Source organism: Lepidochelys kempii, chromosome 2 (genome assembly GCF_965140285.1).
Source record: "Lepidochelys kempii isolate rLepKem1 chromosome 2, rLepKem1.hap1, whole genome shotgun sequence".
NCBI lineage: Eukaryota > Metazoa > Chordata > Testudines > Cheloniidae > Lepidochelys > Lepidochelys kempii.
The window spans coordinates 77,456,026-77,528,114 of NC_136381.1; the positions used below are offsets into that span (position 1 = coordinate 77,456,026).

Below are 72,089 nucleotides of genomic sequence, written 5' to 3' on the forward strand. Positions count from 1 at the left end.
TCTGGCCCACGGGCCGTATTTTGCCCACCCCTGTATTAGGGGATGGCAATTTCCCATAAGAATCATAACAGAAACAGCTCACAATGGACATTCTTAACCCTAGACATGAAACCACTTTTTTTTAAAACAGTGTGTTGGACTATTAAAGCCAAAATTTCTGTTCCACTATGTAACCAATATGGGTAACAGATAGAGACAGCTTACATAGCAACTAAGGTCAAATTCAGACCTCAAATTCAGTCCTCATTCAATCTTATTGAAAGGATAGGATTGCACAGGTGTCAGTGAGGACATACTCTGGCTTCGAATGTAAAGTATGTGTAAACTTACCTGGTACTGATCCAGATCACAGCTGGCCTGGTGAGCACTGCGGTGTGATTGGACTGGTACTCCAGCTGTTGTATTTGGCATTTGGACTGGAGAGGTTTAGATTCACAGACTCCATCCCTGTGAGGAATAAGCATTGGTCATCAGTGTAAGCATAATGCAACCACTGTTGCGTGGGAGGAAAACCCCAGATACTACAGTGTTGGGAGCCATGTATGTAGCTAGATAGATATACACTGAAAGGACCTTAAAATTTCATGTTAACTCCTGGCTCCGGAGCTGAGTGGTCATGAGATCTCAGTAGTAGAGAGCTGCTTTGAGCCAGGATTAGGTGCTTAAAAGAAGATACATCAACTGTGTGTTTTTCCTAAACCAACCAAGATGAGCAGTTCCTTTTGTTTAAAATGAAACAAGCCCTCTAACATTTTAATCCTTTTTTCTCTTCACTGACCACAGTGAATTGAGATGAATCCAAATATAAATAATATTCTAAAGAGGAGCCTAAAAGGACTTAATTTGGAAGTAGCACTTGTACATTTCTTTATCGCTCCCATGCAGAAAACATTAATTCTTGATAAATCAGAGAGAACGAGATCACTTTTAAAATATTTCTTTCAGAACAAAACACAGTATTTTGACTGAGATTACTGCATTTCGTCAAATTAAATCTGCTCTAAAATAGTAGATTTTAAAATGTTAATCTCTTAACCCCTTCCCCCAAAACTTAGAAAGATGGGCTTCTGCATCAGGTGCAGCCAGTTCAGTTAATTGGCCTCTCAGGCTATATGAGAGTCAGGATGGGGAATATTCCCCATGCCATGGACCCACCATCAACATGTTTTTCAACAGAAACAAATAGACAGATTCTGCTTTCAGCCACTCCACTGAAATCAATGGAGCTATTCCACACTTACACGGCTATAATTTAAGAGTAGGATCTGACCTTGAAGTAATATCTACATTTATTTTTGCAAATCATTTCCCACCTTTGCTACCATCATTCCAACTCCACATAAAGAAGTAATGGTGAAGATACCATTATAGACAGGACACCAAGCAGTCATTTGTATTTTTAACATGGTGTTGCTTCACCTGGTCTAGACAACATGATTAATATGCTGAATGCCACTTGTCTACACTAGACTTTTACCAATGAAGCTGAACCAATGATGGTAACAATGGTACATTTTATAAAAATAAGTCTAGATAGACCATAGACTCCAAAAGAAAAAAGTAGAAATAAATAATTTCAGTATTTTGTGGCACATGCACAAAGGTCAGTGAAATGAATGGCATGTCGCACTTTTTTTTTTTTTTTAGGTTATATCATATCATTTACAAACAATTAGGATTATGTACCACCCGGAGTAACAAATAGCATGACTCTGTTTCAGAAGCAAAATTTCAGAATTTTGATTTCAAAATTGTTGGACCTGTCTCACCCTCTACCTTCTGTTGACTTCAACTGTGCTTCTTAACCTGCAAGAGACACCACTCGGCAATATCTCCTTCACTCCCCACATCCTACTGCACACAGATCTCTCCCATTTTCATGCCATTCAAAACACCCTCAGTTGCTCCCTTTCAAACTACTTTTACTTCATTTCAGAGTTCAACAGGTTTGTTCCTGGATTGGATGGCCTATTAGAGCATACTTTCTTCTGGGACTTCCCTATCAGACACACCCTCATATGCAGATACTTATATGGTGGGGAAGACCAAGGAAAACCTGAGTTTTGTACTGATTCTCCAGTACGAGGCAAGGGGTGAGACTGGAACTTGTTAGGCTTCATGAAGAAATCTTGCCAAAGCTGAAACATTGATTGCAGTGCAATGTGCTCCTGAGGCAGGGCTGTGACCATTCCAATTTATCACATTCATTGGTGGTGTGAAAACAAAGGTTCGTCCTACATACAATGCAATTTAATTTTTTGACATCCTAGTGTTAGTTTAACATTATTTGAGGATCACATTACTGTGCTATCCTCCTTCCTTTTTCTTTATGTTGTTTCCAGATATGATTAAGTCCAACCACCAGGATCAATGCATATGACTAATTGGTACTTTGATAAATGGCACCATCCTTTCCACTAGATATAGTAATAATTTCATAATCTGTTTGAAAGACTTACTCCTTGTGACTGCAATCCAGTCTAGCATCTTTCTGAACTTCTCCTTTCTTGGTGTATAATGCTCACTATGGCCAAGTGTAATACTTCCTAAATAAAATCAAATTGCTTTTCACCTTCCTTATAATAAAACTGAGGTTCTGAACACATACTTCATTGTTTGATTCATGGCTCTATTTATTAATGATCATGACTGGAATCTTTAATAGTTATTGGCCAAGAAAGGGAAAAGATATATAGTGAGGTCTCATAAATGTTCTTACAATAAACAATAAGGTTTAAATCATCCCTTCACATAGAAGTACTCATGGGACAGAAAAACATACTTGGGCAACTATGCATGGTTTACCTTTCTGTCATGGCATTCCAAAATACATTATCCACTTTGGTGAAGGGTTGTGACTTGTTTCCTTGCTAAGCAACATTGTGAGTGCTTTAGAGTAACAGCTGTGTTAGTCTGTATTCGCAAAAAGAAAAGGCGTACTTGTGGCACCTTAGAGACTAACCAATTTATTTGAGCATAAGCTTTCGTGAGCTACTCCTTTTCTTATTGTAAGTGCTGTTTTTCTTGCTTTAACTCATCTGTACCAAAGTATTAAATTCCCTTATGATTGTAAAGTTCTTCCACCCTTTTAAAAAAAAGCTATTATCTTTGCACTTGATGCTTTCCAGAGGGAGAGAGCATGAATAACATCTCCATGATTCAATGATATGTATGTAGAAGACTGGTATATTTTCCCTGCAGACTGATCTGAAAGGTAATGTAATGCAACAGAAACTCACCCAAACACTTCTTACCAGAAAATCTAAAGTTTGATTATGTCTCCAGACATGCAACATTCGCATTAAAAAGTCCTCCATTAATCTGATTAAATTTCATTCTATTCATAAAACTGGAGTTCTTCTTCAGTTGCTTTTGAGGACTGCATAAGACACCAAGCTTTCTATACCAAATTGCCTTTTTAACCTATGCTATGATCCAGCATCTTTTCCTTCTTTATGGTTTTGCTATAACCTTCTCACATGTCCTGATATGATCATCACCTTGATCAACTGGTCCGTCAGCCTTCGCAGAGAGAGCGCTGATCACAACACATCATTCATGTTGTTCTAGGCAGTCCTTCAGCCACTCACTGGTTAGGCAGTCAGTAGCACTGGACAGCTGATTGGCATAGCACACCACAACCCAGAACCCCGGAGTGATCTGCCAACCTTAGCCTTCCAAGTAGTTAGGATTACAGGCAAGCGCTACTGCTCCCACTTCCTGATTTGATACCCAGATTAATAAAATAACCAATTTGAGTTTTAGTGTTTAAAATTAAATCCTCTATCAACTTTACACTTCTATGCCAGCCTGTCAATGCCATAATTTCTTCTATCTACCACTCCTTATATTATTATCCTATGTTAGTTACTATCCTATACTTGGTATAACCAAAGTAAAAGCATTCTAACAGAACTTTGTCACACGATGAATGTTTCCTGCTTGAAAATATATTACCTGACATTTACTATACTTGTATGAATAAGATGGAAATTATTATCCTGGGAAAATGTCCTGTACTACAAACATTATCTCTTAATTATATATTCAACTTCCTATTAATTGTACATATTGCTCAACTTCAATGGGTTTAAAGATAGATAGATAGAAAGTTTCACCCATAAATGGATTCCCAACTTAATTTTTGCACTGCAGACAACTAAAGAAAGCTCAAGGTCTGATTCCCCTCTTAATTACATGAGCTGTGCACTGGTATAAATTCAGGGGAATAACTCCTGCTTTACATTAGGTTAAGGGAAAGGAGACTCAGTGTTTTGGTCCTTTCGTATGTTAAAGATGTAAATGTGGAACAGAACAAAAAGTGTAGTGGTATAACTACAAGACTCTTTAAAAATTCTTACAAAAATGTCAACAGTTTGTAGCTGATTCCAGCTGATGTGTTAATTAGGGACACACCCAGACACACAATGTCATCCATCAGTGAATCGGAGAGAATATGGAAATAAACATGGAACGGAGGGAAAGAGAAGAAAGAAAAGAAGAGTGAGAGTCAAACAGGAATTATTTGTTGTCAATGAAAATTAACAGATTTACTGCACAAACAGTACAGAAATATTTATTTTATCACAGTAATACCATTGCATTCATGCTACTCCAGCATGAACTAACTAATTAACTAACATCAGGCCCATTAAGTCTACTAACCTGGCTACAAAGCCCCTTTTTTTCAGCTGAATTACTTCTGCCTAGGGTTTTAAATCCCCTAATTTCAGGATCTTAGGAGACCATCTAGGTTGTTTCTCTGTAGTCAGGTCTTCTTTAGGGAGGATACCTATGGTTAGAATTCTGGGATGAAATCTTGGTATTTTGCCATTGACTTCAATGGGGCCAGGTCTTTGCACCTGGAGTCATCCAGCATTCTAACCACAGACCCCAGCTAATGAGGACTATAACTATAGAGTTATAAAAGCGGCAAAGAGTCCTGTGGCACCTTATAGATTAACAGACGTATTGGAGCATAAGCTTTTGTGGGTGAATACCCACATCGTTGGATGCATGTGACATAGAGTTGTAGTTTATAGCATGATCCTCACCCATGTGTGGTCACCGGTTTGGAACTGGCAACACTGGCCAGTGCTCCAGCCATCTCTCTGGCCACATGGGCCTGAATGCATTAATCGGGAAGCAACAAACAGGGCCAGAACATCCCCAGCCAGGGAGCAAGCAACAAGCTAGGCACCCAGATAAGGGCCAGCAGGTCAGCCACAACAGGAAACAACCAAATTCCATTACTAGCCCAGGTAAATAGCAGCCAGCACCACGGACTAGCCACCCAACCACTGCCCTGCACCCAGTCCAGGACAAGAAGCCTCCATTAGCAGAGCCTCAAGGAGCTGCAAGAGTAACCTGAACACCAAGCCAGGGATATATCAGAGCCAACCAGGAACATAGCAATTCCTATGTTTCTAAGGACTTTTCTACTCTTTAGCCTTGTCAAGCTTAAATTTTGGTGAGCAGAACATATGCTAATGTTTATGAAAATAAATTAATGCATAATCATCAAATATGCAAACCAGAGCATTAATTCTATTGTGTGACATCTCCAAATTGGTGGAACTTCATCTTTCACTGGTATATATATTTTAGCACTTGATCAGGGAGAGAGACCTACAAAGTACAAGGGGGAAAATATCTATACAACATTTTAAATGAATAAAATATTGCATTCATCAAATGACACACCTAATCACTGTTCAAATATTTGTAAAATCGGTCAAAATTGTAGTGAAGTATCACTTGAGGGTCAAAAGCAGAGAAGTGTATTGTGACTTAGGCTTCCATCTGCTTCTACTTGTATATCCTTTTCAAAACATTATCTGCCCAATCATGATCTAAAAAAGAAAGAAACACATATTGGTGAAATCGTTCATCCACAACTCCTGTAGTTAAGGCTGCAAGATGGTTTCCCCTTTGTCCCTTATAATATACTATTTCTACAGTGTTTTCACTGTTTCATAATAACTTTTAGAATAATTACCAAGGAGGCTGACATTTGCTGTTTCTTCTCTGCCCAAAGGTGATGATTATTTTGTTTTAAGTGTTGGAGTAAAATCCTTTCAATCCTTATTCAGTTATTGGAGAGGGGGAATTGTACACGCATTTTTAGACATGGCCACAGGAAAAATGGCTAGACTTTGAAACTTTGCAGATACATAGAGCCTAATCCTACCCCCATTGAACTCAATGGGAATTAAAGTTTTAGAGTAGCAGCTGTGTTAGTCTGTATCCACAAAAAGAACAGGAGCAGGTTTGGGATCATGGCACACACCAAGGAACATGCTTTTTTCTTAGGTAAAAAAATTATTTTGATTTAAGAAAGTGAGGAGTATTGGAAAACTGCATACTGAGTTAGGAACAATATTGGTATGTACTAATATCTAGAGGTGAAAACTTAAGTATAGACACAGTTAAAAAAGCAAGTTTGTAAAAATTATTCCTTATTAAACAATAGATCTACTCCCATGTGTGTTCTGAATCACAGCTGTTTACTTAAGTGATAACAAAAAGGTTTCATTAATTTTTTCTCTTGTTGGGACTACAAAGCCAATGCAATACAGAGTAGAAACTAACAACTGTTCACTGAACACTCGCTTGCTGTCAATAGTTCTAGTAACGACATTATTGTCATCTTAGGGCTGTTACCTCCCCACCAACCTGACTAGAAGAAAAGTGCTGCATAATTCCATACAGTAGAAGAGGAACGTTAAAAGGGATAACAGAAAGTGTTTCATTATGAAGGACTGTTGGTTCTTTAACGGGGTGCAACAGCTCACTCTCTCACACATACACAAACACCATTTTTAGAAGGATTTAACTAGGTCAGAAATATTTAAAATGCAGGAAAACATTTTCGTGTGATGTCTCTTTAAAAAGAAATGGGGAAAGTATATTAGACCAAAAGGTTCTGGAAGGCTGAACAGACAGCTATCCTGAGAGGAAGAGAAACAGTAGTATGGCTTAAAGTGAGGTGTTTATTCTTGAGCCCTATACCTTGAGAGCAGCTAATACAAGGAAAACAGACCTTTGATATTCTGGGAATAAACATTTGTGATAGAGCAAGGAGGAGTAATACTTCAGGAACTGCCAGAGAAAAAAGGCCCTGTGAGCAGATGAGAAACTCAATGTTCATACCTAGAGAGAGGAAGTGTCTGACTGTGAAAGCCCTACTCACTGACTGAAAAAAGGGACACAAAATTAACAAGTCCGGGTCAATTTATAATTATTTTGGTATAATCTTCAGTAATTTGATATGATTATAATGAAAGTCAGTGAGGTTCATGGGATTTACAAGTCTAAATTAGAACAGAATTTGGTAATTTATATTTGAGATAGAATTAGTTTGGGGAATAGTATTTTACTGAAATACATATGAAATTGTTGTAAGAATTAGAGATAGAGTAGAGTAGAGTTAATCTACTGTGTGTATTTTAAAACAGGGACTACAATAAAAATACTGGTCCAGCTCACCTTCTACAATGTATATACTACAAGGAAGAAAACTCTGTGAATTTTCTTTTCCAGGTTACCTCCACATTTTCCTGCTAATGGAGTGGGGTTTACAGCCACACACATATATAGGGCAGAAGCAACTCACAGTTGTGTCACTCATTTCTTTAATGACTATCAACAGTAACAGCCTGCCCTTTCTACCCTCTATCTAACCTGACAAAATATTATACGCAAGACAAACAAGATAGAGTTTCAGTGTTGATGTGATGTGAATAAAGAGGTAGATTGTGCCAAACCAACCTGATCTCCTTCTTTGAGAAAGTAACAGATTTTTTAGACAAAGGAAACGCAGTGGATCTAATTTACCTAGATTTCAGTAAGGCGTTTGATACCGTGCCACATGGGGAATTATTAGTTAAACTGGAAAAGATGGGGATCAATATGAAAACTGAAAGGTGGATAAGGAAATGGTTAACAGGGAGACTACAGCGGGTCCTACTGAAAGGTGAACTGTCAGGCTGGAGGGAGGTTACCAGTGGAGTTCCTCAGGGATCAGTTTTTGGACCAATCTTTTTATTACTGACCTCAGCACAAAAAGTGGAAGTGTGCTAATAAAGTTTGCAGATGATACAAAGCTGGGAGGTATTGCCAATTTAGACCGGGATATCATACAGGAAGATTTGGATGACCTTGTAAACTGGAGTAATAGTAATAGGATGAAATTTAATAGTGAGAAGTGCAAGGTCATGCATTTAGGGATTAATAACAAGAATTTTAGTTATAAGCTGGGGACGCATCAATTAGAAGTAACGGAGGAGGAGAAGGACCCTGGAGTATTGGTTGATCACAGGATGATTATGAGCTGCCAATGTGATATGGCCATGAAAAAAGCGGTCTTGGGATGCATCAGGAGAGGTATTTCCGGTAGAGATAAGGAGGTTTTAGTAGTGTTATACAAGGCACTGGTGAGACCTCATCTGGAATACTGTGTGCAGTTCTGGTCTCCCATGTTTAAGAAGGATGAATTCAAACTGGAACAGGTACAGAGAAGGGCTACTAGGATGATCCAAGGAATGGAAAACCTTTCTTATGAAAAGAGACTCAAGGAGTTTGGCTTGTTTAGCCTAACTAAAAGAAGGTTGAGGGGAGATATGATTGCTCTCTATAAATATATCAGAGGGATAAATACTGGAGCGGGAGAGGAATTATTTAAGCTCAGTACCAATGTGGACACAAGAACACATGGATATAAACTGGTCATTGGGAAGTTTAGACTTGAAATTAGACGAAGGTTTCTAACCATCAGAGGAGTGAACTTTTGGAATAGCCTTCCAAGGGAAGCAGTGGGGACAAAAGACCTATCTGGCTTTAAGATTAAAATGGATAAATTTATGGAGGAGATGGTATGATGGGATAACATGGTTTTGGTAATTAATTGATCCTTAAATATTCATGGTAAATAGGCCCAATGGCCTGTGATGGGATGTTAGATGGGGTGGGATCTGAGTTACTACAGAAAATTCTTTTCTGGGTAGCTGGCTGGTGAATCTTGCCCATATGCTCAGAATTTAGCTGATCACCATATTTGGGGTCAGGAAGGAATTTTCCTCCAGGGCAGATTGGAAGAGGCCCTGGAGGTTTTTCGCCTTCTTCTGTAGCATGGGGCATGGGTCACTTGCTGGAGGATTCTCTGCTCCTTGAAGTCTTTAAACCACGATTTGAGGACTTCGATAGTTCAGAGATAGGTGAGAAGTTTTTCGCAGGAGTGAGTGGGTGAGATTCTGTGGCCTGCGTTGTGCAAGAGGTCGGACTAGATGATCATAATGGTCCCTTCTGACCTTAATATCTATGAATCTATAAATCTTAAGAGTAATAAATGCAGCATACGAAAGAAATGTTTAGTGAATAATACTGTCACAATTGCAATCACATCAGTCTTTCCCATATAAATTTAATGCCGAAACATATGCAAACTAAAAATTCTACCATTATGAAGTCTGTAACAGAGTCATTTGGATGAAGTTATAATTTAATTCTGCTATTTTATTCTTTTAAAAAAAATAATTATCTTTTAACAATAATTGTCTCAGAATACATGAGTAAAAAAATACATAAGTTATCACAGCACTAAATCCAGACTTTCAAGTATGATTCATTGAGCACAAAAAGTTTAAATCTCCAAGAGTCATAATACATCCAATACAGTAATAACTGAAGATTTCGTTCTTGTTAATACCATTAATTATCAGAGCCATCTTTTGTCCTTGTCTATCCATGCAGCGGCTCCTCAATTATTCTCCTTTTACACCATTCTCATGGGTGCACAGATGGCATGCAAAAAAATGAAGCATGGGGAGGCGACGAGAACACCAGAGGCAGAAATTGCACAGAGTCTGATATCTTATGCCAAGAAGTTCTTTTGAAATCTTATACGGTAGCTGTAGTGAAAGCAAAGCCAGCTTCTTCTCATCTACTAGAATGTCCATGTAAAACTTGACCAGAGAACTTGTTCCAAGTGGTAGTCAGCTTGGCAAACCTATGCTATTTCTGCTCAGAAGCAGAACTGAGTGTTTCTCACAGAGAGGAACAGGAATTCAATATGATTCTAGAGGTGCTAAAAGGCGTGCATGGTGGCCTTCATTCCTTAGGTCTAAGAAAATCAAGTATGGAACTATCAGATCTGTTGTTGGGTGAGACTGGTAGTGTCAGGATGTCAGCTTTTCTGGGCTGAGTGTGTTAGGCCCAGGCTCAAAAAGATATGTTTTTATGATGTTATTTAATCATTTATCACCATGCCTTTAATCCTCCTGTTCTTTGAATCAGGTTATTGACAAAATTGTGATGAGGCAGATTTAATATAATTTGAAGTGATAAAAATTCCCTTTCATTCTGGCTTTTGGCCTGAGCATGGCAGAGAGACTTGGCTAGTTTTGCTGGTTGATGATTTCCTTCTAACAATGGACTCATATCTTGAAGAATAAGATACATCTACATACTCAAATGAGATTATACAGTGCTATTGTCTTTCTGACACTGCTGTACGCCTTGGAAATATGGCTGATGGTGGAAGTACTCAAACAGGAAATGAAAATATTTCACCAACTTTATTTAATAAGAATCTTGGGAATCCATTGGCGAGATCATCTAACCAATACAAAAGTGCTGCACCAACAGGTCAGCAGACTCAACAATCAGATAGTGACAACTATGGTGGTTTGGTCATGTCATCAGGCTACCCTGTGGAAGAAGCAGAAGGTGTCTTAGATTAGATTCCCGCTGAGAAGAGGGAAAGAGAAGGGACTTATTATAGAAGGAACTAAAAGAATGCTGCCATCATGGAGATGAAGTAAAATGGAATTAGACAGCTGTCATAAATATAAAAGGAAGGGTAAACCCCTTTGAAATCCTTCCTGGCCAGGGGAAAGCTCCTCTCACCTGTAAAGGCTTAAGAAGCTAAAGGTAACCTCGCTGGCACCTGACCAAAATGACCAATGAGGAGACAAGATACTTTCAAAAGCTGGGAGGAGGGAGAGAAACAAAGGGTCTGTGTGTCTGTCTATATGCTGGTCTTTACCGGGGATAGACCAGGAATGGAGTCTTAGAACTTTTAGTAAGTAATCTAGCTAGGTATGTGTTAGATTATGATTTCTTTAAATGGCTGAGAAAAGAATTGTGCGGAATAGAATAACTATTTCTGTCTGTGTATCTTTTTTGTAACTTAAGGTTTTGCCTAGAGGGGTTCTCTATGTTTTTGAATCTAATTACTCTGTAAGATATCTACCATCCTGATTTTACAGGGGGGATTTCTTTATTTCTATTTACTTCTATTTTTATTAAAAGTCTTCTTGTAAAAAACTGAATGCTTTTTCATTGTTCTCAGATCCAAGGGTTTGGGTCGGTGGTCACCTATGCAAATTGGTGAGGCTTTTTATCCAACATTTCCCAGGAAAGGGGGAGTGCAAGTGTTGGGAGGATTGTTCATTGTTCTTAAGATCCAAGGGTCTGGGTCTATAGTCACCTAGGCAAATTGGTGAGGCTTTTTACCAAACCTTGTCCAGGAAGTGGGGTGCAAGGTTTTGGGAAGTATTTTGGGGGGAAGGACGCATCCAAACAGCTCTTCCCCAGTAACCAGTATTAGTTTGGTGGTGGTAGCGGCCAGTCCAAGGACAACGGGTGTAATATTTTGTACCTTGGGGAAGTTTTGACCTAAGCTGGTAAAGATAAGCTTAGGAGGTTTTTCATGCAGGTCCCCACATCTGTACCCTAGAGTTCAGAGTGGGGGAGGAACCTTGACAACAGCAATGGAAAAATTGGGTTGCCTCATGTGTCACTAGGCCCAGCAAATTCTTAATCTAAGTAAGTCATATCCAGTTGCTGATTCTTTTAAATGTGTAACTCAGCTCATATGCTTGCTACAAGACGGATGTGATGCAAGTGGCTAGAGGAAGTATTAAGGAGTTATGATGGGAATGGAATCTGTTCCAATATTTAGGGGGTCCACTCATCCTTTATCCAAAAGACTCATAATTTAGGGGTGCTTTCCAATCTCTGATTGTTTGGATTCTCAGGTGGCATTAGCAGTTAAAATTTTTTTTAAAAAAATACCCGATAAGGCAATTCCAATAATTTATTTCTGACAAAGACCATTCTGCAGTTCCTCATGCCCTTTTAGCCTCCAGATTGGATTATAACAATGTCGTGTACATAGGCTACCTTTGACAACTGCTCAGAGGCTACAACTAGTACAGAATAAAGTTCTCATCTGTTTGATGAAGAGAGCTATAGCAAATTAATTTCTGGATAGAACTGACTTTCTGTTTACTTCCAGGTCATATACATCTGTAAAGCCCTAAATAGTGAGGTGCTGTCTACCTGAAAAATTGTCTCTCTACTGTATCTGCCACAAGTCAGCAGGGGAACTTCTGGTTTCTAGGAATGGGGACAGAGATTTCCAGATGAGGGTCCTTCACTCTTGTATTCACTTCTCCCACTAGTCTAGTAGATTCCAAGTCAGCTGGCTTTCAAAGCATGGTGTAAGATCCATCCATCTTTTTTCTCAGGTTTTGCCTGAAAGGAGCATTTTTGGAGGTAGTATATTGTTCAGTAATGAATAAGGTTCTTCCAGCATTGAAACTGTTGAACAATTTCCACACTGTATGCTATATTCTTCAAGCAATTCAAATATTGTACAGAACCCAGAGTCATGTTATAAAGAATGGGTTTCAAATACTGGAAATAAAATAATTTTGATAATAAAGATGTATTCCTTTAAAATACATCTTCTTTAGTTGTTTTAAGTTCTGAAAATATGTATTTTAAATTGTATTGGTAAAAAGACTCAGAGACTTTAAGGCCAGAAGGGTCAATCATGATAATTTAATTTGACCTCCTGCACATTGCAGGCCATAGACTCTCACTCACCCACTACTGTAACAGACACATAACCTCTGTCTGAGTTACTGAAGTCCTTAAATCATGATTTAGACTTCAAGTTACAGAGAAACCACCATTTACACTCATTTAAACCTGCAAGTGACATTATCTATTACTTGAATGACTAGGCACAATGAAGCATGCATCTGTAATGATCTCATAATTCAAAGAGGTTGGGTGAAAATCAGGTTTTGCCATGACAAAAAGTATATTAATGCCTGACATAATACACCTTTTGTCTTGGCAGATGGTGATTTTCATATGAAAATGTTGATTAAATCACTAGGTAAAAACAAGAAAAGCTAGTTAAAGTATTCTTGGGTGTATCATTTTATTTAGGGAAGAGACTGATAAAACTTCTAAAAAAATTATTAAACAAAAACTTTTTAATGAGAATAATTTTAGACATTTAGACAATTAGACATTTTATTTAGACTTTCTGGATGTTTTAGGTGGTTTCTTATGACAAAAAGAAAACATACTGTAAAAGCCATATTCTGCAGTCTTACACAGTCCAAATGTCAACTGGGAATGAGTAAAGTCTGAAGGATTTAAACATTTTTTTAATAGTTATTCTCACAATTAAGACAAGCTGCATATCATTCCCTCTGATGGATTACTAAAGGCAGAGTTTGAAGAGTTATTAGTTTCTTAGGGACAGTCTCATTTATTTATTATATACCCTTCAGAACTGAGTGCGTGATCTAAATTAATAACATTCACCACATTAGACTCCCCTCAACACAAAGAACAGTTCATAGTCTAATGCTTGGCAAAAGTATGTCTTGACCCATATTTTGAAGTTCACTAAATATAGCCTCTGGTGGACCACCAAGGGAATGAGTTTCAGAGCCCATAATGTGGACTGAAAACATTCTGATCTAGATTCTTGGCTACTGCAGTTAAGGAGCACACAGTGCCACTCAGAAGGGAAGATGCAAAGGTGGTCTCTGGGACCCCCACTCCAATTCTTGGTTTGTGGTGTGTTGCTCTGACATTCCTAAGTAACTTCAAACTGCCAGAACACTTGGAATTAGATTATATTCCCAGGGGCCCATGGATCAATTAGTAATCAGTGAAGCAAATGCCACATCCCTTTTTCCAAGACCACACATTTATGCCACCAGTAGGGAGGAGGTGGTATTGGAGTTGCAACACTGTTTTATACCACTGGAGGATCCACCTCGCACTAAAGTGATCCTCTTGGGCCCCTTTGAAGGGGCTCCATGCTCAGAATAGTGTGGTACAAAGTGCCAAACTTTACCCCAATTTATGGGCCCCTGCCACTAGGCCTCAAAAGTACGCATCTAGGGACTTTCAACATAAGTGTACAATTGATTGAAGCCATTACAATGACTCACAGGAAGAGAGACTGTCCCTATAGTAGCCCGAGTATAAATTATATAGGGTTTTATTGGTTAAAAACCAACACCTTGAAGTGCATGCAGAAGCTGATGGAAAACTCATGTAATGAATGGGACATGGGTTTACTGTAATCACATTAACCACGTGAGTCACCACATTTTTAACTACCTGAGGCTTCAGAATGGTCTTCAACAGTAGCCATATTGTGGTACTTCTTCCTGTAGCTGAAAAAGACATGAATGATTGTAGTAAGTTCTACCTGAACACAGAAAGGCAGATGTTCTGAATTTTCCTATTGCTCTGCAGTTGGAATTGTCATTGATGTTAATGAAAGTTTTGCAAAACTCTATAGTGACTCTAAGTGAACTAACACAATTACTCTTCTATTGCCATAATTTTTAGTACATGCTTTCGATTACAGTTTGCAAGACAAGAAATATCTTAAAATGGTATTAAAACTGTAGTTAATGAAATTTTATTCTAAACTATTGCCCAAACTTAGTGGTTTTAGTTTATTTTAATACAAGTGTCATATCTGAATTTTTGTTTTGATGACAAAGTAAACACATACCAGAACAATTCCACTTTTGGACTACTTACTACAGTGATTAGTAAAAGACATTTGAGGAAGTTGTTGTTTGTTTCTTCTAATTTTCTTTAAGAACGTAATGAAAATATACATTAATCCATATATACACTCAAACAAATTCTATAAATCTATTATTGAATCTAAACTTAAGGGTACACCTTAAACAACTGTTTTGTTTTCAGGATACTGTTGCTGTAGGATACACCTGGTATAATAATTCTTTCTTTCTTTCTTTCTTTCTTTCTTTCTTTCTTTCTTTCTTTCTTTCTTTCTTTCTTTCTTTCTTTCTTTCTTTCTTTCTTTCTTTCTTTCTTTCTTTCTATTCAAACATCAAGGAATATGTTTTCAGTGAAGGGATGCATCACAACCTTCTTAAAGCTTTTGTAGAAACTGGAATGGGCAGATTTTTGGTTGGGGGGAGAATGAGGAGGCGAAAACTGAATAAAATGTAGTAAGAGAAGCAGGCTCCACCTTAGAGGAAAGAAATAGGGGACAGGCAGCAAGCAGAAGTTTAAAATGTGTGAGAAGAACCATGGATGAATTAAAGAGAAGTGAAAGTGAGCAGATGAAATAAAAATAAAAGAAAAGAAGAATCCATTAGAGCCAGGAATAAATTGAGATTATATCCACCTGTAGATATAAATGAGCTCCTAGTTACCTCATGTAGTGCTGAGCATATGAAGGGCATGGTTAATCTGTTTGTGAAATATGAAAATATTTTTCTTCACCAACCCCAATGGAATTTTCGGTTTAAAATTTTTATCTGAGTCCAGTTGGCAAATAGATTTTGGAACAATGAAACAGACCTATTACTTTGCTGGCTCCCAGGAATACTGGCCTGCCAGGAGAAAGCAACCACCAGAAGCCCATAATGATCTGTAGAAATGGAGACCAGTAAAAGTAGTACAATGAAGTATACTGGGATTTCAATTAGGGGAGTATATTCTTATCTTAAAGACAGTACTTTGTTAGCTTTGGTGAAGGGTAAATACATTCAGAGTACAATTCTACAAGAACTGAAATATTTATGTAAATGTGATATGAGGGTTCAGGTTTTTAGCCACTCCTTCAGAATAAGGAGTTTGAATCACCCAACTCTTAACTATACCGCGATGAATTTCTCCAGGTAAATATGCTGACACATAACTAAGGATTCAAAAGGGCAAAAACTTATTGTTGAGCATAATGCTTACTAATATGAGCAGTCTGATTCACTTGGAGCATTATATTTGAAAATGTGTCATAAGTGGGTCCAAATTGTAGCCATAACCTGGCATTTTACCATGTCTGCAATTCTTTTTGAAATGAATTAAAGTTGTGTAATTTTGATGGTAGGCCATGACCCATTAATATTTTGAAGATTAGCATGGTACTGTAACTCATTCTAATATAATTACTATGGGACAATTGTGATTTTGCCACAAGCCCTACATATGGGGCAACACACAGCTATGTGCCCCAGGAGCTGACACAATCTGTTTCCCTGCTCCAGGGGGTATGTAACCTGTGGCAGCCCTATACCCAGTGCAGTACATACTCCCTGGTGTAATGTGTTGGCTAGTGCAGGGGGATGGAGTATTCCCTGTTCCTGGTCATCCACTCTCCATCCAAATTCACATATTATGAGGCATGCAATGGTCCCAAGAAAGCAACTCGTCTCTCCATGCTGCCATTCACAGTATGGATAGATGGCACAGAACAGTAAAGAGAGCTTGATGCCACCATGGGAACTGGCAGGGTGTGTTTATTAAGCAAAAAGGGGGAAAGCTCCCAGTTCCCAAATGTTAACACCCGAATTCCAGTTTCCCGGCGCAAATATCTGACAGAAAATATTTCATTAGCAATATAATTAAATACAGAAAAATCAGTAATGAAAATGTATGGTACAGATGACTTCTTTCCTGCTAAGGGGCGTATTCTACAAGCCTGTGCAGAAATCCCATACGTCAGACTTATAATGTACAAGGTGAGGGATAATCAGGGCTTTAACTGAAAGGACAAACTGGAAGCAAAGTAGAGTGAAAGATGGTTAGGCTTGGTCTACACCAGGCACTTATGTCGAAATAACTACATCACTTGGGGTGTGGAAAATCCACACCCTTGAGCGACGTAGTTAGCAACCCAACCCCTGGTGTAGACAGTGGTATGTCAACAGGAGAAATTCTTCTGTAGGCGTAGGTAGCATCTTCACCAAGTGTCACAGCAGTGCAGTAAATGCAGACAAGCCCCTAGGTTCAACAGGACACTACCATGTTAAAAAAATTTTAGTGAACTTTTTTCAATTAATTTATACCCAGTAGCTCTTTAGAAGATAAATGGAATGTATTTAAAAATAATAATTTACTTTTCACTATTTAAGTAGTTTGTTTACTTTTTGTACCTCACTCAGGACAACAAAATAAAAAACTCATCTTCACCTTTGTTTCTGTTCAGGTTCGTTTTCTGTTTTACACTGCAATATTCAGTTTGTGGGGGGAATTTTTTTTTTAAACCACTGTCCATTTGAATATTTAAAACCATCACAGAATACTCAGCAATGCCAACTGTTGCTTTTTCTTCACACCTCAGGCTCTGTGAGCTGTAGCTCACAAAAGCATATGCTCAAATCAATTGGTTAGTCTCTAAGGTGCCACAAGTACTCCTTTTCTTTTTGCGAATACAGACTAACAGGGCTGCTCCTCTGAAACCTGTAATTAAGTGAGAATCTTAAGTTTGTATGTTTGTTTTTTAAAGAGAAAAACAAATCCCGACAGCTCGGTTGCTTGAAAATGTGAACTCTAAATGAAATAAAAATCAGAAGCTCCCCCCCCCCAAAAAAACCCACAAACGTTTTTTTTTTAAAAAAAAAAAATCTCATCATTTTAAAGCTCGCCTTGTGACTTGCGAGGCTTGCTGCGGGAGGTTTGGGGCTGACAACAGCGGCTCAAGCGCTGATCTGCGAACGCCCCCAGGCTTTTCTCTGCAGCGCAGTTGCGGACTTTGTCAACTTCACCAAGCTCACCTGCGAAGCCGCTTCGCACATCCCCGCCTCTCCTTCCCCTCGCAACTAACCCGGAGCCCCCGGCCCCCGCCTTCTCGGCTCCGGCTGCCCACTCGGGCGCCGCCCTTGCCTGCTCCGCAGCGTGCCCGGGGCGGATTTAACTCGCTCTCTAGGGAAATGAATCCAGGGGGCCCCAGCTGGGCAGGGGAAGGCGGAAGGGCGCTGCCAGCGGGGAGGTCGGCGGCCCAAGGGCGCCGCCGCCGCCGAGACTGCCCCCAGCCAGGGGGGCGGAAGCCGCAGCCGCCCAGGCAAGCGGGGCTCAGGTGTGGCTGGCGCCGCCCTCTTCGTGCGCCGCTACACCCAGCGCCGGGGCAGGGCGGGTTCCCCGGCGGGCGGAGGAGGGGAAGCAGCGCCTGGCCCGACCTGGCCGGCGGAGGAAGGGGGCTGGCCGAGAAGGGAGTTTCCTGGCCCAGGCGAGGAGCGGAGCAAACAACTCAAGTCCTTGCGAGGAGCCGCACGGCGCGTCTGCCGCTGCGCCTCGCCCCCCCCCCCTGCCCCGAAGGAAAAGAGGGAAAAGAAAGTAGCCACCTCCTGCCGCCGCCGCCGCCTTCCCGCTCGCCACCGCACCGGCAGCAGCCTTGCCCCCTGCTCCTTCGCGGGCGCCCTCAGCCAGCGCCTCCGCCGCCCCCAGCCGCCCGGAGATGGCCCCCGCCGCAGCCCGCCCGGGGGGCTCGCTCTGCAGAACCGCCTGTCGCCAGCTCCTCTTCGGCCTCTTGGTGAGTGTGGCCAGCGCTGCGCTCCCCACCCCACCGGGGGCGCCGAGCAGCGCCGCGCCTCTTACCCCGGTCCCGCGGTGTGTTCTGCGGGCTGGTCCCCGCCGCCGCCCGGAAGACCTTGGCGCCATCCGCGCAGGATACCGGCCGTAGTCGTTACCGGCAAGGTTTTGGCGAGACTGTCAGCGGCGGCGCGGGGACAGCTGTTGTCTGTGCCAGGGCTAGGTCGGTGGGAGTCGCGCGCGTTCGGAGTAGGTTGTCCCCAGCAGTGGGTTGATTTGGTTTGTCTAGATCAGTCGGAGCAGCCCCTTATTTCTAGATAGAAGAAACCAAACGTAGTGGGCGTTAGTGAAATGTTAAGACAGTGTGGTGTGCCTGCTGATTAGTGAATAAGTTTCACTGGGGGAAAAAAAAAGTGCATCTAAGTCAAAGTTTCAAAGTCTAGATTCAGAGAGAATCATTTTTCTCCCTCTTCTTCTTCTTCTTCTTTTTTTTTTTAAATCTTTCCCGAAATTTATTTCAACCTTCTTGGGTCCCAGTTGTCAGTGAAGGCTTGTTGAAGTTCATTCCTGGCTTCTCTCTTTTTAAAAATTTTTTTAGGTTGGGCTTAATAACTGTTTCCCCCTTTACATTAACTTTTTTAAATTAAAGTGTCTGGAGGCACCATTCCATGCCCTGGAAGGAATATCATGTTGTATGGTGAAAAGTATATGTGCTTTTGTGGTATGGAATCCTTCAGTACATGAACTTCAGAAAGGGAAGACTAGATGAGTCAGAAAAATTAAATTGACTTTGGTGCTTTGTCACCTGCACTTATAGATCTGTTTAGTCCTACTGCCCAAAATGGTGCTTAGGTGTTTTTTGGGGTTTTTTTTAAGTGGTGTTCCTTGATTAGGGCTGTCAGACTAGACATGCTTTGAGCAGGGGATTGGACTAGATGCCCTACTGAGGTCTCTTTCAACCCTAATATTCTATATTCTACTGGTTATTACAGCAGTAAAGGATAATCATTAATACAGATATGTATTATTAGTCAATAAATCAGGTATGAAAAGGAAAGAGTCTTTATGTCTATATGCTGTATTTCTAAAAATCAAATTCAGTTGTTCATCTGAAGCCAAATCATGCTCACACAAGTACTCCTATTTACTTCAAAGGGTCTATGCATTGGAGGGTGAACGGCTTTTGGCCCATTTAAATGTATTTATTTATACCCATATATAATTATCAGCCCTGACCAATTCTATTTGCCTTCAGGAAAAAAACCTCTTTTTTTAATGGGTGAGTAAAGTAACGTTAGCTTGGCCACCCCCAACTCCCCACTATCATAATCAGACTAAAGAATAGTTTAGTAGATTGTCCCTGCATAAGTAAATTTTCAATACTATTGCCAGGCTAAATTGATTATTTTTATATGTAATGCACTCAGTCTTGGATTGTGTCTGGGCATGTAAATTTTCGTGAGAATTTTCCATTTACTTACTCTTACTGTAATCTCAATGAATGGAGGGGGGAAAAGCCATGCTAATCGTACTTTACTCACCAATCCAATTAAAGAAAGCAAAATTCCCCTGCCTTCTCTTGCACTTCCCACAACCCCCGCAACAAACAAACAAAACTCAACATAACAAACACTCCTTATATAATGCAAGTTTAGGCATCTGTGTCAAATGTACACTCGGAGCATATTGAACCCTTTTATATGTACCAACAGGTCTATTCTTATCTTGTCTCTGTATATATTACTTCCATAACCCTTCATGTTAGTATCAGACTAAACTCATTGGTTAATGAAATTTTGAAATTACATTTCATTGACCTAGAAAAACTCCTAAACTATGCTTGATTATGTTGTATATTATTTTTACTTAAAACAATTTTTTTTGTCCCCAGAGGGGGGAGAGGGAAGTTTTGTAAGGATTAATTACTATTACAAATAGCCCAAATGTTAGCTGGGAAATGAATAGTGACATTAGTTATATGGTTGAGATTCATGAAAGGATGTTAACAACAGAAATAATTAAAATATCATATATGCATCAGTAAAAGATACTTTTCCTATTTAAATTATCTTAAATGCTGTGGTTATCCAGAGTGTTTCAAAATTAATCAGTTTGAAATTCTAGCCAATCATGATTTTAAGACTGCTTGCTTTCTAAAGAATTAAAAATGTACGAGCTAATTTTCACAGGAAAAGCAACTCCTTTCACTTTTCAATTTGCTGTTCTCTCCTTTTTTTTTTTTTTTTAATAGTACCTTCAATATACGGCTAAAAGCTTTCACAAAATAAGGTGTCTCATCTGTTGTTGACTATTAAATTTGTTGTTTTTTTCCTATAAATTGTTCGTTGAGAGGTACTCCCATTCTGTGTGTGCATGTGCACAAAAACCCCTTCTTGATTTTCTATATTCCATACTTTGAGTGGCTCTAACTTTAGATTAGAATATAAATTCATTGAATAAAACCTTGGATAGACACATGGTCTGAGCTCAGGCTGGGAACTAGGAGCCACTCTACGCCTCCACTTCATTTTATAAAATGTGGTGGTTATTTACCAGCTATAGATGGGTGTTCTGAAGTTTGAAGCCCCAATTCTGTAATACGATATATGTAAGTTGACAGACCTCTGCCCATATTTTAATCAGATACAATTGAAGGATTTGGGGCTTAAGTAGTTTGTTAGTAAAGCACTTTTGAAGATACAAATTAATATGTATTTTGCCAAGTATTATGACATAAATAAAATATTTGTTCCTTTAAACAGTACAAATCAATGCAACCATATGGAAATAAACTTCATGAATTGTTGAGTCTTAATTCTTAGCACATTTCATCCATGGAGCCCAAAGTACTCTTTAAAGGAAGATACATTTTTATTTTCCCACTTCAAAATGTGGTAAAGTGGGAGGCTGAGTGTAATCCTGACCCTGTTGAAGTCAATAGGAGTTCTGCCATTGATGTCGATGGGCCTAGCATTTCAATCACAGGTTAAATGTCTTTGCCGAAGTCACACAAGTCATAGCGAGAGTCAAGATCAGAATCTGCATCTTCTGAGATCTAACCCTGTACATTATGCCACAGTGCTTTCCTGTAATTTGTAATAAATGATACTTTCTAGGTTGTTTCACTGGACTGTTTAAAAAACAAAACAAAAAACCTCCCTTTATGTCTCAGTATTCACGTAAATTGAAATCAGTCACCAAAATATGTAATACGCATTTCAACTCTATATGTTTGGTGTTTTTTAACATGACTAAAAATCTAGCTACTATATACTTTTTATGCCATGATTTCAAACAATGTTTAAAAATAATTTCACAGCAAGGGTGACTATTCTTTCTCGTTTTCTTTCCTTTTTAGGTATTGAGTTTATTTTGTGAAGCTTGCAAGAAAGTCACTTTTAATGTTCCTTCTAAATTAGAGGCTGGAACACTAGTTGGCAGAGGTGAGAAGCTTCAAGATGCCCTTCAAAACTCTACATCATCATTTCACCACTTCTGTAACTGCTTTTACAATGAAGGGGAGATACTGATTTATTTTGTAATACAATTTATTGCAGTTGGGACAACACCTAGTTAGTTAAATTCAGCTGCATATTGGATTAGCCTTTTACTGAAGGATTTGCTGTGTTCTGTTATACATTTTAACGCTGCTTATTGGCAGTGTGTGCACATTTTGATTCTTGTTATAACCAATTACTAGCAGATTGATTGATTCAAGGCAGAAGTTTTGGCCAGCATTTTCAAACTTAGATACCTAAAGATAGTATCTAAATATGTGGTCTAATCCTTGCAAGTGCTGAACGCTCACAGCTTACATAGAAGGGATACGTTTTCTATAGCTAGGGCCCTACCAAATTCACGGCCATAAAAAACATGTCACAGACTGCGAAATCTGGTCTTGCCCCGTGAAATCTGGTCTTTTATGTGCTTTTACCCTATACTGTACAGATTTCATGGAGGAGACCAGTGTTCCTCAAATTGGGGGTCCTGACCTAAAATGGAGTTGCAGGGGGGTCATAGTATTGTCTCCCTTACTTCTGTGCTGTCTTCAGAGCTGGGCAGCTGGAGAGAGGTGGCTGCTGACCAAGGGCCCAGCTCTGCAGGCAGCAGCACACAAGTAAGGGTGGCAATACCATACCATGCCATTCTTTCTTCTGCGCTGCTGCTGGCAGCGGCTCTGCCTTCAGAGCTGGACTCCTGAACAGCAACCACCACTCTCCAGTCGTCCCTCTCTGCAGGCAGCGCCGCCGCCAGCAGCAGTGCAGAAGTAAGGATAGCAGTACCGCAACCCCTCCCCCTCAGCCCTACAATAACCTTGAGACACCCCCTCACACACACACACTCTCTCTCCTTTTTGGGTCAGGCCCCTACAATTACAACACCATGAAATTTCAGATTTAAATAGATGAAATCATGAAAATTTATGACTTTTAAAATCCTATGACAGTGAAATTGACCAAAATGAACTGTGAATTTGGTAGAGCCCTATAGTATTTAACTTGGGTTGTTTTTAAAAAAACAACCAAAAACAGATTTTTCCTGTGTCACTGACATATAAGCAGTGAAATCACATATGGCCAAATCCTCAGCTGTGGCTATGAAGTACTTAGTGCAGTATTCAGGAGAGAAGTTCCTCAATCCTTGGGCTGTTCTGGACTGGGTTGAGCAGCCCACGTTTGAGCAATTTGATGGGGATTAGGGAAGCCCAGACAACACCCTCTTTTTCCAGATTAGTCTCCTGTGGCAGCATCTGGGAAGGGTGTGATGTAGGAGTTACTACAGATGCTCTGTGCCACCTAAGGATCTTCCTACACAATGGAGATCCTCTGAGAGCTGAATCTGAGGCTGTCTTATACCAGTATTGGCACAGTTTTGGAGCATGGTCCAGGGTAGTGGCACTAGTCTCTACTGAAGGAACAGTAGATTTTTATCCCATCACAGTCTGAGAGTTTATTAATCAAGACTACCTTTAAAATGAGGGTGAATAAAAAGGACATCCAATGGAGAAGCTAACCTTAATGTCAGTTTTTTATAATGAAAATCTATGCAGCTGATCATTGTGTATTTTGTTTGAGGGAGGTGGGTATGTATCTTATTTTAATTTGAATGAATATGAAAGTAATTCATTTAATTTCACTTTATTGAAGAAGAATATTTCAAAAAGTTTTAACCATACAGGAAGAATGGAAGAATTTTATACAATGCATCTATTTGTTTGTCTGCAAACATTTATCCATGCCATTGTAGCCTGAATGCTGTTCCTTAACATTTTATTGAGAAAGGATGCCTTTTTTGTTGTAATACAACTGGTGACTCATAGCACAATAGTAAAATAAGCAAGGATTTCCCCCACAATTGCCAAGTTCTGTATGATTTTAATATCCTACAGGATATAACAATACACTGAGCTGTTCAGTACTAGGAATAATGCTGATTTACCTTGCCTCAGAAGTAGAATTCATATTCAAGTGCTCACTTATGGGAAAGCCGTGCCATAAGCAGACCATTCTTTGAAGAAAAATTCCATGGTGTCTTGAATGCTGACCAATAAGGGGTGATATTTGCTGAAATGCTCTATAATAATGTTTGAACATTCAACAGTAAGGCAGGCTGTTTTTAAGAAGAGAAAGGAACACTGTCAAATTACCCCCTCAGTGGTTATACTTAGGAAACACTGATATGGAATCTGTTTTAATGAATAAGTTTGTCTGCCATCATCTGCCCATACTGGAAAAAAATCTTGGTCCTGTTGAAGTGTGTCAGAATCTTGCCGGTGACTTCAAAACAGTCGGTGAAATCTTTTCTCCATTGTAGCAGAATTATTTATGTACATGGGTGATGGCACTCTTTTAGGAAAGGTAAGCACTTTGCGGGGCAAAAAATACACAAGAAGAATTATGACTTTGGGAAATATTAGTCACCAAATTAAACTTGTTTTTGCCCCCATTCTGACAGTGCCTGTGTAAAGTACTCACTATGGCCAAGTATCCTTTGGCAAATGGCCTAATGTGCTGAATGAATGGATGGATGTGCAACATGAATGTAAACTTGTTCAGAAGCTGGGCTCTATATTCTGAAATAAAAGTAGTCTGATCTTCAGAGGTGCTAAGGACATTGACTTGAAATCAGGCCACTTTTACATAGGTGCATAAATATAAACCAAACTTTAGGCATGTAAGTTTAAAAGCGTTTGTCTTGTGAGAGAATCTTTGAAATTTCTTTCTTACAGTAAATCTGAGAGAGTGCCTTAAGTCTGCAGAACATATCAGTTCAAGCGATCCTGACTTTAGAATTCTAGAAGATGGTTCTGTGTATACAACAAATATCATTTCTTTATCTTCTGAAGAAAAGACTTTTACCATATTACTCAAGAACATTCAAAGACAGGAAGAAAAGAAGATACATGTCAATTTGCTAGTTCATCAAGAAAAGGTAGGCTCATAATTGCTACAGACATTTTACTTTTTATTTTTGGAAACTGTCTTTTTACAGTTTGGCATTGTATAAAAGTTGTTTATAACTCTTAAAATGATCAGGCATAGCTATTGTATAGTAGATTGTGTACTTCTAATTTAGCAATACCTAATAAGGTGCATAGGTTTTAAATTTTCAGGACTCCTTGAGCTGGCAAAGCCTGGAAATTATGACCTTCATCAAGGGCATTAAGATTTTTATAAAAGCAAATTTTAAGCAATTAAAAAACTTCATGAGCACTGTATATTGATAGGAAGTATTAAAATGAGTGTTGCACAGGGCTGAAGAATTCTCAAGACACCAGGATTAAATAGAATGGTGAAAAAGAGGATTTAAAAGAGCAAAAACTGGTCCTTAAGATTTGGAGGGAGTTCTGAAAAATCTGTGAGGGGGGAAAAATGAGGGGAAGCAAACAAACAAGAATATAAACCTTAAGAAATTATGGGTTGATCTTCTATTTAATGAATTGTTTTGGTCTTCTAAATGCAGACACATAAGACAAGACATACTAGAGATACAGTCCTCAGGCGAACCAAAAGAAGGTGGGCTCCTATCCCATCCTCTATGATGGAGAACTCTCTTGGACCTTTTCCAATGCAAATTCAACAGGTACATTATAAAAATAGCTGGTGTATAAAATGTAAGTTACTTTCCTATCTGACCAGTACAAAATACTGTAAGCCATTGCCTTTGGATTCAAATGGCTTCTTAGCAAAAAAGTGAAGAAAACCAACTAAATTATTGTTTTAGAAAAGCAACGGTAACTTTTAACGGTAATCCTTAGTAACTGCTTTTCAGGAAAAATATCATAAGATACACACAGGAAATCTGAGGCAGAGGTAAGTCTAGAACACAACTTTCTGAATCCCAGTCCTATTTCCCAGAACTTTTTGTCTCATTCTTTGTCTATACTGGGGTCCCATAGAACAAATATGATCATGTCACTGAAGACTGTACCATGCATATATATAAAGAGCTAAATTAAGGGTGCACAGGCAGTTACCCAGTCTGTAAAGGAGAGAGACTGCTACTTGCATGCCTAGTAAAGTAGAAGTGTGAGGTTTAGCTCAATAATAAAGGCTGTGAATTGTGCAAAGTTATTAACATCAGCCTTGCCCAGCACTTCTTCACCGAGGCGAAAGAGGAGAGATCCTGCTGCTGTGTTTATGTTCTGTCTGGAGCACTAGCTCTCTGCCTGCTATGTAGGAAACAGGGTGGGGCCTGAAAATATGTTCATTGCAGTTGCCATGGAGATCTGTGGGGCTGGAGCATGCTTATTGCATTTCTGGAGATTTTAGCAGCATTCCTCTAAAAAGCTCTACGTATGTGTAAATACGCGTATTCAGAGGCTTATAACTGGGTAAAATCTGGGTGGATTTTTATGAGGACAAGGCAAAAAGGCATCTCCCTGACTCTAGTGCTATCCCCTTGTCAAATATCAAGTCCCTGCTCCAAAGAAAGAAGGTTCTAGATTTCTTGAAAGAAACTTTAGTAAGAACTAACAATGGCAAAAAAACCCACAAACCACTTCCAGTCATAAATGGCTGAACCAGTTTTGCCTAAAAAGTCAATCTCAGACATAGAAAATGTTAACCAGAATGGTTGAGTGAGTGAAAATAGGGGTTTCTAATGAAAACCGTTAAGCAACCTTTGCTACACCTGGCAGCTCTGTCTCTGATGCTGAGACTAAATATATTTTACTCACATCTTCCCCTTCCCCATGCACTCTACTACAAGATGGATTTTCTTCCATTGGTATTTGTGAAGGATTAGTAGCCTTTCTCACAAGTGCATTTACTGTAAAGGTAGTTAAGATTGGCACAGAGCAGACCATTTTCCTGTTCTGTGTAAAAGTTTGAGCTGCTGTAGTTCCTGAACCTAAGAATTGGATTTTCTACATCCTTTCTGAAGTGACACTATTTTCTATCCCACACTTACATTAATTCAGAAAACACAGAAATAGAAAGGTATTTAATGAATTATTTTGTCTGTGTTTAACAAATTATTCTTTATAGGTCCAGTCTGACACAGCTCAAAACTACACCATTTATTACTCTGCAAGTGGTCCTGGAATTGATAAAGATCCAAAGGGTTTGTTTTATATAGAGAGAGAAACTGGGAATATTTTTGCTACTGGCCCAGTAGACCGTGAACAATATCCAAGCTTTAAGGTAAGGGCCTAAATTGTATACACAATTAAATGTATTAGTATTTTCATTCTATTGCTAAAGTACTTCACTGGTGTGTTCTAACAGGAATGGGAGGAAAATGCATTTGTGCTCAGACAACTATCCCAAATAGTAGCCCGGATATTTACAGGGCAGAAATTGGTGGTGGGAGTGAAGGAAGATCTAGTTTTACAAGATTTATTTTTCTTTTCTGGTGGAAGACTTGAAAAAGTCCATGTAAAATTAAAATGAGACAAAGATAATCATCAAGACAGCTGTATTAGTTCCACAGCATTTGCTTGTTCTGTTCAGTTTTAATAAAAAGAAAAGGAGGACTTGTGGCACCTTAGAGACTAACCAATTTATTTGAGCATAAGCTTTCGTGAGCTATAGCTCACTTCTACACTTTCCACAGTATGCATCCGATGAAGATCTTTTTATACACACGAAGCATGAAAAAAAAAAAGGGTGTTTACCACTGCAAAAGGTTTTCTCTCCCCCCACCCCACTCTCCTGCTGGTAATAGCTTATCTAAAGTGATGACGTTCTTGTTAAACCCTGGATTTGTGCTGGAAATGGCCCAACTTCCTTATCATACACATTGTAAGGAGAGTGATCACTTTAGATAAGCTATTACCAGCAGGAGAGTGGGGTGGGGGGAGAGAGAGAACTTTTTGTAGTGGTAAACACCCATTTTTTCATGCTTTGTGCGTATAAAAAGATCTTCTATACTTTCCACAGTATGCATCTGATGAAGTGAGCTGTAGCTCACGAAAGCTTATGCTCAAATAAATTGGTTAGTCTCTAAGGTGCCACAAGTCCTCCTTTTCTTTTTGCGAATACAGACTAACACAACTGTTACTCTGAAACCTGTTCAGTTTTAATGTTTTGTTAAATGGGTAAACTGCTCTCTCTGCTGGCTGAGAGGTGTAAGGAGGTGGCAGAAGTGGATAGCTCTGCTTCCAATGGACTGTTGGGAACATGAATATTCCATTGTTTTCCTACACAATAGGGAAATAGTCTAAAAATTCCACTGCACATTAGATTGGTTTGTTCATTCTGCTTCTCTCCAGTTTTTCTAAGTGAATATGCTTCCTGCTTTCTCTTAGGCAGTTGGTTAGCCGGTCTTATGCCTTAACTGAAAAGAAAGCAAATAAGAAACACATGGTCAATTATGTCTACTACCATTGCTGCTTCACTTTCTGCACCTCAAACACACTAATTAGAAGAGTATCAAAGACTCTTGCTATGTTTGGACACCATTTGCCTATATAGTACTGAAAACATGTTGTTTTTACTTGCCTGACTGTTGTCTCAGGTAGAAACAAGCAAAACTATACAAAGTGTTGGCTCTGCTGTTTTTGGCAATGTGTGCTGCTGTGGCACACTCTAGCACACCACCAGTGTGGCATGCTAACGTCAGCCAACGTTTCTTTGTAGGGCGAGGAGGGAGGTATGCCAGAAGATGAACTTATGGAATTACATAATGTCTCTGCCACAGGAATTTGTAGAACTGCCAAGTGTGTCTGGCTTTGACAGTGAGGAGGAAAGTGTCAGACAAGGCAGCTTCAGATTGCCCACCAAGGAGAATTAATGTTATTTCTATAGTGTGGAAAGTCTACAAAAAGTGCTGCTGCTACCTCAGAGGGAACACACCTTTCAGTAAAACTGAAGCAATCGTTCTGTAGTTTGTTGCTCTTGCATCTACATCTACATAGTCCCCACACACACAATTGCTGGTATTGCACTGGTTGCTCACTCCTTTGTTTCCACTTTTGCCAAAAGCTGCACTCTGCTCAAGTGAGCACCACTAAGTGTGACACTTGGATACAAGATGGGTTGGTTAAGGATGGTCTCTTTGTGACAGACAGTGGGTCAAATGTAAGTTCTTACTCAGTATATTCAAATACCAGGATGGAAATCTTTCACGTGTCACTGTGGAAAATAATGCAAATGGTTGTCTTGGGGGCTGGGAAGCAGTTAAATGCATTACTTCTACCACTGCCAGCCTGTAACATCAATCATCTCCTCTTGCATCTGACTGAAGACAAATTTTGTTACTGAAATTGGGTCTAGCTCTAGCTTGTTGTCCTGAAGCAGAAACCATTAATAACAAAAGGAAAAGAAACCCGGTGGACCAATGGCTAGAAAGAGCTCAACTTTGTCCTCCATGGTCAACAAGGAAAGATTAGTATATGCAAATAGCTGCAAAATATCTATTGCAGGCATTAGCCATTTACTTCTATTATGGTCTGCTTATGAAAAGGGTATATTTGATATACTGTGCTTTGCAGAAATTATTCTGTAGATCATGTTATCTACTGGGCTGAAAAGGAATATTGCATCCTGTTCTAGAACAGTGGGCAACTAAGGTTTTCTCTTTTTTTTTTTTTTTTTTTTTATAGATAATTTGCTTTGCAACCACTGCAGATGGATATTCACCAGAGAAACCACTGCTGCATACAATCAGAATAGAAGATGATAATGATAATGCCCCATGCTTTACACAGGATCTTTTTGAGTTTGTTGTTCCTGAACATTGCAAACCTGGTAAGCATAATTTTATGATTTTTTTTTTTTAAGCACTATGATTTTTATCAATAAATATCTAAAATGCTATCATCTTCCAACAGTGACATACCACAGTGATGAGTGTGTATAATTCTGATGTTTGATTAGTTTTTCCTACTGAAAAACTGATCAATATTTTTATATCGAAAGCTACATTTCCAAAGCACTTCCAATTTATTTCAAATTTGCACATGCTCCAATTTGCATGCAATATCCACACCCTATATGCATGCCAGATAGTTAGTTAGCCAGCCATGTACACATGGACAAATTTATATGCACACTCAAATCAGCAGGCTTTTGGGAAAAGTGGCTTTACTGAGTGTGCTATGGTACTATACTTCATGAAGGGAGGATTTTCATATACTAGAAGTTAAAATAGACCATAGTCTTGGGGGGGAAAAAAAGATTCTGTGCACTCAATAAGAAAAGTATATCTAACGTGATACTAGTTCAGACCAATGGTCCTTAGCTTTATATCCAGTCATCCGACAGTGGCAAGTGCTAGATGCTTTAGAGGGAATGAACAGAACAGGGAAATTATCAAGTGATCCATCCCATCATCCAGTCCCAACCTCTGCATCCCTGACCATCTTGGCTAGTAGCCATTGATGGACCTATCTTCCACAAATTTTGTCTAATTCTTTTTTGAACCCAGTTATACTTCTGGCTTTCACAAAATGCCCTGGCAAGCTGTTCCATACCCCTAATCATTTTTGTTGCCCATCTCTGTATGTTTTCATATATATATAAAAATTTGGCAACCAGCAGAAAATATTCAAAGTATGGATGTACCATGGACAGTGGCATTATATCTCTGTCTTATGATCAGTCCCTTTCCTAATGGTTCCTAATAGCACTTTTGACAGCTGCTATCTATGGTGATGCCAAAATAACTTTTACCACTCCAGGAGGAGAACTTAAACCCATTGTTTTGTATGTATTAAATGGAATGTTTTCCAGTATGCATTACTTTGCACATTTCAACATTGAATTTCATCTGCCGTTTTTGTTGCCCAGGCACCGAGTTTTGTAAGATCCCTTTGTAACACATAATTAAGTCCAAAGCTGACAGTTCTCTGGAGTACTTTTGTATCATCTGCAAACTTTGCCACCTCACTGTTTACCCTTTTTCCCAGATAATTTATGACTATGTTGAACATCACTGGTTCCAGTACAGATCCTTGGGAGAACCAGCTATTTACTTGTCTTCACTCTCAAAACTGGCTATTTATTCCTACCCCTTGTTTCTTGTCCTTTAACCAGTTACTGATCCAGGAGAGGACTTTCCCTCTAATCCCATGACTGCTTAGTTTGCTTAAGAGCCTGTGGTGAGGAACCTTGTTAAAGGCTTTCTGAAAGTCCAAGTACGCTATATCCACCGGATCACCTGTGTCCATGTTTGTTTGACCCCCACAAAAAACTCTAATAGATTAGTGAGGCATGATTTCCCTTTACAAAAGCTGTGTTGACTCTTCCCCAACAAATTGTGTTCATCTGTGTCTGTCTGATAATTGCTCTTTACTATAGTTTAAACCAATTTGCCTGCTACTGAAGTTAGGCTTATAGGCCTGTAATTCCCAGGATCACCTTTGCAGCTTCTTTAAAAATGGTAAAAAGAAAAGGAGTACTTGTGGCACCTTTAGAGACTAACCAATTTATTTGAGCATAAGCTTTCGTGAGCTACAGCTCACTTCATCAGATGCATAAAGTGGAAAGTACAGTGAGGAGATTTTATATATACACACAGGCCATGAAAAAATATACGTTGTAAGGAGAGTGATCACTTAAGATGAGCTATTACCAGCAGGAGAGTGGGGTGGGGGGTGAGAGAACCTTTTGAAGTGATAATCAAGGTGGGCCATTTCCAGGAGTTAACAAGAATGTCTGAGGAAAGTGGGGGAGGAATAGTTTCACTTAGTATAATGACTCAACCACTCCCAGTCTCTATTAAAGCCTAAGTTAATTGTATCCAATTTGCAAATTAATTCCAATTCAGCAGTCTCTCGTTGGAGTCTGTTTTTGAAGTTTTTTTTGTTGAAGGATACTCACTTTGAGATCAGAAATCGAGTGACCAGAGAGATTGAAGTGTTCTCCGACTGGTTTATGAATGTTCTAGTTCTTGACATCTGATTTGTATCCATTTATTCTTTTACGAAGAGACTGTCCAGTTTGACCAATGTACATGGCAGAGGGGCATTACTGGCACATGACGGCATATATCACATTGGTAGATGTGCAGGTGAACGAGCCTCTGATAGTGTGACTGATGTGATTAGGCCCTATGATGATGTCCCCTGAATAGATATGTGGGCACAGTTGGCAACGGGCTTTGTTGCAAGGATAGGTTCCTGGGTTAGTGGTTCTGTTGTGTGGTATGTGGTTGCTGGTGAGTATTTGCTTCAGATTGGGGGGCTGTCTGTAGGCAAGGACTGGCCTCTCTCCCAAGATTTGTGAGTGATGGGTCGTCCTTCAGGATCGGTTGTTGATCTTTGATAATGCGTTGGAGAGGTTTTAGTTGGGGGCTGAAGGTGATGGCTCGTGGCGTTCTGTTATTTTTTCTTTGTTGGGCCTGTCCTGTAGTAGGTGACTTCTGGGTACTCTTGTGGCTCTGTCAATCTGTTACTTCACTTCAGCAGCTGGGTATTGTAGTTGTAAGAATGCTTGATAGAGATCTTGTAGGTGTTTATCTCTGTCTGAGGGGTTGGAGCAAATGTGGTGGTATCGTAGAGCTTGGCTGTAGACAATGGATCGTGTGGTGTGGTCTGGATGAAAGCTGGAGGCATGTAGGTAGGCATAGTGGTCAGTAGGTTTCCGGTATAGGGTGGTATTTATGTGACCATCGCTTATTAGCACTGTAGTGTCCAGGAAGTGGATCTCTCTTGTGGACTGGTCCAGGCTGAGGTTGATGGTGGACCCATGGAAAAGAAGCCCTTGAGGAATTCCACCATGTTTTCAACAATTTCCCCCCCCACTGTTCCTCAGACATTGTTGTTAACTCCTGGAAATGTGCTGGAAATGGTCCACCTTGATTATCACTTCAAAAGATTTTCTCCCCCCACCCCACTCTCCTGCTGGTAATAGCTCATCTTAAGTGATCACTCTCCTTACAATGTATATACACACGGACCATGAAAAAAATATATAAAATCTCCTCACTGTACTTTTCACTTTATGCATCTGATGAAGTGAGCTGTAGCTCATGAAAGCTTATGCTCAAATAAATTGGTTAGTCTCTAAGGTGCCACAAGTACTCCTTTTTTCTTTTTGCAAATACAGACTAACATGGCTGCTACTCTGAAACCTTTTAAAATTAGTGTTACATTTAGCTACCCTTCCAGTCATCTAGTACAGAGACTGATTTAAGTGATAACTTATGTATCACAGTTCATAGTTTTGCAATTTCATATTTGAGTTCCTTCAGAACTCTTGGGTGAATGTCATCTGTCCCGGTGACTTCTTATTATTTAATCAGTTTGTTCCAAAATCTTCTCTATTGACACCTCAATGTGGGACAGCTTCTCATATTTAAAAAGAATGGCTCACGTTCTCTGCAGTGAAGACCAATGGAAAGAACTCTCTGCAATGGCCTTGTCTTGCTAGAGTGCATCTTTAGCACATCAATCATCTAGTGGCCCCATTAGTTGATTGGCAGGCTTCCTGCTACTGATGTACTTGAATGTTTTTGGTTCGTTCGTTGGTTCGTTTTTGGTGTCTTTTCTTTTTTTTGCCTACCTAATTTTCCTCTTACACTTGACTTGCCAAAGTTTATGGTCTTTTCTATTTTCCTCAGTAGGATTTAACTTCTTCAATTTTTAAAGGATGTCTTTTTTTGTTGCTGTTTGTAACTACTACTCTTACTCTGTTTAGCCCTGGTGGTATATTTTTGGTCCTCTTACTGTTCTTTATTTGTAGTTCACATTTTAAAACCACCACAATAGAGGCTCAAACTAAAAGTTTCCATGTAGGTTGCAGGCCTTTCACTCTTGTGACTGTTCCTTTTAATTTCTGTTTAACTAGCTTCCTCGTTTTTGTGTAGCTCCCCTTTTTGAAGTTAAAAGCTGCTGTGGTGGGTTTCTTTGGTATTTTCTGGCCTACAAGGATGTTAAATGTAATTACATTATGGTCACTATTACTGAGCGTTTCAACTATATTCACTTCTTGGACAAGATCCTGTGCACCACTTAGGACTAAATCAAGAGTTGCCTTTCTTTTTGTGGGCCCCAGGGCTAGCTGTTCCAAGAAGCAAAATGGTGTCTAGAAACTTCATCTCTGCATCCTATCTTCAGGTGATGTGTACCTAGTCAATATGAGGATAGTTTAAGCCCCTATTATTATTGAGGGTGGTGGGGGGGGGGTGTTTGTGGGTTGTGTTTTTTTTTTTTTTTTTTTTTTTGGTTTTGTTTTGGAACTTCTCTAATCTCTCTGAACATTTCAGTCATTGTCACCATTCTGGTCAGATGGGTGGTAGTATATTCCTACTGCTAGAGTCTTCTTATTCAGGCATGGAATTTCTATTCATGGAGATTCTATGGTACATAGTTATATCAATATCCTCACTTAATACCAGACACTCAAGTTCACCCATCTTAGTATTTAGACTTCTAGCATTTGTGTACAAGCACTTATAAAATTTGTCCATATTTAGTTGTCTGCCTTCATGTGATGTAATTGAATGGGACTCTTTTTTGTTTTTTTTTTTGACTGCTTCTTTTCTACCTGTATTTTGTCAACTTCTGTCCTGTCTTCTTTACCAGAATATAGAAAATTCCTTTTAATAAATCCTGCCCTAAGAGACATCTGTCTGAATCATGTGCTCCTCTGCACCGCTCAGCTTTCCCCCAGCCCTTAGCTTAAAAACTGTGCATGTATTTTATGTAAACAGGGCCTTTTAGCCATAATGTGCAAAGATAATTGCTCAAAAACTCAAATAAAAAATTGTGAAATACCACCTTTGTTCCTATCACAGGGTCAATGTTTGGAATTGACAATGCAGGTTTACTTTGAAAGCCACAAGTATAAACTTTTGGCCTTGTGTTTTGAAAATTCATTTTGTGGTATCTCAAACTCTTATAGAGACCATTCAATTCATGGGGCAGGGGAATGATAATTTTAAGCAGAAATGTGGGACTGATTTACTAAACTTGATCCACAAATTTTGAGCCCTAGATCCTACAAACACTTGGGAGCATGCTTAACTTTAAGCCTGGGAATAGTCACATTGACTTCATTGTGACTAATGTTTAGCCAACATATAAAGACACTGATATCTCAGATTCTTCACCCACAATTCATTTTGAGATTGCAAAATAAGAGTTGTAAACTTTTTATAGCATTTTTTTTCTTCATATTGGTTGATTCTCAGTCCAAGTATTATTGTCCACATTATATCTGATTTTAAAAGTGGGTTTTAAAGTCACTTCTGGGCTGAATACCTAGAATGAAGTGCAAGATATATACAAAAATACTTAAATATAGAATGAACACACACAGGAGTACAATATATATACATTAAACACTGACCATATTTGCCAGAATAATAGATATAGGATTCCTTTTTGCCCTGGGCTGTCTTCTCTCATCCTAAAAAACAAAGCAAAATACATTCTACATTATGCTGCCCTTATAGCATAAGATCTATTGATCTTTCTTACCTGTCCTCCTTTTGAAGGGGCAAAATTTTACCCTTAGTTACTGTTAGGTGTGTTCTCTCTCTCTCTCTCACAGAAGTTACATAAAGGCCATGCATCCACAGGGCATGTTCCTTCTCCCACCAACATCCATAGTAACACTTCTGTTGCCTTCAGTGGGAGGAGAATTGGAGCCAAACACGAAGGCAATATTCACTGTTAGTGTAACTTCAGTGGAAGTTCCTCTGGGAGTGAATTTGTGAAAATTGCTGTTTTCTTGAACAGGAAAGTAAGGGTTAGATTCTGCCACCTGTATTCACAATTTAGGATCTCACTGTGTTAGATTATTTAAGGCCCAGTCATAAGGAGAGCAGGGACCTAATTACCTGTAACAGTCTACTTCAAGTGAATGGACAGGAAGGGACAAGGAATGGAAAGAACCCTGGCTCTGCTGCCTCTCCTTTTCCTTACTGGCCAGGAGCACAGGGTAGGGGTGTAAATTGCTTCACAAAAAGGGGATGAATTAACTTACTCTCTGTCCAGAATAATAGTGGGGAAGGGGTGGAGTTGTGACTGAGTCATGTTTCATTCTCCACTCTGCTCCTGAGGCAGTGCAGCTTCCTCTATTCTTACATCAGGCAGATTATGGGGTTACAGTCTAGACCTTTGAATATCAGCAGGACTATGCCTGGAGTACAGTGCTACTCATTGTATCAGAATTTAATCCTCAGTAAATGGATAAATCAAATTACAGTATTCCATGGGAGAAATAATTTGGATATATTTAAAGCTTTTCAGGAATGTTTCTGTGTTTGGGCTGTTCAGATACAAATCATTCATTGAAATCTGATCCTTTGTATTTCTGTTAAAGACCCTATTTACCTATTTTGTGTGTCTTCTCTGTCTGACGGCAATCATAAATAGAAATTTAAAAATTAATTAGGCAAATGCTCAGAAATAGAAAATACGAATTTACACTATTAGGTTTTCAATATGATTCAGGTCTTGTTTTTTATAGTAAACGGATGTGGTCAAGCTTCCACCTACTGGATGCTTGCCACGCTGCTGGGAGGGTATCCAAATGTTGAATCTCATGTGCCCCCTACTGTGCTGGTGCTGGGGAGAGTTTAGGTATCGTCCTGGGCTTTGGACCTCTCGGCATGCACTCTCTTGGCAGTCCAGTTGCCTCGGCCTGAAACTAGTGCTCTGTCTTCCAACTGTCACTAGTGGCTCAGGCACATTTCCTAGAATTCCACCAAAGGGGTGAGCCTTCTGGTTTACAGTTTACAACTTCAGGGATATGTGATAGTCAAAACAGACTGACAGCCTTTGCACAGGTTTCTAAACATTATTACTCTTTTTATATAGCCTGGGAGATATACACAAATCTAGACAAAATACAGTAGAACCCCATTTAATTGAGCATCCGTTATCTGGTTCTCCTTATTAACTGAGTCACGCAGGGCTGTCATCCACCCCAGGCAGCTGAGACACGCGCTGTTGTCTACCCTAGGATGACAGCAGAAGCCCTGGCCATCCATTCTCCTGTTTATCTGGATTTTTGGTTATCCGATCTGGCCCCAGTTCCAGTTAGATTATTGGGTTCCCACTGTAATAAACATTTGTATGCATTTTTCCTTGTCTCAGTTTCCTTACCACTCTGGTGAGTGCTTTGGCTTTGGGCAGAATATTCTACGGAGTCTAGGATCCTTCCTCTTCCTTCCCCCTCCCTTCCACTTTCCTGCACATGGCTTCTGATCCAGAATATGGAGTCTCTGGTCTCTTCTCCTGTGTCCCTGCTCTCCCTTTGATAGGTGACTCCCTGATCAGCCTCCGATGACCACAGACTTGATTAAAGCAGTTATCCTGGGTAGGAACTAGCCTATTGTCTAGAAGGCTTCCTTTTGATTAGTGGATCATACAGACTTAATGTGTCTCTGTTTTAGCCCTATACCACTACCCCCTTGGAATTCCAGCTCAACATGGAGGTAAAAGTATAAAGGAGAAGGCAAACAAGCAACACATTCAAAATGAAGTCTGTAGCTGGATAAAGATGTGCACGTGTGCGCACACACACACAATCAGAAATAGTACACGGATTCCCCCAACTTGTCACGTCATGTAAAGAAGCAACATCTGTGTGTTTCTATCTTATGTACAAATAAGTACCAAATGATTAGTTGAAACTGTTACTTGGGGGATTTTTGGAATTTAAAATTGATAATGTTGTGTATATACAGGTACAGTAGTTGGAAAAGTCATTGCAGAAGACAGAGATGAACTTTATACTCTGCACACTACCCTGAGATATCGAATTGTATCAGAACAACCGCCATTACCCAAAATGTTTTCTGTTCACCGTGAATCAGGTGTAATTACCACACTAACATCACAACTGGATAGAGAGGTAACCTTTATCTACAGCATTATATTTAGCTTCACTTCACGATTCTGTGAGCAGATATATACAGAGAAGTATGCAAGATTTTAATGAGACTAGAGAGGCACCATATATGATTTCAAATGGTCTCTAATGATTTAGAAGCAAGACTCTCCTGTAGCTTGGGGGAAAACACAGATGAACTGGAATCTGAACTCTTTTCTGCTTCCCTGACCCAATGTGAGTGTCAGTTTTGCTTTTCTGCTCCAATCTCTGAAGTACCTTGTCAGCATCACTTGACTGTGCTACTTGCAAACGGAGCAGCAGGTTCCTAGGCAAGCAACAAAGAGTGAAGAAACAGAGCAGTGGGGCTTAGGAGTGGACTATGTTAAAGAAGGCTGCAACATCCATACAGAAGGATATTGTGAAATAGCTATGCCCATCAATTTTCCCGGTGTAGACAAAGTCTTAGAAAAAGAATAATGTTGAGATTGTGGGTATTGTGAATGAGAAATATTGGGGTGATGGCCATGGAAAGTGAATCTTGAGAGTAGAGTACCATCACTTATTTCCTACAGATGAATGTGAAAAGTTTATGAAGCAAAGTTATCCCCTCTTCCCAATAAACCAAATTTAGCCCAGCAATTCTAGGGAGCCCTAATCTACCAGAGCCACTGTCTCTCGGGTGGTTTTTGGCATCTTACTGCTGTGACTCAAATTATTGTCCAGTTGAATGCTTTTTTCCCCTCCCCTCAATGATCCTATCTGGATGTGTAAGAGTGCTGCTCCTGCATTGTCAGACCTTGCTGACAAGCATGCCTTATCATATCAAGACTGATCACAGAAACATTTCCACTCTTTTACTCAAGGTGCAGCATGAGAGAGGTCAGCACAAGATTATGGAACTAAAAGATACACTGAAGGAAGCATCCTTTGTTTTTCTCTATCCATGAGTAGTTGGAGAAGAGAGTGGGCTCTTCAGCATAGTATAGACAGCATAGAAGAAACAGTATAGTATATGGGAAACTTTCCCACTACCACCCAACAATAGTGTATCAGACTATGTAGAACTCCTTGCTGCTTTTCCCAGCAGACAGGTGTGTGTGTGTGTGTGATGGGGAAGGCCTGGCTGCCGTGTGTGTGTGTAGGGAAGAGGAGACAATTGTGAGCGTAGGACATTATAGAGATCCTTCTCTGGCGTTCAACATGACTAATAGGTTTCTAGTAAAACTTTTTGAGCTCTGTGTGCTGCTTAGCCGCTGAAAAATATTTTACTTGTGTGTTTCACTGTTTTGTCTATTAAAAAAGCTGGTTGTCTTATTTCTTTTATCCTAGAAAATTACATGTTTAACATATCTTTAGAAAGAAGGGGGAGGGAAGTAAAGCATTTAATTCTACAATAAAAGTGACATGAATGTGAAAGTTTTATCTGTAACCATTTTTTTTGTTTGTTTTTCAGATAATAGACAAACATATAGTGCTAATTGAAGTACGAGATATGGCAGGTCAGCCTTTCGGTTTGTGCAATACAGGAACAGTTGTCATTAACGTTGGAGATATAAATGACCATGCCCCATATTGTGGCCATTCATCTGTAAGTGTGTTTGTTATTCTGCTGCTGTCACAATTGTGGGGTTGATTGCACCTCTGTCCCTTTCTGGATTCTGAGTGCATCCCTTGAGGGGTTAGGCCTCGTACCCTTACCTGTTTTGGAGTGGAATCTTGCAATTTTCCCACTCTTAGAGCAGAATCTGGTACAATACCCTGTCTTTGCCAACAGGCCCGATGAGAGTTCAGGCACCTGCTTGATCCTTTCTTTGGACAGCCTGCTAATCAGTGATGTATGTTGACCAACAGCCTTTTTACAAGAAGTATATTTATTAGCAAATGGAACACAGCATTAGATAAAACTGTTTCAAAACGATAAATAGTATACATGCATATTTACTTTCCTCTAATCTTATGCTTCATTACAAACTAAATTTAGATGGGTTTTTCTATGGAATTACAGGAAAAGAACAGACCCAATATACGTTTTTTCCAAGGAAACCAAGGAGCTCTTAGGATGCAGTCGGGACCCTGTTTGTTTCTCCAAGAGTGACTCTCCCAGACTGTTTATCCCTTTCCCTGTGTCCCTGGTCTCCAAATACCGTATTTCTCAACTATCTTTATTACAGGGCCTAGATGGGAAGTCTTTTTTTATTATCTCCGACTGGATTCTCCCAGTCATCCAAGCAGACCATCTAAGGGCTTGCCTACATAAGAAGTTTATACTGGTATAAGGAAAAGAGCGAAATTAAGCTGCTATAGTTATACTGGTATAACTCCTCACAAAGGACACTCTTATTCTGGTACAAGAGGGCCTTTTTCTGGTTTATCTCATGTCACTTTGGTAGCAGTTAAAACCTCACTACAGCAGCTTTATAGTTTAATGTTTTTGTTTGTTCTCTAAGCAATGCATTAAGTATTCCTTTTCAGGAAGGTGAAATTCTCTGGTTGAAATCTTATTTCCATTGACTTCACTTGGGCCAAGATTTCATCCAGAGAATTTCACCTACAATCACAGAAAGGGATGCTTAATGTTTCACTTAAAGAAAAACAAATAAACAAACCCAAGAACCAAAACCTCATGACCAAAGCTTTACACTGGCCGTTGGATTTAAGGCCTTGCATTTAAACACAATATAACTTTCTTTCCTGAACTATGTAATACTGTACTTTATATTTATTTAAACAATAGATAATATTTTATTTCAGTATGAAACAAAAGTACAGGAAAACCAAGTGAATGTGGAAATAATGAGAATTCCTTGTTTGGACAAGGATGAGCCTAACTCACCTGCCTGGAACTGTAGATTCAGCATTGTAAAAGGAAATGAAGATAACCATTTTGCTATTACAACAGATGGAAGAACAAATGAAGGGGTATTATGTGTTGTTAAGGTAAGCAAAGATGAAAACATCAACCAAAAGTCTGGGTGTTTTTTTTTTTTTTTTTTTTTTTTTTTAAACAAATCTAGTTTTCACTTTTTTGTTGTAGCTATAAATTCTGGTTAGTTAATAACACTTAATTATCTGTTGGATTTTGGCTCTGCTTCCTTCCCAAATTGAACAAAAAAATTCACCTGATATTTCTCTCGGGGTAGAATTTTTCTAGAAAATGTGTAGCAAATTGGACAACATGTTTAGTGAGATTTGATAAAATGTTTAGATGTATGTCCCTTTTTTTGAGTTTTCCTAATGTGTTTTGGGGATGGAGTGGAGTAATTCATTTTAATTCTGTAATAGCTAGGCCAAAATTCCACATTTTGGCTTAATCTAGTTTTGACAAGGAATGGTGCCTTTCACTAATTGAAACAGGACTACATCAACATGAACTTGGTACCTTTTTATTAGTTCACACCTGCAGGGTCTACATGGAGCAGTTAGAGCACAATGTTTGTGAGTGCCCTGCAATTCACATCCCGCCCCACACCCCTATAGTCCAGATTGTGGTGTCATGTAGACAAGCCTGTAAAGTGTACATTGAGACTAAGTACCTAAAGAATGTATAATACTAATGTATAGGTTTGCAGGTTCACATCCAGTTTTCTTAAGTGCTGATCTTTCTTCCATTTAAGTCAATGGGGGCTAGCTCAAGTTCTTAAGAGGTTCTCCTTTAAAAGATCATATAGTTTAATGGATTAAGTGAGGGCTTAAAACCAGGCAGTACTGAGTTCTTATACTATCTCTGCCAATGACTGCCCTTAATAACAACACTTTGGTCTTATCTAGCATAGTTCTTTACAAATGTTTCACTACGGTTCATAAAATTACTGTGAAGGAAGGAAATATTATCCTCCCATATTTTACAAATGGAAAACAGAAGCTTACGGAGTTTAAGTAAGCCATTCAAAGCAGTCACTTAACCTTTGTTTCTTAACTATCTGTGTAATTTGGAGTGTGTAGGTAAATGATTCTTGCCTTTCTACCTCTCTGTGGCTGTATACACCTTAGTTCCTGTATATGCTTAGGTCTGTAAAATAATATATAGGTATTATTTTACAGATAGGCAATACAAGACAAAGGGAGGATCACAATTTCTCCCAGGCAAGACCCTTAACCTCTCTGTCTCTCTGTACTTGGAAAATGTAAAGCTCTTATTACGTGCAGATAACTGTTACCTTCTACTCGCTGGCCCACACATGATAACATTTCTAACAATTCTGCAGTGAGGATTCTGTTTTAGCTTAAGAGTTAACACTATGCTTTCCTTATAATGTCCATACTTGCTGTATGGAACATGGCTTCATCATATTTGTCCTCTTAAAGAGGAGAATTTTTTATATTGGAAAGTGTGAGGTAATCAAAGCATTTCAAGAATGTGTTTTTTTTAATCAGCGTTTATCAGTATTTCTGCATGTGTAAAAGCAACCTGATATCTCTATTAGTGTTTATAAATGGGAGGCTTACAAGGTGAGATCCGCCATTAAAGACAGCCTAGACGCCATGTACAAAAAAAACCAAAACACTAGTCATGCCAGCTGCACTATAGGTTCAGAGGCTCTTACTGTTGAATTCTCACTAAGCACCTATATGCCTTTCTAATAGGAAAGGATTCTTGACTTGTGGCAACAGACAAGAAAGGTAGCAAGTATTCTAGGAAGAAAGTCAGGGCATGTCTACGCTTAGCAGCACAGCTATGATGCAGCAGCTATGCCAACATAGCGTAGACGCTTCGTACATCAATGAAAGGTGTGTTTCTACCAATGTAGGTAATCCACCCCTTCAAGAGGCTAGGTCAATGGAAGAATTCTTGGGAATTAAGTCAACCTAAACACAGCACTCAGGGTGCAAAATTGTCCACAGCCCTGAGTGGTATAGCTAGGGCAATCTAATTGTTAAATGTAGACCAACCAGGCCTCTGTTACAGAAATAAACATACTTAGTTTTCAAAGTAGCCCTTGAGGTGGAGAGAAGCCCAATAGAGTTACAAATATAACCTTGTTTTTTTGGTGCTGCTTATGCCATGCTAGGGATGCCACTTATTTAAGAAAAAGAAGCTGGTACTTAGCACTTCCTGAAAATCAAGCCCTTTTAAGGTTTCTCAGGTGGGACACCCAAGAATTGAGCACCCAAAATAATTAGTCCTTTTCTAAAATCATGACCATGTATGACTTGGTCTCTTTTTATTGTTAAAAACTGTGATGAGAAAATTTATAGCAGGTTTTGGTTAATTTAATAGACCTAAATTTATTTTACAGGGATTGGACTATGAAACCGCCAATCTGAGGATACTTGAGATTACTGTAGTTAATGAGATACCTTATGCAGTAGTACCATATTCAAGTGCACTTCCCCAGGGCATCTGTACTGTTAGAGTTATCGTAGTAGATGTTGATGAGGGACCAGTATTCAATCCTTGTTTGTTACATATAAGAATTGACGGATGCGCGACAGTTGGAACAGTGGTTGGCAAATACCTAGCAGAGGATCCAGAAACAGGAAATAGTGAAGGCATAAGGTATAAATAATTTTATTATACTAGTTTATTAAATATACAGCATTTTGGGGGATATGGGGAGATAAGCATTGTACAATTATTTTTTAAACACTTTTATTTTTACTAGCTATCGGATAGCACCTGGCCAATGCAGCTGGATCACCATTGATGAAAACTCAGGCGAGCTCAGAACTACTACACTTTTTGACAAAGATATGGCAGTCAGGCAATGCAATATTACCGTCCTTGCAATAGACCGAAGTGAGTACAAATGTTATATGTATAATCTGTTTGGTGTATAAATGAATCACACGTGCTCGTGTGCGCACACAAACATTCTCGGAACTGTGTCACATTAAACTATTTTTCCTCTAAACCTGCAGTTGATTGTAATGGAGACAGGCTTTTTACCATTGCATTTTTTTTGGGAGCGGTAATTCCCGTTCTCCAATAGGAGGAAAAGAATAACAATTGTTCACGGGGACTGGGAGTAGCTGTTCTAGTTTGAGCAACTGCATACATCTTTCAGGGCCAGATTTTCAAAAGTATTCATCACTCGCAATTGGGGCCAGATTTCAACAAGAGCTCAGTTCTCATTTAAAATACATTGATATTTATTTTGAAATATATTAAATCTGATACTTTCATTGGTGAACACTTTTTTTTTTTTCTTTTGATTTTGTTTCCTTCTCTATTCCCAAATAACCCTCCTCCCCACCAATCCCCTTGATGGTACAACAGACAGCCATGAGGTTGGCTGGAGGGGGCAGGGTGGAATCAGGATGTCATTCTGTAAATACAAAATCCCTGTAAAGCTTATTTTTAATCTTCTGTTTGATCCCTTGCAGTCTAACTAGGAAGCATATAAATTAAGAGCACTTTTAAGAGTAATTTTGCTTTACTGTTTTTTTTTCCCCTCTATAATATATTTGTTTTCTCTTCTCCAGTACCCTACTTAAGGCTAGATTCTGCAACTTTTCTCACAATAAGTAGTACTTACTCTTATTAGTAGTCCCTATTTTATCTGGGATTACTCACAGATAAGTACTACTCATGCTTAAGGGTTGCTGAATCAGGTTCTCACTCTAAAACTGATTTTGGTGTTGAAAATTAACATTAAAGGATTACACAATTTATGTGTACTCATCTGTATCCTTTTGTTATCCTAGGAAAAGACATCATTGAGATAAGCTAATGAAGTACCCTTTTTGTTTCCCAAATGCTTAGTGTCGCTAGTAGAAAAGGAGTACTTGTGGCACCTTAGAGACTAACAAATTTATTTGAGCAAGGCTTTCGTGAGCTGCAGCTCACTTGATCTTCAAGGTAAATTTAGTGATTGCAGCCCAAAGACTTAAATATTTTGGTGTGACAATATGAGTACTATTAGAGGCATTAGAACATGCATTTCATATTGAAAGCAAAAATGCATTGAACACAGTGTCAGGATCTAGCCCTTATCTGTTAAAATCTGAATGGGAATAAATTTAAAGTTCTTCACATTACTTTGTAAGCAGAACCTGTACTTAAAAAGTTTAACTAACTTTGATGCAATTGGATTACTCAAAATTTACAATTTAAGTTGCTAACTGTAAATGCAGTATATAACAGTGAGCAGATATATCTATAAAAGGAAGCAGTAAGAAATAATTTGACTTCAGCATTCTGCATATGCAAGTCCTAGTCATTTCTGTGGAGGTTACTAGATAACTTCAGGTGTTGACAGTGGGTCAGTTCAGCTAAGAGGAGGATTTTACTGGTGTTGGTGGCTGTTGTCATAGGTCTGTTGTATGGTGATGTGGCATTGCTGCATCCCATCACCAAAAGATGATGCAAGGGAAAGAGGAGGGACAATAGAAGAATTCTATGTGAAAGGAATTCACATTCCCAAGCAGGACCATAGCCAGCCAAACAAAGTGTGTGCACATCAACATGTGGAACTGTTTGACCCCTGCATCCTGGTGCACCAGTCTCCCACTTTTGTAAACACCATCGTTTAGGTTTGATCAGGATGGAGAATCTGTAATGATGTAAAAACAGATATTGGAGACTGGGGACAAAGGCAGAATTCTTTCCTACATGATTTTGAAATACACTGTGGAATAGCCTGCATTTTTAAAGATCTCATGACCATTCGAGACAAGGATTTATCATACAACCTATTTATGAATGATTCCTCTGTCTGTCTTCCCTAAAGTGGAGATAAAGCTCCCAAATGTAGGTCTCCCTGCTCCTTGCAGCTTTGTTTTTGGAAAGGTGGGTGTGGGGGGCAGCAAGAGGCAGATTTTTCTTTAGAGGAGCTGAGTAAGAGAATACCAATTGGAACACCTTTCCCCCCTCCTATCAGATGCTGCTATACCTGCTCCCAGAAATGCTGGGTCTTCTTTCTCCGCCCCCCCTCCCCCCCCCACCGGCAAGGCATCAGCTTCTGATTTCATTTCACAGTCCTCTGGCTATTGAGCCCTTGCATCAGCAGCCAAGGGGAAATCAGTGCTCCTATAAGCTAGGGGAGAGGTTGGGAAACTCCCCCTCTGCTTTTACTTTTAAATGCTGGGTACTAGCTTGGATCAGATGAAACCACGGAGTTTTAAAACGTGGAGAGCATTAAAAGTTAAACAGCACTGAAATTATTATTTCTGTCTCCTAGGTGGTAAAAGAGGTACTGGAACGGTGTTGGCTACTATAGATGCTTGCAACAGATATTACCCCATCTTGACTCCAAGAGACTTCATAATATGCAAAGACCGAAAACCAGTTTGTATTACTGCAGTCAATCCTAATGACTATCCCTATTCTGCACCTTTTAGATTTGATATTTCTGACAGGAGTGTGGGTTCAGGATGGCAAACAGTACAACACGATGGTATGCAATATTGTGTATTCTTTTTAAAAACAAGAATTATTAATAGTATTAATTGCCAGATTTATTGTATCTTTTTCAGTAAGCAGACTTGTGCTACTTCTTTGTATTTTTTGACATACTTACAATAAGTATTTGGAGATTATTCATAGCATACCAGAGTCGCAGAAAGCGTGCAAACACTCAGGAAGTAGCAAAACAAGAAAGAAACCAGAATGATCAAATAGAAAGGTAGGGTTTTTTTAACCTAAAAGATATCCTTCAGAAAATGGAAGTCCGAGCAATAAAAAGGAACAATGCAGGCAAAAAGTATGTAAGTTAGGAGGACTAAAAGCAATTTTGAAGAGCAAATAGCCAAATGTCTGAAAACAAATAGGAAGATTTTTAAATATAAGCAAGAAAACTGTAAGAGGTGGGTCTGTTGGATTACAACGGAGTAAAGGGGACACTTAAGGGAGAATAAGGACATGGCAGAAATGCTACATTTCTTGGCATCACTCTTCACCAAATGAGGAAGTTAGGGAACCACCTACTCCAAACTAGGGCCAGATTCAAGTTTCCTTTGTAACCCCCTAAACAGAACCCTCTATACAGTCCAGCATTGCCCCTGACGTGCAGCCCAGTGCTGCCCTCCTGCACAGCCCCCATCTGAGGGTACCTGGAATAGAAAATAGATGGAAAGGCACTCCAGAGAGCTCTGTGCTCCAGTTATTCTGGCTTTGGAATAGCCCATTTGCAACAGTGGGGAAACACCTGTAAGTTACAGCAGATACAGGGGAAGCTCTAACTACTCTGAGAGCCACGCTGGCACCTTGACCAACCCAGAAATAGGAAGGTGCAGAGGTGGATGGTGTCTTCTGAGAGGCACAGCACAGAATCTGAATCCCACTCTTTTCAGATAATAAAGATGAGATTAAAGTGTCAAAAGAGGAGGTGATGGAATAAAGTGAAAAACACAACAACAAAAGTCACCAGAAATGGATGGTTTTTAAGAATGACATGGCCAAGCTGCTAACACAGATATACACTATCTCTTTAAAATGAACGGTTATGCTGGAGGATTAGAAGGTACAGCATGTTATACTGGAACTAGTCAAAAACAGATGGAAAAAATTGCAGACCTGTGTTTTTCCCTGATTTATTTCCTGTGTTTCAACATCTGTAAGATCCAGCCTTTTCTCTCTCTCCCTCCCCCTCTCTTCCCCACCCCCCAAGACATCTATAATTCTTGTTCAGGCCCTCACCACATTCTTTAAGTACTACAACCTCCTCCTCTCCAGTCTTCACAAATGTCACATTGCCCTACTTGTATGCATTCAAAATGCTGTCCCAATGATCATTTTCCTAGTTTGTCATTTCAGCCATTCCCCCCTCTTCCCCTTTTCTCATCTCTCTCCTTCTCCAGTAAGTCAGACACAAAAATTACTTGTCTTCACTTAAGACCTTTTACTTTAGACCCTTTCTGGTCTATCTCACCCTACCTATAAATCTTATTCATTTATTGAGATGTCTCTTTCGGCCTCCATTCTCCCAATAAGGAAGGGTTGCCCATTTTTGTCAGATTTTCCAACAAACACATTTGTGGATTTGGAATTAATTGAGAAACTTAACAGTAGCAAGTCACCGGGACCAGAAGGCATTCACCCAAGAGTTCTGAAAGAACTCAACTGTGAAATTGCGGAACTATTAACTATGGTTTGTAACCTGTCCTTTAAATCGGCTACTGTACCCAATTGACTGGAAGGTAGCTAATGTAACGCCAATATTTAAGAAGGTCTCTAGAGGTGATCCTGGCAATTACAGACCGGTAAGTCTAATGTCAGTACCGGGCAAATTAGTTGAAACAATAGTAAAGAATAAAATTGTCAGACACATAGAAGAACATAAATTGTTGCGCAAAAGTCAACATGGTTTCTGTAAAGGGAGATCATGCCTTACTAATCATAGAATATCAGGGTTGGAAGGGACCTCAGGAGGTCATTTAGTTCAACCCCCTGCTCAAAGCAGGACCAATCCCCAATTTTTGCCCCATATCCCTAAATGGCTCCCTCAAGGATTGACCTCACAACCCTGGGTTTAGCAGGCCAATGCTCAAACCACTGAGCTATCCCTCCCACCTAATCTATTAAAGTTCTTTGAGGGGGTCAACAAACCTGTGGACAAGGGGGATCCAGTTCATAGAGTGTACTTAGGTTTCCAGAAAGTCTTTTACAAGTCCATCACCAAAGGCTCTTATGTGAATTTAAGTTGTCATGGGATAAGAGGGAAGATCCTTTCATGGATTGAGAACTGGTTAAAAGACACAAAAGGTAGGAATAAATGGTAAATTTTCAGAATGGAGAGGGGTAACTAGTGGTGTTTCCCAAGGGTCAGTTCTAGGACCAATCCTATTCAGCCTATTCATAAATGATCTGGAGAAAGGGGTAAACAGTGAGGTGGCAAAGTTTGCAGATGATACTAAACTGCTCAAGATAGTTAAGACCAAAGCAGACTGAAGAACTTCAAAAAGATCTCACAAAAAAAGTGATTGGGCAACAAAATGGCAAATGAATTTTAATGTGGATAACTGTAAAGTAATGCACATTTGGAAAAAATAACCCCAGCTATACATACAATATGATGGGGGCTAATTTAGCTACAACTAATCAGGAGAAAGATCTTGGAGTCATGCGTGGATCGTTCTCTGAAGATGTCCGTGCAGTGGCAGTCAAAAAAGCAAACAGGATGTTAGGAATCATTAAAAAAGGGATGGAGACTATATTATTGCCCTTATATAAATCCATGGTATGCCCACATCTTGCGTACAGATGTGGTCCCCTCATCTCAAAAAAGATATATTGGCATTAGAAAAGGTTCAGAAAAGGGCAACTAAAATGATTAGGGGTTTGGAACGGGTCCTATATGAGGAGAGATTAAAGAGGCCAGGACTTTGCAGCTTGGAAAAGAGGAGACTAAGGGGGAATATGATAGAGGTATATAAAATCATGAGTGGTGTGGAGAAGGTGAATAAGGAAAAGTTATTTACTTGTTCCCATAATATAAGAACTAGGGGTCACCAAATGAAATTAATGGGTAGCACACTTAAAACAAATAAAAGGAAGTTCTTCTTCACTCAGCGCACAGTCAACCTGTGGAACTCCTTGCCTGAGCAGGTTGTGAAGGTTAGGACTATAACAGGGTTTAAAAGAGAACTGGATAAATTCATGGAGGTTAAGTCCATTAACGACTATTAGCCAGGATGGTAAGAAATGGTGTCCCTATCCTCTGTTTGTCAGAGGGTGGAGATGGATGGCAGGGGAGAGATCACTAGATCATTACCTGTTAGGTTCACTCCCTCTAGGGCACCTGGCATTGGCCACTGTCAGTAGACAGGATACTGGGCTGGATGGACCTTTGGTCTGACCCAGTATGGCCATTCTTATGTTCTTTCTCCAGTGCCTACAAGGAACTCCCCGTAAACGTTCTCAAAGCCATTTCACGTTTCCTCCTTCAAACTCTCCTGTACAATGATAACTACAAAAATTTGACTGGTTAGGCACGCCTTTTGATGCTGTTCCCAATCATCGCATTGTTACCTTGAGGGGCATCAAATTTAAAACTAACAACTTTGTATTGTGTATCTGTTTCCTTTTAACATGTGAAACTCACTGCCACAAGGTATTAATGAGACCAAGAGTTTGGAGGGATTAAAAAGTGATTAGAAATTTATATTAAAAAAAATCCAGAGTTTCATTAGACAAACTGAAATATTTTAGAAGGGATATACATTTTCATGTCTCAGGGTAAAGCCAGCCAGTAACCGATGGGAGTTAGGAAGAAACTTCTCTAGTGGGCATCTTCCTCGTTGTTGTCCAATATTGGTTTCTTGCATCTTGCTGTAAGGCATGTAAGACATCTTTCTGTAAGACCACTCATTACCAGAAAAAAGATACTGAACTAGGACAGCTCATCTGATTGATTATGGCAGTTCCCATGTTAAGGAATGGAGGAAGAAGTTAATTAGCTTCTGTTTCTTTAATAGAAAAAGACAACAGAATGTCCCTTCATCAGGAGCACAGGCTGGCATCTTCACTGTGAAAACAAATATAATTTTAAATCGGTAAAACTGAAAACAAACAGTAACAAAACCTACCAAAGTTTCATACTAGGGACCTTCAGAAGAGGACAATTCAGCTCTCACTTTTCATTTCCTGTTCTTAATCATCAACAAAGTATACTTAGAGAAGGGGTGTAAATCTTAGAAATATTTTTTGTTGTCCATGTCAGTGATAAAACTTAACTGTATGGTACAGCACAGAATAACTGCTTTCCTATCCAGTAACTGAAAGCTAGAGAATTAAGCTCCGATCCTGCAGTGAGGTTTCTGTGGGCAGACCCTTACCCCTGTACAGTGTCTCACCTACTTCATTTAATACACCAGTGGCTTCAGCGGGTCTTTATGTATTTAGGTGATATAGTCCACCCACGTGGATTCCTTTGCAGGGCTGGAGCCTTTAGAAATTTCCTTTGCATCAGTTACAGAGAAAAGGTAACAATTGTTTTAACAGTCAACATTACATTTGTTTTGTCTTTTTTGCAGCTAAATCTATGTATCTTTCACCAAGGGATGGTATTCCATTTGGAATATATACAATTCCTATCAGCGTGAGGGATAATGCAGGAAGACAAGGAACAAGTGTGGTTAAAGTTAACTATTGTGATTGTATTACTCCAAGTGATTGTGGTTTTGTCCGACAAAATGCAGCTGTTACTCTTGGTGTATGGGCCATCCTTGCAATGATTCTGGGATCACTATTACTGCTATGTAAGTATGTTGGTACTTTTATATGAAATGCAAAATATTATCTTTTTAAAATTAGATACTAGAGTCTGTTTCAAAATTGATACTGCCTCTTCTATTAAGATTCTTACATAGCCTGCATCACCATAGTATCTGAGCAACTTCCAGAACTGTGTTAAATGATGTGACTAATATTTGTCACTTGTGGTTCTTTTCTTCTCTCTTCTTCCCTCGGGGGAGAGTTAATGTTGGGATTTTGTATAGCTATTTTTAGGGCTGTCAAGCAATTAAAAAAATTAATCACGATTAATCACGCTGTTAATAGAATACCATTTATTTAAATATTTTTGGATGTTTTTCTGTTTTCAAATATATTGATTTAATTACAAAACAGGATACAAAGTGTACAGTGCTCACTTTATATTTTTTATTACAAATGTTTGCACTGTAAAAAACCAAAAGAAATAGTATTTTTCAATTCCCTCATTACAAGTACTATAGTGCACTCTCTTGATCATGAAAGTTGAACTTGTGGGAGATAATGTTGCCTCCTTCTTGTTTACAATGTCACGTGAAAGTCAGAAAAGGCATTCGCATGGCACAGTTGTAGCCAGCGTCGCAAGATATTTACGTGCCAGATGCACTAAAGATTCATATGTCCCTTCTTGTTTCAACCACCATTGCAAGGACATGCGTCGATGCTTATCACGGGTTCTGCTGGATAACAATCCAAAGCAGTGCGGACTGGTGCATGTTCATTTTCATCATCTGAGTCAGATGCCACCAGCAGATGGTTGATTTTCTTTTTTAGTGGTTTGGGTTCTGTAGTTTCCTCATCAGAGTGTTGCTCTTTTAAGACTTCTGAGACCATGCTCCACACCTTGTCCTGCTCAGATTTTGGAAGGCACTTCAGATTCTTAAACCTTGGGTTGAGTGCTGTAGCTATTTTTAGAAATTTCACATTGGTAACTTCTTTGAGTTTTATGAAATCTGAAGTGAAAGAGTTCTTAAAATGAACAACATGTGCTGGGTCATCATCCAAGACTGCCATAACATGAAATATATGGCAGAATGCGGGTAAAACAGAGCAGGAGACATACAGTTCTCCCCCCAGGAGTTCAGTCACAAATTTAATTAATACATTACTTTTTTAACTAGCGTCATCAGGATGGAAGCATGTTCTTTGGAATGGTGGCCGAAGCATGAAGGGGCATTCAAATGTTTAGCATATGTGACATGTAAATACCTTGCAGTGCTGGCTACAAAAGTGTAATTCAAATGCCTGGTCTCACTTTCAGGTGACATTGTAAATAAGAAGCGGGCAGCATTATCTCCTGTAAACAAACTTGTTTGTCTTAGCAATTGGCTGAACAAGAAGTAGGACCGAGTGGACTTGTAGGCTCTAAAATTTTACTTTGTTTTGTTTTTGAGTGCAGTTATGTAACCAAAAAATCTACATTTGTAAGCTGCACTTTCATGATAAAGAGAATGCACTACAGGACTTGTATGAGATGAACTGAAAAGTAGTATTTCTTTTAGCATTTTTACAGTGTAAACATTTGTAATAAAAATAATATAAAGTGAGAACTGTACACTCTATATACTGTTGTAATTGAAATCAATATATTTGAAAATGTAGAAAAACATCCACAAATATTTAATAAATTTCAATTGGTATTCTATTGTTTAACAGTGCGACTGAAGCTGTGATTAATCCTGATTGATTTTTTGTGAGTTAATTGTGTGATTTAAGTGCGATTAATCGACAGCCCTAGTTTTTGCACACCAGAATATTTAGAGGTTTCAAATTTGCCAGTCACTAATCGCACTTAGTATTTTATCTCCAGACACAAATCCTAGTACTTTATCAATACGGGACTGTGCACATATTCCTCTCAGACATATACAAAAATCCAGTACCTTATGCTCAAGATGCTTTTTCATTTTATTTTCCCTTATGTAGTAATCCTGATTACACTTTGCGGCTGTTATGGCACGGGGGCAGTGAGTAAACATGTGACTGATGATTTAGCTAATCAGAACTTAATTATATCAAACACAGAAGCACCAGGAGAAGAGGTGATGGTGAGTTGTGTGTGTATTTATTTAACTGTAGGAACATGTAATGAAGATATTGTAGTTAACACAGTATGACATGGAGACGCTTTGCAAATTTGTGAATCAGCGAGTAAGTGAAATAATAAAAAGCTAGGATAATGCATTAGTAAATGTATTCATTTGAAAAGCATGGTTTAATTTTTAAATAGAGGGATGGGTTAAATAGGAAAAGGAGCATGGGGCTCAACTCTTGATGAGGTGGGGGTGTAGCAGAGGGAGACCCGGACAGGCTGTGTGGACATAGACAAAAGAGTCTCATAACTAGGACACACTCTCCTCCATAACCTGGAATTAAATCCAGAAATCCTGAGTCCTTACACATTCCCCTGCTGTAAGCAAGTATATGAGAAATGCACTGGCAAATTCTCCCTCTCCCCCACCTTTGGTGGCTGGTCCGTACAGGGGATAACGGCGTGTAACTGCTATCAGTTACTCTGTTAGCTCAGATGGTTAAAAGAACATTTAAAGTTGTAAAATCAAGCACTCAAGTTTGAAAATGCCAGAATTGCAAGGGGAACATTCATTTGGCAAAATGGCAAAGTCACTAAACACCTGAAAAAAGAAAAGGAGTACTTGTGGCACCTTAGAGACTAACCAATTTATTTGAGCATGAGCTTTCGTGAGCTACAGCTCACTTCATCGGATGCATACCGTGGAAACTGCAGCAGACTTTATATACACACAGAGAATATGAAACAATACCTCCTCCCGGCCCACTGTCCTGCTGGTATACCGTGGAAACTGCAGCAGACTTTATATACACACAGAGAATATGAAACAATACCTCCTCCCGGCCCACTGTCCTGCTGGTACAGTGGGCCGGGAGGAGGTATTGTTTCATATTCTCTGTGTGTATATAAAGTCTGCTGCAGTTTCCACGGTATGCATCCGATGAAGTGAGCTGTAGCTCACGAAAGCTCATGCTCAAATAAATTGGTTAGTCTCTAAGGTGCCACAAGTACTCCTTTTCTTTTTGCGAATACAGACTAACACGGCTGTTACTCTGAAACCTAAACACCTGAAGCATCTTAAAGCTGGGCTCATGCTGCTGTAGTAGCACGGCTACCACCATGGGAACACCTAGGAGCTGCCAGAGCAGTTGTGCCATTGGAGATAGGAAAAAAGAGCCAAGACTCATCCCTGACCTGACACAGTTTCAGTAATCTGCAACACCCGCACTTTCCAGGAGGCCAGGAGGGAAGGGGCGCAGAGAGGAGAAGAAAAACCTGACCAGGTTCTCCTCTTCCCCCTCCAAAAAAAATCAAAAACCCTAAATTGCCATGGCTTAGCCTAGTTCCCCTTCTTGGGACACTATATGCAGGGAAGGAGCTCCCCAAACTGATTGTGTGAGTGGAGGGATGAGTTGGAGGGGAGGTGAGAACTGAGCCAGGGCTCTCCACACCCAGCCACCCTCAGACTCAGTCTATCCCCCTCTGTGGAATAAGTCTTCTGCTGCTACCTAATGTTTGCTCAAGTAATATCAGTCCATGCTGAAGGCTCTGGATTCAAATCATAATCATGCATTATTAGGGTGTATGGTGAGGTGTTACAGTAGCAGTTTTTTCCTATTAAAAATTTAATGACATTAAAAATGTTAAAATGTTACTTAGGTTTCAAAAAGTTAGGAAATGTCAGATTTATGATTGCCTGTGTAACTTTAAACTGGCCTCCTTGTGCCTAGGCATTGCAAAAGTCTTTAATTATGTGATCATATACAATTTTTTTCTACAGGACTCCAGCCTCATTCAGTGCAAAGACTGAAATGCCCAAGGGAACAGAATGAAGGTTGCACAAGCAACTATAAATTTGGCTTTGCAACTTTAGTGCTTGACTTTACAACCTAACATTATTTTATTTATGTATATTTTATTTATGTAACTTTATAGTATACTAGCAAATGATCTATAATATGAAAGTATCTGAGTGCTTTTCGCTTCTCAAAGTAGTCCTTGTAAGAGGCTCTCTAAACTATGTGCATATAAAGGCCATCAACTGCCCATGATTTATGCACAAACTTTTTAGGCATCAGTGAGAGTGCTGAGCATGGATTCAGTACAATACTGTATGCACACAGAATGAGACATTTCAGTTTAAGCACTGACCGTTTCCAAGTCTTGTATCCTTTTTGAAGTGATATGTCCGAAAGCAAAGGTGATAAAGAAAAGGAAATATTTCTTTGTTAGAAAAATTTACACCTGGAGTATTTTGGTAAGATTTTCCCCCCCCACCCCCACTATTATCTTTGCTTTTAGGATCCAAATATAATTCCTCTACAAGCTGCAACTGTAAATTCTTGTGATCAAGGGGTTGGCATGGGCACAATAAGACATGAAGTAAAAACTGGGGGACAGAGTTTTGAAATGTCCAAAGGAGGACATCAGACCATGGAATCAGTCAGGGGATATGGACAGTCCACGATGGAACAAGGCAGATACTCATGCTCAGAATGGCAGAATTTCATGCATTCTCGTCTAGGTGAAGTAAGTATTTTAATATTTGTCTCCAGTATCCTGCTGTTTGAAATTACGACAGTTCCCATTCCTTCCCCCCCCCACCCCCGTGCATGATTGTTAGACCACTTTTTGAACAAAACGAAGACAATCATTTAACTATCTCCAATTACCTCCAAAGAGAAACACACCAAAACAGTTTTTAAGCAGAACTATTACTTTCCATTTAGAACGAGACTGGTGTGTGTGTGTGTGTGCACAGATGTACTTGCTTTTGGTCTAACTGTCCATTGTACTGATTTTATCTAAATGCTTCCAAGTGATAAAATTTAAGGCCTGATGTATGTGGTGGACGTATTGCTGTGCAACATTAGAAAATGTATGTACACCATGAACTGAAAACCCAAGTTTTATGTATAGGGCTCTACCAGTTTCCCGGCTGTGAAAAATGTGTCACGGACGCTGAAATAAGCCCTTCCCTGTGACTCTGATCTTCCCATGCTACTGGGAGTGCTCCAGGCTGGGGAGTGACAGGACTTGTCCATCCCCTGCACGGCTGCTCAGGGAAGGGAGAAATGAGATCAGACCCACCTCCTGGGTACCTTTTGGGTTGGGACCCCTATGGTTACAACACCATGAAATTTCAGATGTAAACATCTGAAAACATAAAGTTGACCAATTTTAAAATTCTCTGGCTGTGAAATTGATCAAAATGGACTGTGAATTTGGTAGGGCCGTATTTGTGTAAATCATGCTTTTAATCTTGTTTTCAAATGGATTTAATTGTTTAACAGGTTTCTTCACATTTTATTGTGTGTGATCACTAGAAAATGATTTTTGTTAAATACTTATTTTATAGTATGAATGATATAGACCAATCATGTGCATTTTTTGTATGTAGGAACCCATTAGAGGACACACTCTGATTAAAAATTAAACAATGAAAGGTAAATCAAAAATTATTTTTATGCCATATGTTTAGGATAACAGTTTAAGAAAACTAATAGTATGTTTTTTCTTTTTATGCAGAAGGTGTATATGTGCAGACAGGATGAAGAAAATAAGCATTCTGAAGACTATGTCCTTCCATATAACTATGAAGGAAGAGGATCATTGGCTGGTTCTGTAGGCTGCTGCAGTGATCAGCAAGAAGAGGAGATGCTTGACTTTTTAGATCAGCTGGAACCCAAGTTTAGGACATTAGCAGAAACATGTGTAAAGAGATAAATGTGCCTGTCAGAGTACTGAAATCTGTAAATAAATGGTATTGTCATGCTTCTCAGAGGATAGATATTTTTAAACTTGAATGTAGCCGATTCTGTGTTTTATTTTTTTGTTTTTTTTCTTCCTTCATGCTAAGGGAAGTGGTTTACAAAATATATTTAGGGTTGTTATAAGGATGTAAATCCTGCATTAATTCAGCAGTATATAATAGATTTTTGACCTGTACTCATTACCTATGCTTTAAAGTTTATATCTTAGGTGTTTCTTTTAAAATGATGTGAATACAATAATATTGCATTCTACTTAGCATTGTATTTTCTATTGTGTTTACTTTTAATACAAGACTAAGTGTATTCCTTATTTTAAGTATTCAAATTTTTTCTTCTGTTTGGCTTGAGAGGTGGAAAGCTTTATTTCATTCATCCTTTTTCTTAGGAAAAAATAGTGTATATCAAAATAACTAGTTTTAATGTCTTAGCTGTACAAATTGAGATCCAAGACTTAAATTTTACAAGTAAAATTTCAGACCAAGATACTAGAGGATTACATTGGAAGAAATTTTGTTGGATGGAAAACAAAAAGAAAAATGAAAAACCAGTATGTATTGTATATACGTTACAATATTCAAAAATATATTTCCTCCTATTGGACTAGTGCCCACCAAATGTACTATTCCAAGGGATGTAGATAAGTATTGTATGTAAGTACTTTAAGTAATACACTTGGAGATCATGAATTCAGCATATAGGGATAACTATTGTAATGCAAATGAAGTACAATAGACACCATATCTTGAACTCCAAGAGCATTACTTATCGTCTTGTTCTAGATATAATTTGTTCCTCAGCTGTTTGAGCTTCACTATAACCACATCAGAGATGGTGAATATTTCCTAAAGTTTTATACAATGTGGCTACTCATGCCTACTGTAAAATTCAGGTTAGGTCTGTGTCGCTGGAGAAAAAAGGACCCCAAGGCAAAGGAGGCAGTGACAGCTTTATTTTTAATCGTATTATGGAATCGGTCATTTCTTTCTGTGAGCAGAACTGACAAAATATAGCATAAAACTGGACACAGACGGCATTGACGAATTTTTCTTTAAAAAAATTCAAGTATGATGCCCACTGTTGTGGACGGTAAATATCCTACTATTTATTAATATGAGGAGTTTACAAATATAGACCCTTTAGGAAAATGAACAATTATATTGCACAAGCATAATTAAAGTTGACATATTAAAATACTTTAACACTGTATATAAGATTGTGACCTCATGATTGTGATAGTAAGATATAAACCACCAGTTCCTGAATTCAGTAAGTCTTCAGCTGGTTAATATTTGCTATACTGGGTAAATTATTCATCTTTTCTGTGCTCCCAAGATTCTTTTGTGCATTAAATAAATTTCCCTTTTATTATTTAAAAAAAAGAGAAACTTAAGGGTCTTTTGTTTTTTTTTCTAATGCTGCTTTTCGGAGTTGCTCTGTAAACACGTGCCTTAGGATGGAAATTGTTTTTAACCTGTATTATATGATTTTTTTTTTTTTAAACAAGTTATCCATGACAAAGGGTCATGTTGCTCTGAGTCTGTGTGGAGAACTGCCATTGATGACCATGAGAATTCCACACATGAATACAAGTCAGTGCAAAACCCTAATTGTCTAAAGAATTGCAAAAGGTAGATACAAAGCTTTACACTTTAAGTAATATTTTATCTATCAGACTGTAAGTAGACTTCAGAATATTTCTAATAAGACCTAATTGTGATAGTCTTCACAAGGATGAAAATGTTCAAGGTATTCTAGATTATCAGTAGTGTGTTTCAGTGCAGCTGAATTTACACTGAGCAATGTCTGCTGCCAACACTAAAGGCAAGACCATCACTGACATCAAAGATTTTAATAAGATCGAAGGTATTCTGAACTAATCTTGTTACAGTAAAAGTAAATCCTGATGGCATTGCTACTCACCCACACCAGTGAGTTTCTTTGTATATTAAGGGCCAGGTCCTCAGCCAGTATAAATTTGGCATATCTCTATTGATGCAAATGGAGCTATGAGCCTCACACCAATTGAAGATGAGGCCCTAAGGGACTTAGTATTAGCCTCTCTGTTTTCATATACAGTATCTTCAATGTTAGGTGTAGATATTTTAAGATGACTTGATTTCCTCCCCCCTTTAGAATCTTTTATTTTTTTTAGCTATAAGAAAGCCTTTGACTCATGAGGGTCCATGGTAAATGTAACCACAAACAAAAACCCAACCCACCAGTCGTTTATAAAACACTGGATATAAAAAGTAAAATTCCAGAACTATGTTTTCATTATTCAAGAAGACACCAGAACAGTACTCTGTTTAAAAATCAGGGTCCAAAAATATTCATCCTTGGTGTGACTTAATTGAGTGTATTGGAGCCAAAAGCATGTTACCCATCTAATTTACATTCACCATTTATCCTGTTTGATTATTTTGTACATTTTTACTCAGCTTGGACAATTCAATTAAAATGAGTCAGTTTCACTTGTACATTGCTGCATGCATTGCTTGAATAGCAGGTGAATGTTTAAATCCAAATAAACCATTTTCCATTGACATTACTATTCATTTTTTGTCAAGTATTTTTGTTACTACCAAGCCTAAATGTGGTGCCATCGCTACCTAGTAGTGTTCCCATTACATTTGGTAACCTTATGCTAAAAACGGGAATAGCCTAAACTAGGAAAATAACTTTAAAATAGATTGTCTAATCTAATTTGAGAATTTGTATAAACCGTAAGATTTATAAATCTTAAAACACTTAACTATTAAAAAAAAATTGCACTAAGCACACATTATTTGAAAATGTATACTTCACTGATTGTTACTGTCTTGGATGACTTGTTCTCTCCAACTAGGTAATTTCAAAAACTGTCTAGTTGCATAAACATTATCTTGTTTAATGTCGTCTTTTAAAAAAATTGTACAACAGTGAGTAATAAAGTGGATTTTTGGAAAATAAAAAGACTGCAAAAGTAGTTCATTTCTTGAATACTAGAAAAAGAACCGATGTAGACCTGAAGTTGCTATAGATTTTAAGCCTTGTCCACACTGAACTAAGGACAGTGTTGCTAGAACCTTTTCTGTAACTACTGTGTCCAAGTGATATTTTTCTTGCGGAGATCTGCTCTAGTCAAACAATGCTATTTACTACTCCCTGGGATATTCTGTGCTAGATGTTTTTTTTCTTTTTTATAATTGTGACATCAGTTTCTTTTTATATTTATCAATTTAATTTCACAGTTGTGGGAAATTATTTAATGACAGTAGATGTTGAGATTCAAAAAGTTAAAGCTTTGTAACTGTTCAAACACAAATTCTCAACCTCATGTAAACATATACACAGTCAACAGACTTAAAGGTCTCAAGCAACTTTTTTTCTTAATTCTGTGAATTTTGATGATTAGCGGTGGAAATGTTTTTTAATCAGTTGTCGTGTGTATAGGTAAATTGACATTTACTGATAAATCTAATCCTTCCAAGCATCTGTAGCATAGATTGTGCTAGCCTGTAACATGGTCGTGTGTGGGAGGAGGGAATGAAACTCAGTTCACGCTCGTAAGGGAAGTGGAGATAGTAGCATGCCAGCAGCAACTGTATTTAAACATGGTGGTTGTTAGTACTACACTCCAAGGCTGTACACATTTATACAGTAGGTGACTTCATATGTGAACAGGCTATTGATTGCTGAAAGTATCAGATGGTACATAACACCTGATCATCCATAACCATTCTCACTAAAATCATTTAATTTCATTTTTTCCCACATATCCTTTGAGAATATCTCTTTGCACTTACCTTGTTTAATTAGAATATATTATATAAAACAAAAAATTGAAGGTCAAAATATGACTCGGAGCCCCTGGCTTGGGAAGAGCACCAGCTGCTCTGATGGCAGTGGAAGGATACATTACAGTTATGTCTATGTAAGGCATAATACCCCTAGGGATATTTTTAAGTAAGTGTGGCCTGCCCTACTCCCAGTACTCACCTTCTAGTACTTCTCTCTACAGAGGTGGGGAGGGATAAGGTCCCAGCCACACTACTCCTCTACTCATGTAGGCCCTCTCTGGAGCGGTGATTACTGCTGGCAACACTAGCTGGCCCATTCTGGGCACTCCTGATTGGAGCACACGCATTATGGCATGGATATGCTGGGTGGAGGGGACTCTCCACATCTTCTCTTGCACTTGCACAAAACCAGATATAATTTGGCTTTAAGTTTACAATTTGGGTCATATGCCGTTCATTTGAGGGAACTGAGCAGTGGCAACACTACAGCCTGGACTGGACAGAGAAAACTGCACAAGGAGCTTGTAATTCATATTCTAGAATTGTAACATAGCTAGACATTTTGCCTGAAACATAACTCATTTTAAAAGGGGAGGAGGAACACGTGAAGAGAGAAAGAAGAACTGGTTTGATTTGATTTTAATAGGGCAAGCCATTGACCACAGTCCGATAGTTCAAATGAAGTTGTTTTTGCTAGAAAGATGAGATCATTTAATTTGTCAACAAAGCCAGAGTAGGCTTTGTAGTAAAATAAACTACAGTTTGATTACATGTTGCTGTTGTTACAAATTTCACTTTGATTTGATTTCAGAGGGAGATACTTTCAGACCAATATTTTGTTATAGCTCTGCAGTTGCAAACATAGCTGCTGCTACCAGAACCAGCCAGTTTAATTCACACACAGGAAGCATTAAAACCTATTTTTATATAAACTATACAGACAGACTTGGTTGACTTAAAAAAATCCATTTGAAAAATGCCTTGAACACAAAACATCCTGTTGCTTTTTCTAAAGCAGGGTCTTACAAATGCATACAGAATCTGCTAGCTTTCTTACTCTGGATCCACTGTCCGGTCTGGAGCTGAGCTAGAAGTGGTAAACATCAAGTCTGAGCAGGTTGAGAACGTGTGTACTCTTTGCTGACACCGTTGATTTAGAATCTAGGGCAGCTGATAGCATCACACTGGGAAGAAAGAGTTCCCAGTAAAAGTTGTGGGGATGAAGGCAGAGCACTCATATCAGAACTGGGTGGCCTAAATTTAGATAACGTAGTAATGAGCAAGTGTTGCTCAAAGCAGTGTGAAGTCAGCTTTAGACAAGCCATGTTGTGTATCCACTAGCTACAGCTCTGAGCGTGAGAGTCTCATAAAAAGTCTTTTAAAATATCCAAATTTATTTTTAAAATGTTTTCAGATTTGATCATCTAAATCAAAAAAAGACAATGGCAACTTTGCTGAGGCCTCTGAAAAAGCATTTTCCATCTCCAATTAAGTCTTTCTGCTTCCTTTGACTTAAATGGGACTTGGATCAATCCCTCATGCCAGACAAACAGAAATAGGGTAAAGGCTTTGAGAACAGAACTGGGACTGAGCAGAGCGTGGCTCTATCATAATCTTCCTTTATGTGCTAATATCTGTAGCACCTGCCAAAAGTAAAGGAAGCACTCAAAAAGTGCAACAATGAGTGAGGAAGGGGAATCTCAGAGGATGGCTTTCTGCCTATAAGTTCACCAGTGAATGCACAGAAATCAGATTTATCTCTACTTGTTTCTCAGTCTCCATTTCAGAGTCATGCAACCTGTTTCAAAAAGTGATTTGAGATTCCAACATCAGTACATGATGATTTCTGCTTGATGAGATTCAACACTTGTCCTGAACGTTGTTTTGCTGCTACAGGGAAGCCGCCTCTTGCTGTTCAAACATGTTTTACTAACATGATTTAACTGGCTCTAATCAGAATGATTATACTACTAAAATTCCTAAGGAACAGTGATTGCAAAATTTCTTTCAACATGACTAATTCACGAACAAGATAGAACATAAATGTAATAGAACAAACTAGGGATACATTGCGCAACTGATGTTGACTATTGTCATGTGTTAATTAATTTAAAGTAATTACAAGGGTGGTTAGCCAAGACAGAGAAGAATAAAGAGGGAGAGATGAGATTGTTTGAGATGAAACATGCCAATCAAGAAATATGCAGGAAAGCTGAACTAGCCTTCACACATCGTGGTGAAGGCTTCCTCATGCAAACACTCAGTAAGAGGCAAATTGACAGTGTTTCCCGAAATAAGTAAGTGTTGGGAGGATAGGAGGGACTGAATTATTCAATGCCACTCTCTAGGTCAATTCACTTAAAAGCTCTCTCTCTCTTTGATTAAATAAACGTGTTTTATCTTTTAGTCTAAAACAATCTATTACTGTGTTCGACTTGAAGTGATTATTAATGCCAGTTAAAGCAAAAAGTTGTTGTGCTTTTGTCTCTTTATAGGAGCAATGGACCTTAATACTCCTCTGAATATTCCAGGAGGGGGTTGGGCATTTCAAGGAAGATAGTTTTGGGAAAATTTGGGACTGGGGGTGTGTTGGGATCACTTGGCCAGTAGTAACCCAGGCTGGTGGAGATGAGAGTGTTACTGTAGCTTCTGGCATCAGCGTTGCTGCACGATGGCTGCTCAACACAGACATTGAGTGCATGCTTGCGTGCTGGCTGGGAGCATCCAGACAGGGAGCTACAGCAGCAGAGCACTGTAAGGCACTCAGAGTTACAGGACAAGCAGTGACACAACCTCTCACTGGTTTGAATTGCACCCTGACATGTAACCGTATCAGTCCAGTTCCGAATAGAAAATAGCCATACAATAACACCCCACTGTGGGTAGCTTTGTTGACAGTTCCAGCCCAGAACCCAAGCACTGAATGTACATAGGGACAGCATTACCTTCACACCCTAAAAGTAGTTCTTCCAGATTGGGGCTGAGCCACATTTGTGGGATGAGATAGCATGGCTTATCTTCTCTGACACAGCCTGAGCTGTACCTGTTCTGTGGAGAAATACTAGATTAATTTCATCGTCAGGGCTGTCAGTCAATGCCTTTACATAAGCCCATACAGATGTAAAAGAACGAAAACATGGAGCAATAGAGTGCCAGCATGTAGTTCCCTTTTACACTGTCACTGATTTGTTATCTATTCATTCACTCTAAGTAAGAATAAATCTGTAGCTCATGACTGATACAATTCCCATATTCAAAACGAGATATTTTTACATTACTGTTTTAGTATAAAAACATAAGAATGCCCATACTGGGTCAAACCAATGGTCGATCTAGCCCAGTATCCTGTCATCCGACAGTGGCCAATGCCAGGTGCCCCAGAGGGAATCATCAAGTGATCCATCCCCTGTCACCCATTCCCAGCTTCTGGCAAACAGAGGCTAGGGACACCATCCCTGCCCAACCTGAGTAATAGCCATTGATGGACCTATCCTCCATGTACTTATCTAGTTCGTTTTTGTAACCCTGTTATAGTCTTGGCCTTCACAACATCCTCTGGCAAAGAGTTGCACAGGTTGACTGTGTGTTGTGGGAAGAAATACTTCCTTTGTTTGCTTTTTATACTTAAAACAATGTGTGATTATATACAAATGTATGGCTATGGGATTATTTGTTAATTATTTCCCTCAAGGAAAGACCTAACATTTCTTGTAGGGCTTTAAAAAAAGAAAGACAGAAAAGGCGAAAAGAAAAAGAAGGGAGAAAGAAAAGGAGCAAAGAGAAAAGGAAAGAAAAAAAGAAGCGAGAAAAGAGATATGAAATGGGTAGTTTAAACCTCTTCTTTGAGAGTTTGTTGCCTACTCTGAAATTGTTTCAGGTAGCTCAGGACAGATTTATATTAAAGATAAGCAAAACTGGAATTTCCTAAAAAGCTTTTAAAAATATTACCATAAATCAAAACTCACTCCATATACCTTTACCTGCAATTTTCCTGAAAACATATTGTCCAGTTTCAGGCGCCTTGAAAGAGAGCATTGCAGAAAAATAATACAGGTATATACATACAGAAGTCAAACCCCTCCCCCCACCCCCGAGTTATTCCCCATTTAAAAAAAAAACAAAAATCACTACTAAAGCCGAGGCGTTCAGCAAAGCTACTGTTTGTTCTACAAATCTGGGAAAGATTGAGACCTTGAGCTTGTCCCCAAGGAGACTCAGTGTGCAGCAAGCCAGGGTGTGAATGTACAACACACTAACCTGCTGCACACAGTTGTCATGCAGACCCTGCTTCTGCACACTAAAAGCTCTGTAGTGCACTTTGATATACTCTCGTTTCATACAGCAGTTGGTTAAAAGACACTACACAACTTTTAGCTCATAGTAGCATAGTAGGGTCCACACGGCCAGTTAGAATGGAACAAGCTGGTGTGTGGCAGATTTACACCCTGGCTTTCCATGCACTAACTGACCCTGTAGACAAGTCCATTATGTCTCACCCTGCATAAGGGTCACTCAGCTATGCATGGCCTCATGTGCAGCCCAGAAGAGGAACTGGGTGGGGTGGGATCATCTATTGGCCCACAACATCAATGGATGATTTCTTCCTCTGAGCCAGTCCATCACATGCTCTTCCTTCCTCCCTTTCTCCAGGCACAGACTGGCAATGTGGGGAGGTAGCACCGGAAAAGCCTTATTCCCTTTTCTCCCCTGCATGGCAGCACAGAAAAAGTCATAATCTTGCCCACAGCCTCTCCCCCCATATAGGGTAACATATTCTTGAACCATCCAAAATAATAAAATATACGCAGTGCTGCTAACTCTGGTGATGTTTCATGTTTTTCTTAAAGCCCAACCTCCTTGAGTCATATGATCACATTAGCTCTTAGTCAATAAAAATTAGTGAGTGAACCCTAAAGCCTCAAACCAGAAGGTACATAAAAATTAGTTTTAAAAATCTCATTTTGGGGGTGGGGGTTGGGAGGTCTGACATGTTTTTTGAACAATTAGAGATTGGCAATATCGTATATGGTTTGAAAACTGGCAAAAGGATTGTGATTACAGTGGCAAACATATATGTTCCTATTGATGGGGTAGATTGTTTAGTGGTATACACCTATATTGTGTTAGGGCCTATCTCATTTAATAATGTAGCCTGATCAATTATAGCAAGTGTGTGTAACAGAGTTATTATAATTATTTTAAACACAGCTTCTTTCCCCAGAGGTAGCTACTTAGAAGATTCTTGTAATTCTTGATGGGGACTGATTGATTGACTGATTGGGGTTGATGAGACAGATGACAGAAATAAGTACAAGCTTTACTTAACATTCAAATAAGTCCACTCATCAATATAACTAAACAGATTAAAGCTACAAACAGAGAGAGAGAGAGCTCTTAGAATTATAGGCATACTTACATACTCCTAAGGCTTATGGAAAACGAAAACAGAAGAAGTTGGTCGGTGGAGCTCATCAGAGGGCTGGGCCCAAACTAGTTAACATCATTTCAGGACCCTGACAATCCCAAATTTAGGGACCCGATTAAGAATCTTTTATACTCTTTGTTTATGTAGCTACTTGGATGTATAACTATATTTACCCATGTTTTGTGACCAAAATAAGGTTTGTACCTGCCCATTTCCCATTTCCGTCCATAATTTTACTTCTTATCACTAACCATTTGCGTCAATCAATTTCTTAATAAATCATATACGTTGATGTGGCCTAATTACTATATTGCAAAAGGCCCCAAACTGTGTCCTGGTTTCAAGATAACTGTTGCAAGCTTGTGTTGTACCTGCCCTTCTAGTCACTTGTTTGCTTCACAGAATGAGAAAGCATAATCCATGGCCAAGGTTATGCCCTTGGGCCTTGTTTGGTTCATTTAAAATAAATCCTTAACATGAATTTATCACACTAGGCCTCACACTAGTACAACATGCCTTTATATCATAGCAAAGCTTAACAACACAATTATTTGTGTCATCCTACTTGCTCCCAGCATATTTCAAGCTAACAGACATTCAAATCTATCAGTATTATACCCCTCCAGTGGTTTTACAGAGGTGTCACAGAGATTTAGGTCAACAATAACTCCCCTACGGATCTGGACAAGGAGGTCAATAATTAGCACATTAATGAAACCTACAGATTATAGACCAGATCCAATACCCACTGAAGACAAACAGGTGTCTCAGGAGTTGCTTTTAAAAGAATATGAATAGTTAAAAGTTTTAGGGAACAGGGAGGAAGACTCACAGAGGCCCAAATCCACAAAGATATTTAAGCTCCTAACTTCACTTGAAGTTAGGGGCCTAAATATCTTTGTGGCTCTACACTTAAATATCTTGCACAGTGCTGAGTTGTGAGAGGGAAGTGAGATTTACACTATGCCCAAAGACAGGTATTATGCATTTTAAATGGTCTAATCCAGTGGTTCTCAAAGACGGTCCACCACTTGTTCAGGGAAAGCCCCGGGCAGGCCGGACCGGTTTGTTTACCTGCCACGTCTGCAGGTTTGGCCGATCGCGGGTCCCACTGGCCGTGGTTCGCTGCTCCTGGCCAATGGGGGCTGCGGGAAGTGACGCGGGCCAAAGGACGTGCTGGCCGTCCTTCCCGCAGCCCCCATTGGCCTGGAGCGGCGAACCGTGGCCAGTGGGAGCCGCGATTGGCTGAACCTGTGGACGCAGCAGGTAAACAAACCGGCCCGGCCCGCCCGGGGCTTTCTCTGAACAAGCGGCGGACCGGCTTTGAGAACCACTACATTGAGAGACAGATCCTCATCTACTATAAATCAACATAGTCCCAATGACTTCAATGGAGCTACCCCTCTGAGGATTTAACTCTTGTTTATGTGCATTTTAGGCCACTGCTACTCCTTAAATAGGAATGGGTTTGGGTGGGAATGTGGGTACTTCTCTTGATGAATTGGAGAGTTGTCTTTGAGGAAATAGTTACAAGAAGATTATGAAATGTAATTCTTCAGAGCCATGTGAAATTAATCAGCAAAAAAGGAATTAATTGCTAAATCACTATTATAACAGAAAGGGGACAACTCTGTAGGTACCTAACCTCACTCGCTTGGGACCTACATTTTTCAGAGTAAAAGTTCCCTAGGCCCCTATTTTCCTGCCTTTGAGCATGTTCACTGCTGCCTACCTGCCTCCTAAGCCCCAGAATGATCTACAAACTGGGGGAAGACTGGCATTCAGCCTGCTAAGTCATGTATGGGGCCTGCAGGGCTAAAAGTAAAGTGCTGATGGTTGGCTAGGACTGGACCCTGTGAAGGAAGGGCAGGAGGGAGCGTGGTTCTCGGAGCCTGGGCTCCAGCTGGAGCCTGAATGTCTACACTGCTATTTTTAGCCCTGCAATCCAAGCCCCACAAACCCAAGTCAATTGACCTGGGCTCTGAGACTCGGTGCCATAAGTTTTCTCTGCAGTATAATATCCCCTTAGGAACCTTATTTTTATACACACACACACACACACACACACGACACTCGTTAGGAGCAACATATCAGTGCCCTTTTGCTATGTTGCTCCTAAGAGGTGTCACTGTTATGAGGAGTGTTGTCTGACCAAAGGTATATGAAGCTTTTAAGGGCATTTCAGAAGGGGTGGGGCAGCCATGTTGAGGGGGGGGGAGGAGGGGATGGTGGACCCCCAAGTTTGGGGGGAATGGGGAGCCTTAAGTTTGGTAGGGGAGGCCCCAGGCCACAAAATGCCTGAGCAAGCCCGGCTGCCAGGGACAAGCTGAGGATGCTCCCACTGACAGGGTCATGCTCCACTCTGGTGAGGGATGGATGGATGGCTGGGGAAGGCACCATGCACAGCATCCAATGGAGAGGGTGGGTGGCTTCTAGCACAGACAGTGGAGACAGGAGGAGGGAAGGGGGACAGGTCAGTGCCCTGAGGAGGGGGGTTCCCCGACCTCTCCCCCTCCACTGAAAAACAGCACACCTACACCCCGCCCCTGGCAACCGAGATGGACGGGGCACTCAGTGCATGGTGGGAGTCCCTGATACTCCCCACTGCAAAATAGCAACCCCCACCCCACTGCCTGTAAGCCAGAAACCAATGAAGGGAGGAGGAAACCTTCCAGCTGCACCTCCGCTGCTTCCCCTACCCCAACATCCCCCTCCCCCCGAGAAAAATCTCTCTCTTGCAGACCCACCCCTCAAAATTCCCCCTTCACAAGATCTTCCCACAGGTTCTGTCAGGCAGGGCAAGTGGATGGGGCTGCGTGCCCTGGAGATGTGCTGAAGATCCAGGAAGGGAGTGGAAAGACACTGTTGCAGAGGGCAACGGTCCTACATGCCCCCCTCCAATATCTACCTCTGTCTATGATGTCACAAATGTTGCTCTTATGTGGCAGCTTTGTTGTTGTTACCGAGTGGGCAATTCATGGTAGGGGAAAGTATTTCCAGGGGAAATGCTGCTTAAGGGTATCATTATGTATAAATGATCTGAAAAAAAGGGGGTAAACAGTGAGGTGGAAAAATTTGAAGATGATACAAAATTGTTCAAGTTAGTTAAGTCCAAAACTGACAGTGAAGAGTTACAAAGGGACTTCACAAGACTGGGTGACTGGGCAACAATATGGCAGATGAAATTCAGTGTTGATGAATGCTAAGAAATGCACATTGGAAAACATAATCCCAACTCCACATACAAAATGATGGGGTCTACATTAGCTGTTGCCACTCAGGAAAGAGATCTTGGAGTCATTGTGGATAGTTCTCTGAAAACATCCACATGATGTGCAGCAGCAGCCAAAAAAGCAAACAGAATGTTAGGAACTATTAGGAAAGGGATAGATAATAAGACAGAAAATATCATAATGCCACACAATAAATCTATGGTACATCAACAACTTGAATACTGCGTGCAGTTCTGGTCACCCCATCTCAAAAAAAGATATATTAGAAATGGAAAAGGTTCAGAAAAGGGCAACAAAAATTATTATGGGGGTGGAACAGCTTCTATATAAGGAGAGATTAAAAAGACTGGGACTTTCAGCTTGGAAGAGAGATGACTAAGAGAGGATATGATAAAGGTAAATAAAATTGTGACCAGTGTGAAGAAAGTGAATCAGAAGTTTTATTTAGTCCTTCCCATAACACAAGCAATAGGGAGCATCCAATTATTTTAAAAGGCAGCAGGTTTAAAAGAAACAAAAGGAAGTACATCCTCACACAATGCACAGCCAGTCAACCTGTGGAACTCGTTGGCAGTGGATGTTGTGAAGGCCAAAACTATAATGGTGTTCAGAAAAGAACTAGATAAATTCATGGAGGCTAGGTCCATCAATGGCTACTAGCCAAGATGTACAGGGATGCAACCCCATGCTCTGACTGTCCTTAGCTTCTGATTTCCAGAAACTGGGAATGAGTGACAGGGAATGGATGATTGCCTGTTCTGTTCATTCCCTCTGGGGCACCTGGCATTGGCCACAGCCAGAAGGCAGGATACTGGGCTAGATGGAGCATTGGTCTGACCCAGTATGGCTGTTCTTACGTATGTTCTTACCCATCTCTCCCCATACACTGCACAGGGAGCCTAGGCACCTAGCTCAGCTTTGTGGATCATAGTGTTGTTCCTTTGATTTTCTATGCACCTCAACGTTAGGTACTGTGATGCTCAGTGTTGCAATGCCTAAGTCCCTTCATGGATCCCCCCTGTCTGCCTTTACCTTATATACTCAGAGAGGGACAATCTTACCCTTAATTTGTATTCAACTTACATGGAAAACACACATGCTGGGTTTTCATAAATGATAATTACATACGTATCCAGTTATTGCAAAAAGGCTTAAATCAATATTGACAAACTGCATGGTTCTTATTTTCTTTCATGTTATTTTTCCCCAAAGGCAAGGATTTTCCCCCCCTCCACATCAGTTGGATTCATTTATACTTTTTTCCTTTTCTAATATTTATATACGATAACTGTGAGCCTTCATGGTATTAATTTTCATAATTACGTGGCTTTCAAACAACTCCATTAATGTTTTAATTATTAAATGTTCTCACAAGTCAATTACAAAGTTGATTTTTTTCCGAAATTTCACTTCTCAATTAATTAACTGAGAAAATTTTATGTGCAGCAACTGAGCCAACTGAATTTGTTTTAAAGAAGAAAAACATCCATTATTAAGAATAAAAAAACTCTACTACCATAAAGACAACACAGTAACCATAATAAATAACTAGGGGAACATCAAAGGCTCATATCAATTAAGGCTTGAGAAGGAGCCAGTGTCTCCATAAGCAACATCCATTGAATCTACATGAAGAACTCCTGCCGAAGGCTAGATGGAGAGCTTAAAAGATCATAATACCCCTTCCTTTATTTATATTTATGCAAGTGCTAAACCAGGTGTCTATCTATACGCTCTAAGCATCCTTGAGTGAGCTTAAAATATATCACAATCTCTGAGTGCAACAGTACAATTTAATATAACCCACCACTAATAAGTCACGCAACCAAGGACCTCAACTCCCCTTCCCCTTCAACAATTCCCCACTCACACAATCCTCACCACTCTACCCTAAATTTTCAAATGTTTGGGGAGGACGTATGATTATCTCAGTATGCCTTGAAGATCCCCAGATTCAGGCAATTTCAGACCAGTGGGAAATGAGTTATTCTAACCCTAAAGGGTCTCTCACGGAGAACACCTGACCACCAGTCCCTTCTCCTTTGTAATAATGGGGCTCCACCCTGAGTACCTCTGTTGATCTCAACTCTGCTAAGATGGTGTGATAAATGAAGTGGGAGGTAGCTCCCTTTGATGGACACCCAGCCAGCCAGCTAGCTGTAAAATCCCTCTTGGTAGCGGTTCTCTGCTTGCTTTACCTGTAAAGGGTTAAAAAGTCCCCCAGGTTTAAAAAAAAATAGGAAGTGGGCACCTGACCAAAAGAGCCAATGGGAAGGCTAGAATTTTTTAAAATTGGAAAAGAAGCTGTTCCTTTGTTGTCTGTTGTTCTCTCTAGGCTGCAGGGACTCGGAGCAGCAATGCTATAAGCAGGAATGCTGTGTAAGGTTTGAACCAGGTATGAAAAATTATTTTCCATACCTAGCAGGATTTATTGGGACAGTGAATGTTTAGATAGATGCGATCAGGTTATTTCTTTATTTTGGCTTTTGGATCTCCTCTGTGTTAACCCCGGATGCTTTTGTTTGCTTGTAACCTTTAAGCTGAACCCCCAAGAAAGTTATTTTGGGAGCTTAATTTTTTGGAATTGCTCTTTTAAAATCTAGCAAAAGCCTAAGTTCCAGATGTATTTTCTTCCTTTTTGCTTTTAATAAAATATACATTTTTAAGAACAGGATTGGATTTTTGGTGTCCTAAGAAGTTTGTGCATATGCTGTTGGATTAGCTGGTGGCAACAGCTAAATTCCTTTGTTTTCTTTCTCAGCTCTTCCCCAGAGGGAGGGTGGGTTGAAAGGACTTGAGGGTACCCCACAGGGAGGAATTCCCAAATGCTCCTTCCTGGGTCCTGGCTGCATTTGG

General features: G+C 39.5%; 1 protein-coding gene across 2 annotated transcripts; it reads left to right on the forward strand.

Annotated features, from left to right (window-relative positions):
- The first annotated feature begins 18,066 nt into the window (after positions 1-18,066).
- LOC140906755 (desmocollin-2) lies at positions 18,067-56,977 on the forward strand. 2 transcript variants are annotated; one of them, XM_073331331.2, is made up of 17 exons: positions 18,067-18,613; positions 21,971-22,055; positions 24,842-25,044; positions 25,576-25,695; positions 27,102-27,257; positions 29,660-29,804; positions 37,696-37,862; positions 39,295-39,429; positions 40,593-40,778; positions 43,079-43,338; positions 43,445-43,578; positions 45,962-46,177; positions 50,754-50,978; positions 52,918-53,039; positions 55,325-55,552; positions 56,424-56,469; positions 56,552-56,633. In XM_073331331.2, the coding sequence occupies exons 1-16, from the start codon at positions 18,539-18,541 to the stop codon at positions 56,457-56,459; spliced, it is 2,493 nt and encodes an 830-aa protein (XP_073187432.1). In that variant the 5' UTR covers positions 18,067-18,538; the 3' UTR covers positions 56,460-56,469; positions 56,552-56,633. The 2 variants fall into 2 exon arrangements, with proteins under 2 accessions (XP_073187432.1, XP_073187431.1); XM_073331330.2 differs by lacking the exon at positions 56,424-56,469 and having other exon boundaries at positions 18,068-18,613; positions 56,552-56,977.
- The last annotated feature ends 15,112 nt before the right edge of the window (positions 56,978-72,089 follow it).

Excerpts from the sequence above, each read along its gene's own strand:
- LOC140906755 (XM_073331330.2), top strand. The coding sequence starts at position 18,539 with ATGGCCCCCGCCGCAGCCCGCCCGGGGGGCTCGCTCTGCAGAACCGCC. Across the intron at positions 25,045-25,575 it reads TGCTAGTTCATCAAGAAAAG|ACACATAAGACAAGACATAC; the intron begins GTAGGCTCATAA and ends TTCTAAATGCAG. Across the intron at positions 25,696-27,101 it reads TTCCAATGCAAATTCAACAG|GTCCAGTCTGACACAGCTCA; the intron begins GTACATTATAAA and ends TATTCTTTATAG.